This window comes from Mytilus californianus, unplaced genomic scaffold, assembly GCF_021869535.1.
Source record: "Mytilus californianus isolate M0D057914Y unplaced genomic scaffold, xbMytCali1.0.p SCAF_5, whole genome shotgun sequence".
NCBI classification, from domain to species: domain Eukaryota; kingdom Metazoa; phylum Mollusca; class Bivalvia; order Mytilida; family Mytilidae; genus Mytilus; species Mytilus californianus.
The window spans coordinates 105,386,452-105,440,718 of NW_026262701.1; the positions used below are offsets into that span (position 1 = coordinate 105,386,452).

The 54,267-nt window shown below is 31.8% G+C and overlaps 2 protein-coding genes and 1 long non-coding RNA gene across 6 annotated transcripts; 2 read left to right on the top strand and 1 right to left on the bottom strand.

Moving 5' to 3' along the window:
- The first annotated feature begins 24,970 nt into the window (after positions 1-24,970).
- On the top strand, positions 24,971-31,951 carry LOC127700458 (glutathione S-transferase omega-1-like). Its single transcript, XM_052203926.1, has 5 exons — positions 24,971-25,091; positions 25,779-25,884; positions 26,680-26,899; positions 28,712-28,841; positions 30,953-31,951. Exons 1-5 carry the CDS (start codon positions 25,067-25,069, stop codon positions 31,192-31,194), a joined length of 723 nt encoding a protein of 240 aa, XP_052059886.1. The 5' UTR covers positions 24,971-25,066; the 3' UTR covers positions 31,195-31,951.
- On the bottom strand, positions 31,028-34,992 carry LOC127700459 (uncharacterized). 2 transcript variants are annotated; one of them, XR_007981585.1, is made up of 3 exons: positions 34,948-34,992; positions 31,955-32,016; positions 31,028-31,159 (listed from the first exon to the last, which is right to left on the bottom strand). It is a non-coding gene; the product is annotated as an uncharacterized LOC127700459 (long non-coding RNA). The 2 variants fall into 2 exon arrangements; XR_007981584.1 differs by lacking the exon at positions 34,948-34,992 and adding an exon at positions 34,496-34,643.
- Positions 34,993-36,295: 1,303 nt separating this feature from the next.
- LOC127700461 (glutathione S-transferase omega-1-like) lies at positions 36,296-53,393 on the top strand. Of its 3 annotated transcripts, none has more exons than XM_052203930.1 (5): positions 36,296-36,465; positions 49,616-49,721; positions 50,304-50,523; positions 52,395-52,518; positions 52,964-53,393. In XM_052203930.1, the coding sequence occupies exons 1-5, from the start codon at positions 36,441-36,443 to the stop codon at positions 53,197-53,199; spliced, it is 711 nt and encodes a 236-aa protein (XP_052059890.1). In that variant the 5' UTR covers positions 36,296-36,440; the 3' UTR covers positions 53,200-53,393. The 3 variants fall into 3 exon arrangements, with proteins under 3 accessions (XP_052059890.1, XP_052059891.1, XP_052059889.1); XM_052203931.1 differs by lacking the exon at positions 36,296-36,465 and adding an exon at positions 38,313-38,331; XM_052203929.1 differs by lacking the exon at positions 36,296-36,465 and adding an exon at positions 38,388-38,649.
- Positions 53,394-54,267: the final 874 nt, after the last annotated feature.

Here is a 54,267-nt window from a genome sequence, read left to right on the forward strand (position 1 = left end):
GAATTGAAAATGCTTCTGAAGGTATTACTATCCAAATAACTAAAACAGCAGGAGCAAATAAATTAATAAATGTTTATCTGTTTGTTATACAAGATGCACAAATTAATTTTGAAGATGGAAGATTTAAAGAAGTTAATTACTAGCGGTTCCCCTTAAAAAATGGAAACAAACGAGCGGAGCGAGATACACTCCGATTCCCTTTATGAATTACCAAAATATCCCCATTGTGCTATTATATGTGGACAAACAGGATGTGGAAAAACAGAGTTTGTTCTTGATTTATTAGAAGGAAAATATAGTGGAGTTTTCAAATATATAGTCATACTTTGTCCAACCATCCAATGGAACAAAGCATACAAAAATCGTGAATGGATTGGTGATGTTAGAAAACCAAAAACAAAAAATCTAATAATTGTTAATCCTATTGTTGAAGTGAGAGAAGCGAACGGTTCCCTTTATGAAGAAGAGAAGCTACAAGAACTACTAAGAATGTTCTTTAAAAAATATGCTGGTCATCCAACATTATATATCATTGATGACTGCAGTGCAACAAAAGAACTAACAAAGAAAAAAGATATGCTGTCCGAGCTTGCATTTTCAGGAAGACATGCGGAACAATCAGTGTGGGTCATTTCACAGAGATACAACTCTGTTTTAAAAGATTTAAGAGAACAAACAAAATGGTTATGCATGTTCTACACAAAAGATAGAGATAGTTTTGATAATTGCCTAAGAGAAAATGATGTTATTCCTACTTTGGAAGAAAGACAAAGAATAAAGGAAGAACTTAAAAAAAAGAAACATCGTAAATTAATATTAAAGACAGATCAACCTACTGATTATTGGTTACTTAATTGATTTTTTTAGCAATTCTCAAGTAATGCTTAAGTAATGCTTAAGTAATGCTTAAGTAATGCTTAAGTAATTCTTAAGTAATTTAACCAAAATAAGTAATTCTTAAGTAATTTAACCAAAATAAGCAAAATAATGCTTAAGTAATGCTTAAGTAATTCTTAAGTAATTTAACCAAAATAAGTAATTCTTAAGTAATTTAACCAAAATAAGCAATAAAAAAAAGCAATGCTGTTGGAAATACTAACAATTGCAACAAACACTGCAGTCTTATCATTGGTTGGATATGTTGTATTTAATTTTTTTAAAGTTAAAAATAAATTATATCCGTTTTTTGAAACGTATAAAATGAATGCTGAAGAATTATTAAGCGAGCAAATTGTGGAAAACATAAATATTGATGATGAAGCGAGCGAAGTGAACGGTTCCCTTCAAGAAAAAAAACGCGAAAGATTATCATCCGTTGTTGCTGGTGGGAGTAGTAAACAATATCTGGGTAAAGAATTACAACTGTCAGATATTGATAAAATGACAACAGAACAAATAAACAAACTATACTGTAAATATGAAGCAAGATTGGGAGCTAGTATGACCAAGACATTAGGAAACTCTTTTATAAATTTATATGTCATGGGTGTATCAAAGTTTTTCAAAGTTGTTAATCCACCAATTTTAATACAAGACTTAGAGGAAGATCCTTTTATCAATAATGCTTTAACTAATACATGTTGTGAACTGTACTATAGATATGGAATGTATCTTGCTCCTTTTACTGCAATATTAACAACAGCAAGACATATTGAACCACTCGCTTCGCTCGATTTCCGAAAAAAAGATGAAAATAATGACATAAAAAATGATGAATGAAAATCCTGAACAAAAAGAAAACAAAGAAGAAAAAAAAGAAGTATTTAAAAAACCCAAACCAAAAGACCCAAAAAGAGTAGCTGCTGGTAAGAAAGGTGCAGAAGTAAGAATAAGAAATGCAGAATTGAGAAAAAAAGAAGTGGAAAAATTAAAAAAAGAAAATTCAAAAATCAAACAAATAACAAAAGATTCTGATACAGAAACAGATTATGAATCAAACGAACATATCCCTTCTGTCAAAAAACACTCCAGTTCCCTAGTTGATTACAAATTTGTACTTTTTCCTATAATTATTGTTGGATTGGGATTGTTTTTTTACAACCAAAGTAAGAAACCAGAAAGAATGATTAAAGAAATAACAAAACCAGAAAAACAAAAGAAAGAAATTGATCCTTTTGAATTTAATTAAATTTAGTACATTAAAATGACAACTCAAAAAGACGGAAAACAAATAGCAAATATGTTATATCATGCTGGAGTGGAAACATTGTTAACAGTTGGATATGCAGAAATAGGTAAAAAGGTATTAAGGAGGCCAGCACCAAAAGTGGATTTTAATATGAATGATGTTGTAATGTTATCCATTGATATATTACTTGCGATAGCAACAAAAGATATGTTGATTAAGCAAGGTATTATACCTGCTGATATCATGAAGTAATTTTTGTTTTTATAAAATGGCAAGTGCTTTAACAATGATGCTTGGTGGGGCAATAACAAATGCTTTTGCATTTTCAGGGAGTAATTATTTATTTTCACATATGGGTAGTAATGCAAATGAAGAGAAAATAAGACATGATAAAGCTATAGAAAAATTAGAAAAAGAACAATCAGAATGGAATAAAAAAAGAATACAAAGATTAGATTTTATAAATGAACAATTACAAAAGGAACATCATGCGGTTCAGACTTTTGATGATGTTGACCAGGCAATGAAACTATACTATCGTGTCACGAATAAAAAATTAACTTCATTATCACCTAAACCTACATTAAGTGATTTTTATACTCCATCAGAATACCAGAAAAATAGAGAGATTGCATTTGTTGTTGGTGGTATGGTATTAACTGGTTTTATTGTTTGGAAATTAAAATAAAAAATAAATACAATTTACGTTTGTATGAAAAATTGGAAAAATAAGAAAAAATTGATAAAAATTAGAGTCCCTAATTCCTGTACTTTTTTTGTTTTAAGGGGTATAGAGAAATAATAAAATAAAATAAAAAATTAAATTTCAGGACATGGTTTTTCAAAAACATATTCATAAACTTTATCTGGTCTAATAAAAGCATCCCAACCAGGAGGAAACTTAGATAACTTTTTACCTTCATACTTATCCATTACTTCCATTTGTTTTGAAGTTAAAGGACATTCTCCATCATCTCTTAAACAACATATCTGATAATTTGATAATTTTATTTTACCTAATATAACTTTAGCATGTGGATCATCTTTCTCAGTATAAGCTTCAATCATTTTTTAGTCTTCTATTTTTTAAAATAAAAATTTAAATTATATATTTTTTAATATCCATAAGGAAAACTTCTAATTAGATTTTCATTTTCACAATATGCCATTCTTTTATCAAACATATAATCATAAGCTTTAACTTGTTTAACTGTTTTAAGTTGATGATCTTTTCCTATTTTTATATTATTATATTTAACAGTTTCATATTTTTCATTTTCATCAGTAACTATTTTTATTTTTTTATCTAATGTAATCTTTTTTTCTACTTCAGCATTTAATCTAAAACCTTTACAACAGCTAACTAGTTTTTCTGTATCTAGTTTCATAGAATAATCTTTTGGACCAGCAGATATAAATTGTTTTATATGATTAGCGTTATGTTTTGAAACAATTTCATCTGTTAAATCTCCTAATTTATTTCCCATCATACTTTCTATTTTTTTACAAGCTTCAGAACCATCATCATTATAAATACAAGAATCTGTATCCATGTATAAAACTCTTTCTTGAAGAATATCCAATAGTTCGTATAATTTTAATCTAGCATGTGCTGTTGTAAACAAAGCTATATAAACATTTACACTTGGATTAGGTTTAGAGTATTCTTCTTTATTTTTATATTCTGTTAAAACAATATCTTCATCTAATATCATAGTACTTATATCTTTATATTTTTCATTAAATACTATTTTAGTTATATGTTCTAAAGTAAAACAATATTCTTTTTGTGTAAAATTATCTCTCATACCAAAATGTCCCCATAAATTATTTAAACATATTTTAGCTATAAATCTTAATCCTGAATTATACTTAACTTTGTCAATATCTAGATCATAAGCAGTATTATCTATAATGTATTGTATTTTTGTTTTACATTCTTTATCGTTTTTACAATCATTTTTACAATATTTAGGATCACATTTACATCCTGAAGCTTCTTGTTTATATTTCATAAACGTATCTACATAAAGTTTAAATATATCTGTAGATGTTTTTTCAAAATGTTCTAGTTCATATATTTTTTGTAATTCATAACCTTTTTCTATTGCTTTATCTATTTCTATTGTAGACCATGTACCTACTATAACTCTTTCCTCATCAGAATGTATACATTTTTCATTTTTAATATTTTTACATTCTTTACATCTTTTTATTTCATGTATTTTATCATGTTTATTTAAAGTAGGATCATCTATGTGTTTACAATTAAAAGATATTTTATTCATACATGTTCTACATAATCCAAAAAGTAATTTATGTGTATTATCACTAGTTAATTGTTTATAAGGTAAAACAGGGTGATACAATCCTTTAGGTGGTAATATTTTACATTTCATTATTCCGAAATAATTATTTTTTATATAATCATCTACAGATATTTCTGTAGATGTAATAGGATGCCCTATAGGATATTTACAATATTTATTTACTGATGGGTACAGAGAACAAAAATCTACATATCTACCTTTTAAATCAGAAAGATTATTGTATAATTGAATAGTTTCTGTTCTTCCTCCATAAAATGCATCTCTTTTATCAATAGGTTTTAAATGTGGATCAACTTCAGGATATTTTTGTTGATCAAACTCACATTCCCATATTGTATGAATTTTTACATTTGGTTTTAGATAATCTTCAATAGTTTTAAGTCTTTCTTCAGTTTGGTCATATAACTCTTTCATAGTTTTTTTATTTCTATCTTTTTTACATATTTCTTCAGGACTATAACATTTTGTACATCCATGCCAATAACATCCAAAAAATTCATAAACATTACGCATTTTATTTTCTCTATCATAATAATAACCATCGACTTTATAACATTTATTATTAATGAATAATTTCTTTTCACCTCCCCTTTTAGCATGTTGAATCATTATATTATATTCTAAAGAAATATACTCTAACCATTGTATTGATTTTTGTGAATGTACTTCTTTAATTGTCATCTTTTTGTGAATTCCAATTGTTTCATTTGTCAACATTAATGTTTTAAATATTTTTGTACAACATTGAGCAATTGTAATATATTGAAATGGATCGATACAATTATTGGTTATATTTAAAAATAATTTTCTATATAAGGTACAACCTTTGGCAAGAATTAAAACATCCAATAGACAATAATAAAATATTTCTTTATAGAATTTAAATTCTTTTTCTTTAACTTTATTATACCATTCATCAAATAATTCTTTATTTTTAATTGTCATAGTATTATAACCAAAATATTCTTTATCAGGATAAATTCCCTTATATTTTTGGTTTTCTGTTGTATTAAAATAATGTGGAAAATAACCTTTGTTACCCACAAATCCAAATGTTTTTGGGAAAGCAGCTAATCCACATAATGTAAAATTTATAGAATCTATGAATCTTAAATTTATTCCTTTAATAAATATAGCTGTTAATTTTAGTCCAGAAGAAATTATGTTATGTTCAATTTTATTTTTTACAATGTATCCTAAAATCGGTTGCATATCATAACCTTTTCCATAATGTGAAATAAAAGTGTAGTCTTTAAATTTATCTCTTATGAAATATTTACAAAAGTTGTCTATTACAGAATTTGTTTCATATTTAATTTTTTCTACATCACTAAAACAATCATCTATGTCTAATTCTAACAAGTTTAAATTATCAATATTGAAATCACATTTAAATACTTTTACATAGTTATTTTTAAAACAATAAATATTTTCTAAATCGTAAGCTATACAAAAATTCATTATATGTATTCCTGTTTCTTGATTTGCTTCAAAATCAAAATATATATATTTATTATTTTTTACTTGTTTTGGTACTGATGGTTTCATATAACATAAGTGTTCTTCATTACTTTCCGTGTATTTTTCATAACATATTAAACATATTTTTTCACCACATTTGTGATTTTTACCTGTATATGTTTTGTTACATTTATCACAAATATGTTGTTTTCTGATAGTTGTTACTGTATTATCTTTGCATGTATGTTGTTCAGTATAACCAATTAAACATACTTTACAAAACCTACGTTTAGCTAAAAATCCTGTTATATTTGTTATAGTGTCAAAGTGTTCATAATGATAATATAAATATATTTGTTTATTATATTCTTCATTGCCACTATATAAAATATATTCTGCACTATTTGATGTAAAAACAATTATCCTAATATTAAGATAATTTTCAAAAACTTTTAAATCTTCAAAATCATTTCCTTCTTCTTTTATTTCTACTCCTGATTGTTCATGCAAATCTTCAGCTAATCTTTTTTGTAATGGTCTACCCTCTTTAATGTGTTTTAATTGAGAATCTGTAAAATCTTTTAATAACTTATTTGAAGCCAAAAAAGTTACAATTGCCCTTGATAAACATATTGTATCATCATTTTTTATTTTGATAATACTTCTTTTATTTATGACATCTAATATTTTTAAAGCTTTACCTTTTCCTCTTTTATTGGGTATAATAGTAACTTCAAAAATAACTTCTTCTAAATTTAATTCTTCAGCACTATTTAATAATCTTTCCATTTGATCCATGAATAACTTTTTAACTGTATTATATGTTCTTATAGGCCAGCTTTTATGTTTAGTAATTATGATTTCATGAATAGGTACTATTTTAATTCTTCCATTAGGGTAATCTTTTATGGAATAGTCTACCATGTGGTCAAAAGCATTTGTAAATGTTTCTTGTTTTTCATCCTTTAGACTAATTTTATAATTAAATACATAAATACTTGCTTTATGTTTATATTCTTTTGTCAAAACAAGTTTATATGAATCTTCTCGCTTGGATAAAATTTTATCCTTTTTTGCCTCCATTTTTTAAGAAAACATTTTAGTTACTTAAAAATGTCTAAAACAAATCTAACAAATAAATTAGCAGATGAATTACATCATAGAGTTATAAAATCTTTTCCTAAAAGACGTGTTTATGTTAATTCAATAGATCAAACATGGGCAGTTGATTTGATAGATATACAACAATATTCAAAACAAAATAAACACTATAAATATTTATTAGCAGTTATAGATGTTTTTAGTAAATATGGTTGGTTGATTCCATTGAAAAATAAAACAGGAGTAGCAGTGAGTGAAGCATTTAAAACATTATTTAAAGAAAGAAAACCAATATATATTTGGTCAGATAAAGGATCCGAATTTTATAATCGACAAGTAAAAGAATTGTTAAAAGATAATAACATAAAGTTATATTCAACTGAGAATGAAGAAAAATCCAGTGTAGTGGAACGATGGATAGGAACAATGAAACAACATATGTATAAATACTTTACTGCTAATGAAACTTTAAAATATTATGATATATTAGATAAATTAGTTAAAAATTATAATAATACAGTACATTCTTCAATTAAAATGACACCTGTTGAAGCAAGTAAATTAAAAAATGAATTAACAGTGTATAAAAATTTATATCCAGAAAAAGAAGAGAAAATTAAAAAACCTAAATTCGAAGTAGGTACTAGAGTAAGAATAACAAAAAAAAAGGGTAAATTTGAAAAGGGTTATACTACTCGTTGGACTAAAGAAATATTTGTAATTGAAAAAGTTTTAAATACAATTCCTTTTACTTATAAAATAATTGATTTAAAAGGCGAAGAAATAACAGGTGCTTTCTATGAACAAGAATTACAAATGACTAAGTTTTAAATCTTTATTATAACATTCATTTGTAAAAGTATTTGCAAAATTACACATTATCATCCATGTACATATAACAGTCACTCAGGTATGTAGAAATACAGAATCCATTATCAGTTAATAGTCAACACAAAATCCTTAGCAACGGCGCTACTGTAGTGTCACCGTTACCATGTTATGAATTACGGTAGTAAAGTGGGATTGTACATGACAAACAAGAACAAATATTGTACTATACATAATTTAAATGGCGTATCCTCTTACAGCGTCGGCAGTCATGACTTCTTGAGATGATTCCATTTCTCGTGTGGAATATATATAAGGATTTTCTTGCCAAAATGTGTTCATTTCTGGGCTGCTGTTAAACAAAGCTACAAGTTCTTTCTTAAGCTTGAAGATCTCGGTGAAAGAAAGTCCAACTTTATAAAGTTTATAGTATCCTCCCAACGATTTTGCACATTCCCGCAACCTCCGAGCATAGGAAGGATGAATCCCAATGTTTTCAAGAAGCCACTTACCCCATGTAATAGTGATAATCCCTTGAATACGTAGTTCGAAAAATTTCTTGTAAACACCATTGAGCAACATTCCATATTGAATAAAAAAGAAGAGAGTCTGAGCATTTTGACGTTTAAGATGCTTAAACCCGTCTTTTAATTTTTCAAGCGCTTGTTCTTCAGTGGTAATGTCCTCAAGTTTAAACAGAAACACATCTCTGTCTATCGTCTTCTTTGTTTCTATAAAGTTTTCAACTAAATATGCATGAAGTTGTTCATGACTTCGTTTTTGTACTCCTTTTGTTTTCTTTGTCATGATTACTTGCTTTAAATTACTCTTTGGTTTCCTCGGAAACGTCTTGGTTGGTCCTTCTATCACAACATTATTTAAAAAATTAGTCATATTCATATGAAAAGCCTGATGTTCTAAAATAGTTGCTTTTTGTTCATCCGTCCATGTGTAATTTTGTGTAGCAATCATTTTTTGAGTATATGATCAAATTGACGAAATTCCAATAAAATGTTACAACGGAATCTATTCACAACACAAAATAATAGAATGAATAAACACCTACAGATGATTTTCTTGTGAAATACTCCAATCTCTCCACTGTCAATAAACGTCTGCTATATGTTTACATCACCCAGGCAACATGTAAACACACTCTTGACAACCATGTAAATATTTCCAATGATCGATTTAGTCTATAACACTTCACAAATGTAAAAAGCAATTGAAGTTGTAGTCGTATTGATCCGTTTTATTACTAGACTATATTGATAAAATTAATTAAAAATCAAGGTTGGGGCGCACTGGGGAAATTATTTTTTCTCTTAAATCCCACAGAATTCTTTCTTCGCCTGTTCTCCCGGTTTTTTTATTTATTTTTTTTTTGGAATTTTTTTGTTGTTTTTTGGGTGTTTTTAATAACGTTTTTTTCCAAAGTAAAAAAAAAAATTTTTTGGGAGTAAGAAAATTTTGGTGTTTTTGCGTTTTTTTTTGCTTTTTTTTTTATGAAAATTTAGGGCTCTTTTACTTGAAATGAGGGTAATTTTTTGGGGGTCAAATTTTTTTTTTTTTGGAGGGGGATATAGGTGTGTGATATTGTGTTACGTGTGCATGCAAAACAAATTTCTTGGTAGAGGGGTCTAAATACAGCACAAACAACATTTTCCAAAAGACCAAATGAGTGAAAAAGTATATTTTAACAAAACGCATTTGACTAGCAGGTCGAACAACTGATGTTCTTAAACCCTGCTGACTGCCATTGGCGATTGCCAAATAAACGGATCACAAGATGTAACAAAACAGATCTTATAATTAAATTATTACCAAACAGAAAACAATAAACTTGCGGAAAAGATGGTATACCGCAAACATGAGGTGCAAAAATTTGTACACCATATCCGGATTTCGACAATTAATGTCTCTTCAGTGATGTTAGGAATCGAAACGGTATTTGGAAGGCCATATAATTTACCTCAATTTAGGATAGACTCTTGAATTTTGAAAGAGTCAAAATAGGATGAACGGATCATATAAACCCGAAGACAAATATAATACAAGCCCAAACGAAAAAATATAAACAAGTCTAAATTGAAAACAACGTTCAAACCTATGATTGCGTTGGATAAGAATCGCAATTTTTATACGTGTGCATGCAAAACAAATTTCTTGGTAGAGGGGTCTAAATACAGCACAAACAACATTTTCCAAAAGACCAAATGAGTGAAAAAGTATATTTTAACAAAACGCATTTGACTAGCAGGTCGAACAACTGATGTTCTTAAACCCTGCTGACTGCCATTGGCGATTGCCAAATAAACGGATCACAAGATGTAACAAAACAGATCTTATAATTAAATTATTACCAAACAGAAAACAATAAACTTGCGGAAAAGATGGTATACCGCAAACATGAGGTGCAAAAATTTGTACACCATATCCGGATTTCGACAATTAATGTCTCTTCAGTGATGTTAGGAATCGAAACGGTATTTGGAAGGCCATATAATTTACCTCAATTTAGGATAGACTCTTGAATTTTGAAAGAGTCAAAATAGGATGAACGGATCATATAAACCCGAAGGCAAATATAATACAAGCCCAAACGAAAAATATAAACAAGTCTAAATTGAAAACAACGTTCAAACCTATGATTGCGTTGGATAAGAATCGCAATTTTTATACGTGTGCATGCAAAACAAATTTCTTGGTAGAGGGGTCTAAATACAGCACAAACAACATTTTCCAAAAGACCAAATGAGTGAAAAAGTATATTTTAACAAAACGCATTTGACTAGCAGGTCGAACAACTGATGTTCTTAAACCCTGCTGACTGCCATTGGCGATTGCCAAATAAACGGATCACAAGATGTAACAAAACAGATCTTATAATTAAATTATTACCAAACAGAAAACAATAAACTTGCGGAAAAGATGGTATACCGGAAACATGAGGTGCAAAAATTTGTACACCATATCCGGATTTCGACAATTAATGTCTCTTCAGTGATGTTAGGAATCGAAATGGTATTTGGAAGGCCATATAATTTACCTCAATTTAGGATAGACTCTTGAATTTTGAAAGAGTCAAAATAGGATGAACGGATCATATAAACCCGAAGGCAAATATAATACAAGCCCAAACGAAAAAATATAAACAAGTCTAAATTGAAAACAACGTTCAAACCTATGATTGCGTTGGATAAGAATCGCAATTTTTATACGTGTGCATGCAAAACAAATTTCTTGGTAGAGGGGTCTAAATACAGCACAAACAACATTTTCCAAAAGACCAAATGAGTGAAAAAGTATATTTTAACAAAACGCATTTGACTAGCAGGTCGAACAACTGATGTTCTTAAACCCTGCTGACTGCCATTGGCGATTGCCAAATAAACGGATCACAAGATGTAACAAAACAGATCTTATAATTAAATTATTACCAGACAGAAAACAATAAACTTGCGGAAAAGATGGTATACCGCAAACATGAGGTGCAAAAATTTGTACACCATATCCGGATTTCGACAATTAATGTCTCTTCAGTGATGTTAGGAATCGAAATGGTATTTGGAAGGCCATATAATTTACCTCAATTTAGGATAGACTCTTGAATTTTGAAAGAGTCAAAATAGGATGAACGGATCATATAAACCCGAAGGCAAATATAATACAAGCCCAAACGAAAAAATATAAACAAGTCTAAATTGAAAACAACGTTTAAACCTATGATTGCGTTGGATAAGAATCGCAATTTTTATACGTGTGCATGCAAAACAAATTTTTTGGTAGAGGGGTCTAAATACAGCACAAACAACATTTTCCAAAAGACCAAATGAGTGAAAAAGTATATTTTAACAAAACACATTTGACTAGCAGGTCGAACAACTGATGTTCTTAAACCCTGCTGACTGCCATTGGCGATTGCCAAATAAACGGATCACAAGATGTAACAAAACAGATCTTATAATTAAATTATTACCAAACAGAAAACAATAAACTTGCGGAAAAGATGGTATACCGCAAACATGAGGTGCAAACATTTGTACACCATATCCGGATTTCGACAATTAATGTCTCTTCAGTGATGTTAGGAATCGAAACGGTATTTGGAAGGCCATATAATTTAACTCAATTTAGGATAGACTCTTGAATTTTGAAAGAGTCAAAATAGGATGAACGGATCATATAAACCCGAAGGCAAATATAATACAAGCCCAAACGATAAAATATAAACAAGTCTAAATTGAAAACAACGTTCAAACCTATGATTGCGTTGGATAAGAATCGCAATTTTTATACGTGTGCATGCAAAACAAATGTCTTGGTAGAGGGGTCTAAATACCGCACAAACAACATTTTCCAAAAGACCAAATGAGTGAAAAAGTATATTTTAACAAAACGCATTTGACTAGCAGGTCGAACAACTGATGTTCTTAAACCCTGCTGACTGCCATTGGCGATTGCCAAATAAACGGATCACAAGATGTAACAAAACAGATCTTATAATTAAATTATTACCAGACAGAAAACAATAAACTTGCGGAAAAGATGGTATACCGCAAACATGAGGTGCAAAAATTTGTACACCATATCCGGATTTCGACAATTAATGTCTCTTCAGTGATGTTAGGAATCGAAATGGTATTTGGAAGGCCATATAATTTACCTCAATTTAGGATAGACTCTTGAATTTTGAAAGAGTCAAAATAGGATGAACGGATCATATAAACCCGAAGGCAAATATAATACAAGCCCAAACGAAAAAATATAAACAAGTCTAAATTGAAAACAACGTTTAAACCTATGATTGCGTTGGATAAGAATCGCAATTTTTATACGTGTGCATGCAAAACAAATTTCTTGGTAGAGGGGTCTAAATACAGCACAAACAACATTTTCCAAAAGACCAAATGAGTGAAAAAGTATATTTTAACAAATCACATTTGACTAGCAGGTCGAACAACTGATGTTCTTAAACCCTGCTGACTGCCATTGGCGATTGCCAAATAAACGGATCACAAGATGTAACAAAACAGATCTTATAATTAAATTATTACCAAACAGAAAACAATAAACTTGCGGAAAAGATGGTATACCGCAAACATGAGGTGCAAAAATTTGTACACCATATCCGGATTTCGACAATTAATGTCGCTTCAGTGATGTTAGGAATCGAAACGGTATTTGGAAGGCCATATAATTTAACTCAATTTAGGATAGACTCTTGAATTTTGAAAGAGTCAAAATAGGATGAACGGATCATATAAACCCGAAGGCAAATATAATACAAGCCCAAACGAAAAAATATAAACAAGTCTAAATTGAAAACAACGTTCAAACCTATGATTGCGTTGGATAAGAATCGCAATTTTTATACGTGTGCATGCAAAACAAATTTCTTGGTAGAGGGGTCTAAATACCGCACAAACAACATTTTCCAAAAGACCAAATGAGTGAAAAAGTATATTTTAACAAAACGCATTTGACTAGCAGGTCGAACAACTGATGTTCTTAAACCCTGCTGACTGCCATTGGCGATTGCCAAATAAACGGATCACAAGATGTAACAAAACAGATCTTATAATTAAATTATTACCAAACAGAAAACGATAAACTTGCGGAAAAGATGGTATACCGCAAACATGAGGTGCAAAAATTTGTACACCATATCTCGATTTCGACAATTAATGTCTCTTCAGTGATGTTAGGAATCGAAACGGTATTTGGAAGGCCATATAATTTACCTCAATTTAGGATAGACTCTTGAATTTTGAAAGAGTCAAAATAGGATGAACGGATCATATAAACCCGAAGGCAAATATAATACAATCCCAAACGAAAAAATATAAACAAGTCTAAATTGAAAACAACGTTCAAACTTATGATTGCGTTGGATAAGAATCGCAATTTTTATACGTGTGCATGCAAAACAAATTTCTTGGTAGAGGGGTCTTAATACAGCACAAACAACATTTTCCAAAAGACCAAATGAGTGAAAAAGTATATTTTAACAAAACGCATTTGACTAGCAGGTCGAACAACTGATGTTCTTAAACCCTGCTGACTGCCATTTGCGATTGCCAAATAAACGGATCACAAGATGTAACAAAACAGATCTTATAATTAAATTATTACCAAACAGAAAACAATAAACTTGCGGAAAAAATGGTATACCGCAAACATGAGGTGCAAAAATTTGTACACCATATCCGGATTTCGACAATTAATGTCTCTTCAGTGATGTTAGGAATCGAAACGGTATTTGGAAGGCCATATAATTTACCTCAATTTAGGATAGACTCTAGAATTTTGAAAGAGTCAAAATAGGATGAACGGATCATATAAACCCGAAGGCAAATATAATACAAGCCCAAACGAAAAAATATAAACAAGTCTAAATTGAAAACAACGTTCAAACCTATGATTGCGTTGGATAAGAATCGCAATTTTTATACGTGTGCATGCAAAACAAATTTCTTGGTAGAGGGGTCTAAATACAGCACAAACAACATTTTCCAAAAGACCAAATGAGTGAAAAAGTATATTTTAACAAAACGCATTTGACTAGCAGGTCGAACAACTGATGTTCTTAAAGGGAAAATTCGCGATTTTTTACTTATCATCTTATTATGTTCATAATACCATAAAAAAACATATTCACCAAGTTTTATCTGGATATGAAAACTAATACAGAAGAAAATTGGGAATTATTAATTTTATTTATTCGAACTTCCTGACTTCTGTGACGTAGTTTAAGTCTTTTTGCATGCCGGGAGTGGAATTAATCTCATTTAAGTCTTGTTCGTTAATCATCTAATAACGCGATTTAAAGCGCATCGACGACTTTTGGCGTAGCTATTAACCAACTAAATTAATTAAGAAAGTAAAGTGATCAGCCGTGCAACTTTTAAAAATAAAATGTACGATTTATATTTTAAGGATTTCTGATATGATTATAGTCATTATAGTAATAAAAGTAAATCATACAGCAGAATATTTTTATGAATTTTTTTTCCGACGGATATTTTCAACAAACATATTTAACTGATAGTGTATTAAAAATGCATGTTTGTATTCTCACCTTTTACTTCAGTCTAGCAAACATTTTTCGCTAGTACCGTGTAAATACAATGTGTATTGTACTGTAACACTTAGTGACTACCTGTTGAATGCGTGGTTAAATTCAAGGTATTTAAAGGTTTGCATTCTGTAATTCTAATCTTTTGATCTTCACTCAGTGAATTTTAGCCGTCACGGTTCACCGTTCCAGGTGTGAACATCATTTCGTATGAATGATAAACGGGAGTGATAGTTTGAGACAGAAAATAAAAAAAGAAATATAATTATTTTGAGGGAGTAATATGGTGGCACAATAACTGGATAGCCGTGGTATATTTTTATATTTTCCGTAAGCTCAGTTTAAAATGAATTATGACTGCTGAATATTTTTGTAACAATGAAATACTGAATTAATTTAATTGAATAAATAATAATGGCATTCTAAACACGAGTGTATGAACTAAAAATTGTACTATTTTAAATTAGAATCGGTAACCTTGAATATTTGAAATAGATAATTACCAATTGCAATTATATAATTTGGTCCGTCCAAAGCGATCTTTATTCACATATTCAGGAATTAATGTCCTTATCAAAATATTTTAAATCTCACAACGTATAAATACTTCAGCCATTTGAAGAAAGATAATTAAAAAGTTGACAGGAAATTTAAGGTCAACTTTGTCTTATTGGAATGAGATCGAATAATTAAGAACAAAAATTATTTTCCGGTTTGAAAAACATAAAAAAAAATGATAAAAGAGAAATGTGGGTTTGAGACAGAAAAAAATAATTATTTGGGGAGGAATATGGTGGCAAAATACCTGAATCGCCGTCATATATATTTTTTATATTTTGCGTTAGCTCAGTTTTTAAATAGATGGGTGAGTTCTTTGTTGTAACATCGGAATTCTGAATAACTTTCAATGAAATAATTTTATAAATAAAAATGGCCCACGAAAACGAGCGTATAAACCAAAAACTGTGCTATTTTAAATTATCATCGGTAACCTTGAATATTTAAATGTGCAGAGAAAATTATCAGTTAATTAATATAGTTTGGTCCGTCCAAAGCGATCTACATTTACCTAATCGGGAATGTCCTTATTAAAATATTCTACATCTCACAACAAATACTTTAGCTATTTGACCAACGATGTTTAAAATTTTTTTACAGAATCAATCTAACGTCAACTTGCCTTTGTTGAATGGAGACAGACCAGCGGAATCAATGTTCAATGTGCTTTATATCTTGTACCTTTGTAAGACTTATCATTCATTCATAAACCATGTTTATACCGCAGACATATATATACATATAATTATATGTCTGTCTTAACTGACAAGAATACTGCTGGTTTTACACTAGTAATTTGTTGGGGCCCTTTATAGCTTAATTGCTGTTCGGTGTGAGTGAAGGCTCCGTGTTGAAGACCGTACTTTGACCTATAATGGTTTACTTTTATAAATTGTGACTTGGATGGAGAGTTGTCTCATTTGCACTAATACCACATCTTCTTATATCTATAAGCAGTATTATCTTTAAATTTCTGTGATTTAATACCAAGAAAGAAAAAAATCCCGAAATTAATTTGATACTTTGATACTCAATATTTTTCCTGGAAAATATTCACTTCCTCATTCGGTCTGAAAATAAGATAAGAAACTGGTATACAGAACATGCAGAAGTGTGAATGTCATAAAACCTTGTTATATCAGAAACCATTATAAATGTGAACCTATATACGTAAGACCTCATGGAACGATGTGGACCTAACCACATACAGGTAATATACAAGTAGCTCTGTTATACCCGGAAATGTCCAGGTTAATCACTACCGATACAGAATGTACCAATGCAAAGTAAATTCTGATGATTGTGAAGCATGACCATTCATGATTTTAGAGGAGTATTAGGTGGGGGATTGTCGGAACGATTTAAATTCTGACAAGATTTTTTCTCAATTTAAATCACTGAACTAAAAAAAAAAGAAAGGAGAAAACAACGTCCAAGAACAGAATTCTTCTTGTAAATTCATAAATACAACGTTTTTATTTTGTAACTTTCGATAGACTTGACCTCCAACCCTCCCCCCAACAACATTATATCTAACAATGTTTATGTTCCTGCCCAAATAAAAATAAAAAGAAGAAAAAAAAAAAAAAAGAGATGAACCACTAGAGATGAACGGTAAGTCACATCAGATTCAGATATTTATATAGTTGATTGTCGTTAACTAGAGATGTATAGTTACATGTCTCTGCGTTAACTGATAAGAATAACAGGAAAGTATAAACTTGAAATAGATTTATGATGAATAATATGCAACTGCGGCACCCCTTTTTATCAAAGCGTACATGCATGTATTATAATGACTGTCCGTTATTTCGATCATAATGACAATTGTACGTGCAATCCTATAGTTGGTGAGACTTTTTTTTTTTACCAGATATGCGACTTTTCGTATTTATATTTTCTCTTATATTACTCTTATTTAATATTTTATGCATAAGTGCAATAGTGGGAATGGTTTATTCCCCCACAAGCTAACGTAATAAATTAATCAACCCTCAAGCTGATCAGACGTTAATACAACTACTATCAGTCTATCCGGAGTGAAGTTTCTTTATTTCTTCAAATAAACTTTTGGGGATCATTAGTGTACGTCCAGTGGCATATATATTACATGCATGTCGGAACAGGAAATTGGCATAAGGTTCTATTAGAACCATGTTCACATTAATATACATTATACCCAACAATTGTGATGATGACGAATTTCTTCAACTGTTCGAGAACAATCTAATTGAAATATAAATCTGTGATTTTACTATGTCCATAACTTCGATGAACCAAAGCAAGTTAGATATCGACCTGTATTTAAATCAAATTGGTTAACCTAGATGTTCTTTCTTATATTCAATATACAATTTTAAATTGCGACTATCTATAGTTCCGTAAATTTCTATCTAGGCGTATACTGTGGATTCATTATTATTCGTTGGATACCAATTTTCGTGGTTTTCGTGGGTACAGGTGAACCACGAATTAAATGTTCAACGAATAACACATTTTCTATAGGCTTGTATGCAGACTTCGGTAAAACCACGAAATTTAATTTCTACGAACATGTAAGTTTTCCTTAATCCACGAATATTGGTACCCACGAAAATAAATGAATCCACAGTAAACCAATGATCGACAAGTGCGTATTTTTTAAATCAATAGTTTTTCATGTTTCAAAATGTCCATCATTATTGACAACGAGTATATACCTACATTTTCCCCAATTTACCCTTGGAAAAATATGTAAATAGATTTTTATTTTATCAAATCTTTTTTTGGAATTATTTAGATTTTCATAAATATCATTCTTTACACTAGAAATGTTATTTATAAACAAGCGTATGAGTTTAGTAATGACTAGTATATCACTATCGGACACGCAAGACAAAGATGTATATTACACCTGATAGTTTTAAAATGGAAAGTTACAAGTTATCGGCCGTGTACACTAATCAATACCCTCAGAAGTGAAGCGATGCATGAACATGCTTTATGTAATTGTGTAATAAGAGTTTTTAAACCTGACAGGAAATCGCTTGAATACCTGGACGTTTCACCTCACAATACCTCAGGGAATAATTCCTTTAGCCATGCTGGTGATCAGATAAGAGAAGGTCCGAATTTATTTAAATAAGTTTATTACATAAAAGAATTATGAACAAATTAGATTTTCGAAAACGATTTTACACGGAACACGTATTTATGACTTTGAACTTTGACTTTTTAACTAATTCCCATATAAATTTCTTGTTTCAAAAACTTCGTAAAGAAAAAACAGTTTTAAAACGGCAGACCATAGTTATTTAAAAAAATAATTACATTTTCCGTATCAAGTTAGTTAGTCGGATAAATGCGACTACGTTAGGTTACTGCTGGTTTTGGTCCTTTGTGGTTTATAGATATATCGGGGTTTCTAAACCGAGAAGATGTCAAAATGGCCGCACGCAGAGAATTGATACTCTAAATTTAAAATCGATGGTGATCTCTTATCTAGCAGAATAAAACTTTAATATTTATGAATTTGTGCTTTTTTATACAGAATGGACATTATATCAATTTTTTATTTTTTTGCGAAGTTTCCCTTTAAACCCTGCTGACTGCCATTGGCGATTGCCAAATAAACGGATCACAAGATGTAACAAAACAGATCTTATAATTAAATTATTACCAAACAGAAAACAATAAACTTGCGGAAAAGATGGTATACCGCAAACATGGGGTGCAAAATATTTTACACCATATCCGGATTTCGACAATTAATGTCTCTTCAGTGATGTTAGGAATCGAAACGGTATTTGGAAGGCCATATAATTTACCTCAATTTAGGATAGACTCTTGAATTTTGAAAGAGTCAAAATAGGATGAACGGATCATATAAACCCGAAGGCAGATATAATACAAGCCCAAACGAAAAAATATAAACAAGTCTAAATTGAAAACAACGTTCAAACCTATGATTGCGTTGGATAAGAATCGCAATTTTTATACGTGTGCATGCAAAACAAATTTCTTGGTAGAGGGGTCTAAATACAGCACAAACAACATTTTCCAAAAGACCAAATGAGTGAAAAAGTATATTTTAACAAAACGCATTTGACTAGCAGGTCGAACAACTGATGTTCTTAAACCCTGCTGACTGCCATTGGCGATTGCCAAATAAACGGATCACAAGATGTAACAAAACAGATCTTATAATTAAATTATTACCAGACAGAAAACAATAAACTTGCGGAAAAGATGGTATACCGCAAACATGAGGTGCAAAAATTTGTACACCATATCCGGATTTCGACAATTAATGTCTCTTCAGTGATGTTAGGAATCGAAACGGTATTTGGAAGGCCATATAATTTACCTCAATTTAGGATAGACTCTTGAATTTTGAAAGAGTCAAAATAGGATGAACGGATCATATAAACCCGAAGGCAAATATAATACAAGCCCAAACGAAAAAATATAAACAAGTCTAAATTGAAAACAACGTTCAAACCTATGATTGCGTTGGATAAGAATCGCAATTTTTATACGTGTGCATGCAAAACAAATTTCTTGGTAGAGGGGTCTAAATACAGCACAAACAACATTTTCCAAAAGACCAAATGAGTGAAAAAGTATATTTTAACAAACCGCATTTGACTAGCAGGTCGAACAACTGATGTTCTTAAACCCTGCTGACTGCCATTGGCGATTGCCAAATAAACGGATCACAAGATGTAACAAAACAGATCTTATAATTAAATTATTACCAAACAGAAAACAATAAACTTGCGGAAAAGATGGTATACCGCAAACATGAGGTGCAAAAATTTGTACACCATATCCGGATTTCGACAATTAATGTCTCTTCAGTGATGTTAGGAATCGAAACGGTATTTGGAAGGCCATATAATTTACCTCAATTTAGGATAGACTCTTGAATTTTGAAAGAGTCAAAATAGGATGAACGGATCATATAAACCCGAAGGCAAATATAATACAAGCCCAAACGAAAAAATATAAACAAGTCTAAATTGAAAACAACGTTCAGACCTATGATTGCGTTGGATAAGAATCGCAATTTTTATACGTGTGCATGCAAAACAAATTTCTTGGTAGAGGGGTCTAAATACAGCACAAACAACATTTTCCAAAAGACCAAATGAGTGAAAAAGTATATTTTAACAAAACGCATTTGACTAGCAGGTCGAACAACTGATGTTCTTAAACCCTGCTGACTGCCATTGGCGATTGCCAAATAAACGGATCACAAGATGTAACAAAACAGATCTTATAATTAAATTATTACCAAACAGAAAACAATAAACTTGCGGAAAAGATGGTATACCGCAAACATGAGGTGCAAAAATTTGTACACCATATCCGGATTTCGACAATTAATGTCTCTTCAGTGATGTTAGGAATCGAAACGGTATTTGGAAGGCCATATAATTTACCTCAATTTAGGATAGACTCTTGAATTTTGAAAGAGTCAAAATAGGATGAACGGATCATATAAACCCAAAGGCAAATATAATACAAGCACAAACGAAAAAATATAAACAAGTCTAAATTGAAAACAACGTTCAAACCTATGATTGCGTTGGATAAGAATCGCAATTTTTATACGTGTGCATGCAAAACAAATTTCTTGGTAGAGGGGTCTAAATACAGCACAAACAACATTTTCCAAAAGACCAAATGAGTGAAAAAGTATATTTTAACAAAACGCATTTGACTAGCAGGTCGAACAACTGATGTTCTTAAACCCTGCTGACTGCCATTGGCGATTGCCAAATAAACGGATCACAAGATGTAACAAAACAGATCTTATAATTAAACTATTACCAAACAGAAAACAATAAACTTGCGGAAAAGATGGTATACCGCAAACATGAGGTGCAAAAATTTGTACACCATATCCGGATTTCGACAATTAATGTCTCTTCAGTGATGTTAGGAATCGAAACGGTATTTGGAAGGCCATATAATTTACCTCAATTTAGGATAGACTCTTGAATTTTGAAAGAGTCAAAATAGGATGAACGGATCATATAAACCCGAAGGCAAATATAATACAAGCCCAAACGAAAAAATATAAACAAGTCTAAATTGAAAACAACGTTCAGACCTATGATTGCGTTGGATAAGAATCGCAATTTTTATACGTGTGCATGCAAAACAAATTTATTGGTAGAGGGGTCTAAATACAGCACAAACAACATTTTCCAAAAGACCAAATGAGTGAAAAAGTATATTTTAACAAAACGCATTTGACTAGCAGGTCGAACAACTGATGTTCTTAAACCCTGCTGACTGCCATTGGCGATTGCCAAATAAACGGATCACAAGATGTAACAAAACAGATCTTATAATTAAATTATTACCAAACAGAAAACAATAAACTTGCGGAAAAGATGGTATACCGCAAACATGAGGTGCAAAAATTTGTACACCATATCCGGATTTCGACAATTAATGTCTCTTCAGTGATGTTAGGAATCGAAACGGTATTTGGAAGGCCATATAATTTACCTCAATTTAGGATAGACTCTTGAATTTTGAAAGAGTCAAAATAGGATGAACGGATCATATAAACCCAAAGGCAAATATAATACAAGCACAAACGAAAAAATATAAACAAGTCTAAATTGAAAACAACGTTCAAACCTATGATTGCGTTGGATAAGAATCGCAATTTTTATACGTGTGCATGCAAAACAAATTTCTTGGTAGAGGGGTCTAAATACAGCACAAACAACATTTTCCAAAAGACCAAATGAGTGAAAAAGTATATTTTAACAAAACGCATTTGACTAGCAGGTCGAACAACTGATGTTCTTAAACCCTGCTGACTGCCATTGGCGATTGCCAAATAAACGGATCACAAGATGTAACAAAACAGATCTTATAATTAAATTATTACCAAACAGAAAACAATAAACTTGCGGAAAAGATGGTATACCGCAAACATGAGGTGCAAAAATTTGTACACCATATCCGGATTTCGACAATAAATGTCTCTTCAGTGATGTTAGGAATCGAAACGGTATTTGGAAGGCCATATAATTTACCTTAATTTAGGATAGACTCGTGAATTTTGAAAGAGTCAAAATAGGATGAACGGATCATATAAACCCGAAGGCAAATATAATACAAGCCCAAACGAAAAAATATAAACAAGTCTAAATTGAAAACAACGTTCAAACCTATGATTGCGTTGGATAAGAATCGCAATTTTTATACGTGTGCATGCAAAACAAATTTCTTGGTAGAGGGGTCTAAATACAGCACAAACAACATTTTCCAAAAGACCAAATGAGTGAAAAAGTATATTTTAACAAAACGCATTTGACTAGCAGGTCGAACAACTGATGTTCTTAAACCCTGCTGACTGCCATTGGCGATTGCCAAATAAACGGATCACAAGATGTAACAAAACAGATCTTATAATTAAATTATTACCAGACAGAAAACAATAAACTTGCGGAAAAGATGGTATACCGCAAACATGAGGTGCAAAAATTTGTACACCATATCCGGATTTCGACAATTAATGTCTCTTCAGTGATGTTAGGAATCGAAACGGTATTTGGAAGGCCATATAATTTACCTCAATTTAGGATAGACTCTTGAATTTTGAAAGAGTCAAAATAGGATGAACGGATCATATAAACCTGAAGGCAAATATAATACAAACCCAAACGAAAAAATATAAACAAGTCTAAATTGAAAACAACGTTCAAACCTATGATTGCGTTGGATAAGAATCGCAATTTTTATACGTGTGCATGCAAAACAAATTTCTTGGTAGAGGGGTCTAAATACAGCACAAACAACATTTTCCAAAAGACCAAATGAGTGAAAAAGTATATTTTAACAAAACGCACTTGACTAGCAGGTCGAACAACTGATGTTCTTAAACCCTGCTGACTGCCATTGGCGATTGCCAAATAAACGGATCACAAGATGTAACAAAACAGATCTTATAATTAAATTATTACCAAACAGAAAACAATAAACTTGCGGAAAAGATGGTATACCGCAAACATGAGGTGCAAAAATTTGTACACCATATCCGGATTTCGACAATTAATGTCTCTTCAGTGATGTTAGGAATCGAAAAGGTAATTGGAAGGCCATATAATTTACCTCAATTTAGGATAGACTCTTGAATTTTGAAAGAGTCAAAATAGGATGAACGGATCATATAAACCCGAAGGCAAATATAATACAAGCCCAAACGAAAAAATATAAACAAGTCTAAATTGAAAACAACGTTCAAACCTATGATTGCGTTGGATAAGAATCGCAATTTTTATACGTGTGCATGCAAAACAAATTTCTTGGTAGAAGGGTCTAAATACAGCACAAACAACATTTTCCAAAAGACCAAATGAGTGAAAAAGTATATTTTAACAAAACGCATTTGACTAGCAGGTCGAACAACTGATGTTCTTAAACCCTGCTGACTGCCATTGGCGATTGCCAAATAAACGGATCACAAGATTAACAAAACAGATCTTATAATTAAATTATTACCAAACAGAAAACAATAAACTTGCGGAAAAGATGGTATACCGCAAACATGAGGTGCAAAAATTTGTACACCATATCCGGATTTCGACAATTAATGTCTCTTCAGTGATGTTAGGAATCGAAACGGTATTTGGAAGGCCATATAATTTACCTCAATTTAGGATAGACTCTTGAATTTTGAAAGAGTCAAAATAGGATGAACGGATCATATAAACCCGAAGGCAAATATAATACAAGCCCAAACGAAAAAATATAAACAAGTCTAAATTGAAAACAACGTTCAAACCTATGATTGCGTTGGATAAGAATCGCAATTTTTATACGTGTGCATGCAAAACAAATTTCTTGTCTCTCTTTTCAAAATTTTAATATTGGTATCTATGATGAGTTTATTTCCACATCAATCAACATAATACAAAACAGGTGTTACCTGCTCGCTGACATATACTCGTAATGTAAACACAGTCATTTTGGGAAATAGTTCAACCTTAAAATATTATCGAAAATCTGAATCTTTTAGCAGTTTTGAAGACAAAGATACATATATTTAATTTTTTTGTACTTTTTTAAAACGAGGTGGAAGATACCAAAGGGATACTCAATACTCGAAGAGAAGCTGACAACACCATGACTAAAAACCAAAAAATTAAAAAGTACGAATAGACAAACACTTATACAACGCACCACTTAAAAAACTAAACACTTAGAAACACGAACCCCCTCAAAAATCCGGGGAGATGAAAGGTGACGGTATTAGATGAAGAATAATAGATTGTCGATGAAATCTGTCCGATGGATGAAATAAACCAGGATTTTTAATTTTAAAAGTATCGATTAATTTGTTTGTATGTTTACCAATGTAACATTAATCATTGGTTTATCACAAAATAAAGAATTAAAAGAGAATATTAAAAAAATAAAAGTCATATTGAAAATGCAGTGTGAAGTTTTTCAATCTATAAGTTATTCCCTAATGTAACTAATTATAGTTGACCCTCACTCTGAACTTTAAATACGCCGCGATCAATACAAAGTTATAATATAGAACATACAAGTATACATTTTTACAGAAGAAAAATGACGGAGAAAGCCTATAGCAAAGGTACGGTCTGTTTTCTAATGTTTCAGATAGCATACGGCAAAGTAATATATGTTTTATAATGTCCCAGAAAGCCTACAGTAAAGTAAAATTTCCTTTAATTTGAAACTAAAGTCACGAAAAACATTACAAGGAACCATTCTGTTAAAACAGTATTGCATTTTAAGCACTTGGTTGTCGTATTTGATTGAACATATCAGTTTACATATTCTATCTGATCTAAATGCAAATTTAATCATAGACATTATATAGACAAATCCAGATATGATATGCCTTTTGTGGTAAATTTCTAACGGAAGTCAGACTTTGAATGCAGCTATATTTTAGTGCGTTTTAATAGCAATGTTTACTTGTTTGCCATGTGAACCGTGAAATCCCTATTATCTTTGTTTACAACCTATCGAGACAGTAACAATAGACAATTACGTTGTAATAGCTTATCAAACTATAGCCTACGTAACATAAGAATGTTTGTCAAAGGACTTGCAACTTTATACTTCCAAATAAAGTATGAAATAAACTGATTGCCTTTTTAAATTTTAACCGATTTTATGGACTTCTAGGAGAAGTGTGTTCGGTAGATTTTTGGTTTGTTGTAAGCAGTAAGATTAAAGACTTTTCACGTTATGGAAAAGTTAAACAATGGAATGTTTAGACTAACATAAAAAAAATTTCAATACTTTTATGCAGGTACAGAATTCCCGCCTTTGGGAGATGGAAAGTTGCGACTCTATAGCATGCGATTATGCCCGTATGCACAAAGAACAAGAATTCTGCTAGCTCACAAAAAGATTCCGTAAGATTTTAAATATGATTGAGTTAATTTTATCTAAAAGTAGATAAATTTAACTATATGGACATGTTATTGACAGATAACATGTTTCTATATAGGTTAGTTGGCCTTTTTATCAAGTCTGCAAGTCCCAAAACAAACAGAAAAAAAATTGACCATGATTTCAACTCCCAAAACAAACAAAATGGACTTTGATTGCTACAACTTAAAATATTTTACTCTCTTACTTGTTTCCTAGCATGTTTTAAAAAGAAAATATATTAGTTTTGTAAAGGCAGTTTGAGATAAGAGGCGAATCTTTTTATCGTAGATTAACATTAGTATTTCAAAGGGGAAGGTTTATTAGTACGTAAAACTAGTTTAACCCCACCTCATTTTTATGCCTTTACCAAGTCAGGTATTCTGGACCTTGAGTTTTCATTGTATATATGTTTGTTTGTCAGATATTTTTAGTAGTCCTGTTTTAGTTGTTAGTGTTGTCTGTCGTATTGTATGGTATGGTCAGCGATTCCCATTAGTTGTTAGTGTTGTCTGTCGTATTGTATGGTATGGTCAGCGATTCCCATTAGTTGTTAGTGTTGTCTGTCGTATTGTATGGTATGGTCAGCGATTCCCATTAGTTGTTAGTGTTGTCTGTCGTATTGTATGGTATGGTCAGCGATTCCCATTAGTTGTTAGTGTTGTCTGTCGTATTGTATGATATGTCAGCGATTCCCATTATCCCTTTAAACAAATTATTCAGTAAGGACATATGCATGTTTTAAATACAACATACTCAGTTACCTTATACTTCTGTAGCTACGAAACAGTCAACATTAATTTGAAAGAAAAACCGGAATGGTTTCTGGAGAGAAATCCTCTTGGTATGGTTCCGGTTCTAGAGCAAGATGGGAAAGTCATTTACGAATCTGCTATCTGTAATGAATACTTAGAAGATATTAACAAACAGAATAGTGTCACGCCAACAGACCCTTACAGACGGGCAAGAGACAAGATTCTTCTGGAAATGAACAGCAAGGTATTGAAAAATAAATCTCCCACTTCTAATATGTTGAAAGAACTTTATATTTGACATTATTGCACTGAAGTGATTAGTCTTGTTATATATCTATTTATATCTATATTTATGTTTATATGACTGTCGGCAGTCTTCGGAGGTCACCTCGATGGTTAATTAAATGGCGTATAGACTTGAATACACACGAAATACGGATACATATTATCGAGCCCATACATTGTTAATTGTTCATTTTAGACTTTTTGGATATACGTTTAAGTAGGTTATAAATCAAATATGAGAATTTGAGTCAAATCGGTGAACATAAATTTGACAGCCAGTGTCCCTTTACACCTCCTCAGAGGTATTGCCATATCGCCTTTTTCAATAAACTGATTTTTGGGATGGTTTTTATCATATTTCCCGTTTTCCGTCATTTGGCCGAAAATCTCTAAAAGTTCGTCCGTGAAACACGAATAGTCAAGTATCGCAGGGGCGGATCCAGCCATTTTTAAAGGGGGTTCCAACCCAGAATGGGGGGGGGGGGGGGGGGGGGGGGGTTCCAACCATATGTCCCCATTCAAAAGCATTGATCGTAAAAAAGGGGGGTTCCAACCCCCGGAACACCCCCCCTGGATCCGCCACTGAGTGACATTGAGAAAAAGCTGCTAATATTCCAGTTACTAAACAAACAAAAATGCAACATCGTCCTGAACTTGCATGAAACATTTGCCACTTGGCGTTAAGCAACCAACAAACAAACAATCTTAATGCAACAAATAAATTAGATCAGTCTTCTAAGAGTATCTTCTATAAGATTTATAACGATACAACTATTTGAATTTAGTGAAGCGACATATCGTTTACAATCTCTGGTGAGTTTACAAGCAACTTGTCTAAGCTGGAATCAGAGTTTGACATGATTTAGAATTTTGTCTATTGTTGAAGAACGTAATTATGATGACCTTTGGATGTCTTTTAGTTGTATATTATTGTTGGGTTGCTAAATCCATCTAATGTATATCACACGTCGCCTTTAAATCATATTTAGATGCACTTTTGTCATTTATTGTTGTGATATTGCTAACTTTGCATATTTTCCTCGTAAGCAATACCTCTGAGGTGGTGTAAAGGGGCTTTAGCTGTCAAATTCATGTTCACCGATTTGACTCAAATTCTCATATTTGATTTATAACCTACTAAAACGTATATCCAACTTACAAAAAGTCTAAAATGAACAATTAACAGTGTATGGGCTCGATAATATGTATCCACATTTCGTGTGTATTTAAGTGCAGACGCTATCTAATTTACCATCGAGGTGACCTCCGACGACTGCCGACAGTCATATAAACATAAATATAGAAATAAATTGATAGCGAACCCATGCAATTGGATTTTTCCAGGTGTGTTTGATTTCAAATTATAAGTTAAACAAATATGTTAATCATCGTTTTTACCTGTATAAGAATGAGTTTTTGTGGATTGAATCAGTCAACCAAATGGTTTACCCTTGTTTCACTTGCAATGTTGACATTATTTTCCTTTTAATAGCTGAACACGTCTAGTTCATATGTAACCCATCTCTAAGGAGTTAAATAGAAGGTCACATGAATACGGATCCAAAGAGGTCGAATTATTCACTTGCAAGTGAATAATTCATCAGCGATGTTTTTTTTTATCTTATTTTGACAAAATTGAACTAAACTGGCTGCTAAAAGCGAATTATTATTTCACTATTTCACTTTCATTAATGATTGAACAAAAAAAATCATATTTTATTTTTTTTTTTTTTTTATCCCTTTAAATCGGATCAATTATGTTTATTTTCAGTTTACTACGGCCTATTACAAAGCTTTAATGAGCCTGAAAGGAGAAGATGCTAAAAGTACAATTGAGGCTGTTCACACAAGTTTAGTTCCTTTGGAAAAGGCTATTGTAGAGAGAGGAAATTTTTATGGAGGTAAAATATTTATAGTTAATTGAACTTATGAAAGCGCAAATAGTTTTGTACAAAATTCAAAAGCATTTTAGTTGTTTTTTTTTTATTTCTATCTTGTTTAAAAAGAAGCGGTTATGTGATATAAATATTTCACAAACAATTTGTAATGACTCGGTGATCTCATGTTATTGTACCCTCCTTGAGGGAAGGAGGTCATGCGTTCAATCTACGTTTAGATCAAACCAAAGACTTTCAAACAGCATATGCTGCTTCGTGGTGGATTTATGAGTAAGTGCAAAAACTGGTCGGCTCGGAGTAAGAATAATGCTGGTGTCTGATTAAGATGGTATGTCATCCTGCAAACTGTTACCGAATAAACAAGCACGTTAAATTCGACTCAACGTGCCAATTTAGTACAAATAAGATTATTTGCAAATGACATAAATATGTTATGGTTCGAAATATGAACATTATTTTTCTTTTGAACAGCCATCAATCTATTATCAAAACAACTGCAATGTCTTCTTTCTGCGTCTTTGTCCACATACCGTCCCGGTGGTATCGTGGAAGCGTGCTCGCCACGAGTTCGGGAGGTCAATGGTTCGAACCCTGGCAGAATCAAAACAAATGATTGAAGATTTGTATTTGCTGCTTCTCTCCAAAGCACGTGGCATTTAGAAGATAGGACAAAAACAGATCAGCTTGTGAACTAGCACGTTAAAAATTCCGACTCGGCGCGTCGATCTTGTACACAGCAGAAAAAAATTATATCACATTAACATGTTCTCGTCCTGATATGCATGTAAGATTTACAACTGATGCTTAGATATTTCATCATCGTCGTCCGTACAATCTTTTCAATACTTCTCCTCTTATGACACCGCTGACTTATTTAATCAAAACGTTGCCAGAGTGACCCTAAGGGAAAAAGTAAAATCACAAAAATACTGAACTCCGAGGAAAATTCAAACAGGAAAGTCCCTAATCAAATGGCAAAATCAAAAGCTCAAACACATCAAAAGAATGGATAACAACTGTCATATTCCTGACTTGGTACAGGCATTTTCTTATGTAGAAAATGGTGGATTGAACCTGGTTTTATAGCTAGCTAAACCTCTCACTTGTATGAGCCACATTCAAAAGTATATCCGATAACCCATGCGTTATGAGAACTCATGATCCTACATCCTGTCGATACTGTTTACTTATTAATTGGCATTGCACAAGGTCATGCGTTTCTCAGGCTATTGTGACGTCTTTACACTAAATTCGTTGGATGTGTACTGATTAAAAAACATGATTTATCTAGTATAGTTGTAATTGGCTTTGAACTAGCTTTCAGTAAGTGCGAATACTCTTATATCGGTGCTTTGTGTCTATTGGTATCTACTATCCAAAGGTTAGGGTGAGGGTTGAGCGCTCACAAACACGGCCATATTCTGTATTTGCCTGTCCCAAGTCAGGAGCCTGTAGTTCAGTGGTAGTCGTTGGTTCATGTCTGTCATATTTTTTTTTCTTAAATTGTTTTGTTAGGAATAAGGCCATTAGTTTTCTCGTTTGAATTGTTTCACATTTTTATGTCGGGCCTTTTATAGTCGACTATACGGTATGGTGATTTTCTCATTGTTGAAGGCCGTTCGGTCGCTTATAATTGCTTATATCCACTTTATTTGAGCTTTGGTTGAGAGTTTTCTCATTGGCAATTATACCACATCTCCTTATTTTTTTTTACCGATAACCCCTTCAGCCAAAAAAAAAAACAACATTGTGATCGTTACTATAAACAGGCAACAGAAGTAAAACTGGCAAAATGAGAATCACTCATTCCCATCCCTCCAAATAAATTCTTTCATCTGATATATTTTTTAACTTTACAAGATCTTTATGGTCTGTTTTCTAATATGTTGTCCTGTACTTACAGGTATAATAAAATGCTATTCGGTTTCGATTTATAATAATGTAATGAATGGATAAAGATTGTATGTGATTGATTTCTTTGGATTATTACTTTTTTTAAACAGCTATTGGACATGATAAATTGCATACATATGTCTGACGTCATGCAGTCATTAGATACAGGTATTCATATCACTATTTATTATAGACTTTTACATTATACTGTATAATTTCAGGTGAGAAACCATCTATGTTAGACTTTTTGTTATATCCACACTACGAGAGAATAGAAGCAATAAGAACGGGTTTCCATGCTGATCTTATGCCAATGGACAAATTTCCCAAGCTAAATGCTTGGGTTTCACGGATGCAGACTGTGCCAGCAGTCAAGGAGACAATGTTTGATACACAAACCCACATTGGTTTTTATAAATCATACGGATCTGGAAAAACAGATTATGACATTGGATTAAAATAAACTTTTGTATTTCTGAGACAATTTTATATATATCTATATATTCAATATCATTTTATATTTTATGAAAGAAGATCTGCAAGTTGTTATTGACCAGAACATTTTACATTAGTAATATATGTTACTTAATGACGAAATAAGTTACTTTATGACGAAATAATTTAATTTTGGATGTAACGCGTCTTCTGATTGGCTGACGTTGTTTTGTTTATCAGCTCATAGACATAATTTGTATGCATTTTATACAAGTGAGATAACCCTAACGGTTGACTGGGGTATTACAATATAGTCGTGTCCGGACTCCATCCGTTCCGACAGAAAATAAACTTAAGTGTGGCGTCTGTTTGACTGTGCGGGATGTATGAATATGCAGCCACGTCGGAATGGGGAAACTGAACCCGATGCCTAGTGTAGGGAGTGTACCTCGTTCTTTACGTTAAGGAACCTCGCAATACTCTTTCAGGGGTCCGTATGTGAAATGTTGAAAGGTACAATTTCAGTCCCTATCCATCATACCCATACACATTTTCCAGCGGCAGTCTTAAATTTACATCTCTTCATCCCGGTCGACCTGCCTTGCAGCATCTATGTATTGTGCTTATGTTAATTTGTTCTCGTTCTGAATATGTAATAAGTAATTAACAGTGGTCGTTAAACAGGCAATAATCAACCAATACAGGTCAGGAATCGTGTTGTCATGTGTGTTCAATAACAGAACATATCATTTGTTTTGATACAATAAATGAATGTGTTACGTACATACCTAGTGTTGTAGCTGTCTTAATATATGTGTTCCATCTGTCTCTGTTTTAGAATAATCTGGTTCTGAAATTTACGTAAAGTGCTGTTATCGACTTTCAAATCCATGCAGTTTTGTCAGAACATTTCAAAATTCTAGTGTATATATAAGAGTAGTGTTTAAAGCTTATAATTTTAAAAGGTCTAAGAACTGGATGCTTTGAACATACCTTGTATATATATGCATTACCTTACGAAGTTTCCGCCTGTCAAATGTCCATTGTCCTTGACTTCATTTTTACAGTTCAGCGACTGCTTAAAAAACTAGATAGCTGTTTTTGTCATGTGAACCTCTCACTTATTATGAGTACAATGAAGTAAGATTGCAATATTTGGTATATAGGATCCTTGCGATGTCTACATGTCCGTCAGACAGGGTTCAACTGACCTCGACCTCACTTCATGGATTAGAGATTAAGGTTACAGTAACGTAATTATGTTCGTTTCTAAAATACCATAAGCAAAAGATCAACTATATTTGGTGTATTGGATTATGTTAATGTATACATGTTCGTCTTGTAGGTTCATCTGACCTTGATCTCATGTTCATGTCCATTAGTCAATGTTCACCATGAAAATGAGGTCCGTTTCTCGTAAACTATAAGCAATATCTCAACTGTATTTTAGTGTATGGGATGATTGCTCATGTAAGAACCAATTCGTTAATAAGGTCATATTCGTGGAAAAGAGGACAGGATTGTGCTTACGACAATTGGAACATACCCGTCGTCATATGTGAAACAGATATTCCATTACGGACAACCAAATCCGACGTGAGGCGTCCATTAAATGTTTGAAGGGATGTAATGTGTACATGTCTGTCCGGTAAGAGACATCTGACATTGACCTCATAGATCATTGATAATGTTATGTTTATTTCATGCTTTTAGTTCAGCCTTTATCTTAAAGACTTCAACATAAAATCAATCATGATCAGAAAAGAAGGCGAGACAATTCCGCATATGCACTCTTGTTATAGATATAAAGGCGCAAGTCCAATGCCTCAACTGTACATGTACCGCTGTATATCATATTTTAAGAATAGTTTAAGTTCATAAAATTACTGTTGGCTGACGATAAAAAATTGGAATACGTCCTTATATAAAAACCACTATTTGACTCATAAAATGATCATAATGATATATCATATTGTTATATATATACTTGAGATTTTAATTTCAATCAATCGTTAGCCGAGAGGTGTCGGCGATTCACACATGACAGCCTCCAAGGAGGGAGTTCGATTCCCAGTGCGAGCAGGTAAAAGTTACAAAAGTAAAAGAAAATTTTTTAAATGAATTCCATTTGTGAACAAAAATTTACTGAAATTAAGAACACAAAAGAAACATTTCAATATATACAGATTTCCAATAGAAAAGCAACCCCTGCATGTTTTTTCTCTCTCCATCAAATGAAAAATCAAAACTGACGGATATTTTTTTTATAATTTACCAATCGTTTGAAGAAGTTCTAGGATATACATACAGGACATTTCCAGATTCTAACAGAAAAATTGAAATGTACAAGTTTGATGGCCCATACCCACCGTAATGAACCCCTTTAGCTAAGGTTATCAAAAAGTAATCCAGATTAACAATTATCCTATATCTTTGGTTCAGTATGACCACATTTGAATGGAAATTTGCGAGTTTTGATTTCGACCCCTATGGATTTAAACGCAAATTTCTGAACGGAAAAAATCGATTCCCGACAACAACGTAAGGCCAAATGTTTGAGGAATGCATCGAAAGAAAATTTTAGTAGTTTTATTTTAAATGGAATCAAAATGGGCTTCGATATGATGTACTGCGTTTCTATAGGCACTCAAAAATCATTTGGTGAGTCCACTTCTTCGATAAAAAAAGCGTCGATTCTAGATAAAAGAAATCATGGTAAATGAATAAGCTTACGTAACAGCAATGGGTCAATAGAAAGTCAAGCATAACTTGTTCTCAGTGTTGCAAGTTTCTGCATCAGTTCTATTCTTCACAATTTAGCTATGTACAAAATCAAGGCAAGCGATCGGGGTTTCTTGGGGCCTTAAGTTCACATTTATATATGGAATACTCTAGTAAAGATATATCCTGTATCTGCATATACTAAATGCAACAACTTTATTCGATGCATACATTTAAATTGTATGTTATACTGCCTGTTATCGTCATTCCTCTATGTATTTATGAATGAGTAATAACGATTTCGTTTATCTTAGTTTAAAATTATATGATATTTCAAATTAAAAAAAAAGTTGAATATGTTTTGTACACTTGAATTGATAAGTTTTACTATATCACAAGACTAGTGTACAAGGACTTTATTGTAAAAGAAAATTCTTTAACTTATCGACACAAACGTGCATTGAAAGGTAGATAGCGTTAATTGATTCTGAAATTTAAAAAAAAATCATACACTAAATCATTTAACAACTGTCATGACAAAATTTCATTAATAAATAAAAACGCAGAGAAAATAAATTTAAAACAATAGCATTGCTCTATCAACTCACTTATTTTTCACGCGATCCATGGTTCTGTGTTGATTGTTTATCAAGTTCACGATCGACAAGCTTCTGCAACAATACCCGAATAATAATTTTTTCGATTAACAATCACTGAATGCATTTTTTGTCGGTTATATAGGATTAGTAATAAATGTGTGTGGGGGGTGAATAGAGGATTTATATGTGTATATACATGTATGCATGCATTGGTTCAATAATTTCCTTATTATTATAATAACAAGAAATTTGTGTCATATGACTATAAAAAGTGTTTACCAATAAGTTCATATTTTGTCGACTAACGATTTACAAAGACCTCGAGTAACTATATATTATATAGAACTTTAATTATTACAACTAACATTTTGCAGTGTCTTTTTATAGAACATATCTTGTACATGTTGTAAATTTACGCCTATTTTTTTTTAATATGAGTTAGATAAAAACAAATGTCCTACCAAATATACTGATATTTACTGCCCCATTGTGAATGTTTATTTTTGTTTCACAGGTAAGTATACTCGCATATGTAATCAAGTCCAGTACGATTCTTAAACAGCGACAATAAAAACGATATGGCCGTATAGTGGTATGGGGCTGACTGGACACTGCAAAGTTCTTATAACACCCGGTTCTAGAATTCATCGGGTACGCTCAAGACCAAAACTTTGGAAAAGCCAAATCTATGTCATTATACCAAAGATAAACTCAACTTGACATGATGGATATTTTCGAGTTTTAAACATACAGCTGTACTCCGTCAATTAAATAAAACAACCATTTGCGGAAAACTTCAAATAATTATATAATACTTAAATATCCATAATTATAATTATATTAGTTAGTTTTATTAATTGTTTGTTTATATTACTTTTATTATTTAGAATAGAAGAAGAATGTGTCTGAGGACACGAATGCCCCCGCTCAAGCTTTGCAATCATGTTTAAAAAGTTAAAAGAGGGCATAGCTCTAGAACGGTAAGTGACTCACTGCCCAAATTCGAACTCTGTTTGCTATTTTTGGTTCTTTTAGCATTGTGTATGAGTTTCATAAAATTTGGATGAGGAAAACTTATGTTACACGGAGGGACGGACGGTAGGACGCATCCCCGTTGCCTACGGCGGGGGCATACAAATAGTTATCAAATGCATGTTGCTCAATCATTAGTTTTCTGTGTGTGTTTTGTGAACTGTTTTTTTTCATTTGACCATCGTGTTGTTTATTTTTCTTCGACTAATGGCTTGTTATTGCCCTTGGTATTTTCACCTTTGTTGAACTTTATAAACAGCCAAAAAGTCGTATGACTTAAATTTAAAATTCCTTAGGGGGTCAGTCAAAATATGACTGTATATAAACTGTATAAGCTTGTCAACGTATATTTGTTCCACCTAACAGATGTTGAAGTTCAGAGGCGGATTTAGGTAGGGGGTAGGGGTCCCGTCCCTCCCCCTTTTGTGGGAAAAATTTGGTTGATTATATAGGGAATCACTGACGCATGACTGGAGCGGGCCCCCTCTTAGGCAGTCAGTGGGCCCCCTCTTATGAAAATTTCTGGATCCGCCACTGACTGTTCCACTAGAAACTTTGTTATAAACAATGCCATATCTGTTCCTGTTTACCATATTAAATAATTCATGATATTTCATGATATCGGCAATCTATTCAGACTAGGGATGCTTTAATAACTCAACAGTGATTATCAATAACATATGACCCGAGTAAAATAATTTGCTTGGTCATATATATATACAACATTCTACATTTTAACCTTATCGTTCCACAAAATGACCCAATACAAGGGTTTGTGCTTTAGTATTTAAAAGACTCGTCCAACGAAATATTGAATATTTGGTTTATATCTTGTGCACAAGATAACAGGTTATTTAAGCAAACAGATATAGTGTGTGTTGTATTTTCATTTCGGACTTTAAATAATTTTAAGATAGAAAGGATGTCGCTAAAAACTCACACAAAGGGTTTGTAATTTATTACTTTATACATTATTGGCACCGTCTGACATTGTGCTCAATATCCGTGAAAATATATTATTGTTTGTTCTTCTGAAATACCTTCGTAATTTCTCACCTTCAATCAAATTAAATATCAATCTACAAAGTGGACCCGATGATTGAAGCTCCATATAGACAGAATTTGATAACTTTTTGTTTATGTTTCATATTTTCATCTCCTAGCTAGTATCACCACGTGTGTATCCATATGTATCCACATGTGTATGATGGAGCATCAACTTGCTACTCTGGGGTATAATGAAGAATGTTCCTATGTAAAAAAAAACGGAGATGTGGTATGAGGGGCCTGATGGGTTATTTTCGTTCTTCGTGATCGGCGCATTTTCGCTATCGTGATCCGTTTTTCTACAGACTTATTTTTTTTTTATATTTTCGTGATCCGTGATCATGGAAATTTATTTTCTATGAATCGTGATTGACAAAAAAATCAACTCGTGAATCGTGATGAGACCCCCCCCCCCCCCCCCCCCCCATCAGGCCCCTCTGGTATGATTGCCAATGAGACAACTATCCCGGCACTATAGACCAAATGACGTAGATGTTCGCAAGTATAATGTCCATGACGGAAATTAAGATTACGAAGAAATTTGATGAGTCGGCCATTTCCTAGATTCTAGAAAAATTAACCACGGTAAATGAATAGATTGAAGACACAGCAATAGTTTTAAAATAGAAAATAGAGCATACTTTTAGCTTGTTCTCAGCAGGGACTCTCTATACTAACTAAGTTAGTATAGACTGTCCCTGTTCTCAGTGTTACAAGTTTTGACATCAGTTTTATATTCCACAAATTTAGTTATGAACAGTGTAATTTATATAACATTGTATAAGGAATACTCTTAATAGATATATATCCTGTATTTTCATAAATAAATGCAATAACTGTATGCATTGCTAAATCAGAGACATATATACGTCTCTGGCTAAATTTAAATTGTATGTTATATTCGTGTTATTGTCATTAGAGTCTGTGGTATGTCTCAGTCTTCACTCCAACATCCTCTACATTTATGACTGGTCTGGATCATACCGATTTCGTGTATCTCGTTTATCTTGGGTTTTAATCAAGTCATTATCAATAAGTACATATTTTGTCGACTTAACGATTTACACAGACCTCGTGTAACTATATAGAACTTTAGCTATTACAACTGGCATTTTTCAATGTATATTTGTAGAACATATCCAGCCTACTTTTGATCACTTTTTCAATATGAGATAAAACCAAAATTGAAATGTCCTATCAAATATACTGTCCCATTTCAAATGTTTATTTTTGTTTTACAGAATTGTTTATTTACCTGTGTAATCCACAGATAATCCAGGGCAATTCTTAACGATAACGAAAAGTGTATGGTCATATTGCGGTATGAGTCTCTCTTGACCTTTCGAGTACGTTTGAAAGCCAAATTTGTGAAATTATGCCAAAGATGAACTCAAACATGATGGTTAATTTTTAATTCTGGGATGTTTATAAAAATGAAACAAAAGTTTGCGGAAAGCGAAAAATGTATAATACTTGAATATACATAACGATATAAGTTTTTGTATTATACTTTTATTATTTATAAACAACGATAAATTATTATTATCGATTACTTGTTTCTCTATCTAGAGTTGTCTGTGTATTTTGTGAATTGTTGTTTTTTTACTGTCGATTTTCATTTGACCATCCAGTTGATACGATATTCCAGATCTTGGATTTCCTTTGAAATTCATGATTTCCTTGATATCACTTCGTAGTGGTACGAGCTAACATGGTACGAGTTGACATTTAGTGGTACGAGTTGATGTAGTACGAGTTTGCATATGGTACGAGGTGACTTGCTTCCGTTGTTTGTTTTTTGGATCGTTTGTCGTTTTTCACCATGGCATTGTCAGTTTGTCACCGACTTACGAGTTCGAATATCCCTTTGGTATCTTCCGCCTCTCTCTTAAACACAAAACAACATACGACCATAGTAAAATAATTTGCTTGTTCGTAAATTTTCACAGGACAACCCCTGAGTATCAAATAGACTCGTCCAACTAAATATAGAACAGGAACCGTATTAATTTGAATTAGTAATATTTTCATTTCGGACTTTAATTTGAAGATAGAAAGGATGTCGCTTAAATCTTACTCCAAGGGTTTGTTAATATTACTGTATATGTTATTGGTTACTCATTGTGTTCAATTCAATCTTCACAATATCAATCTTCAAAATAACCGTACGTCGTCCTGACTTGCATGAAATATTTGCCACTGGACGTCAAACAACCAACAATCAATCACAACATCCGTGAAAATATATTATTTATTGGTTCCTTTAAAATACTTTCTTTATTTTTTTCCCTTTTCCACTCTGCAGAAGAGGGGGCATATTAAACTTTTAAATGTCCATATTAAAATTACAACACAACTTGAATTCATCGAAACTAGACGTCTAGACATGATCAAACTAAATGGTGTTATTAGGTGGTTGTATGGTGTTTGAATATGTTTGCTAGACAATAGACATTCTACTTTGTGACCTCGATCAGTAGTGTTTGAGCTAATATACTTCAATAAGACATTATTTACCATGTTAACTTGGTACATTGTATTTATATGTATATATATGATTGAGGTTTATACATTTATTTCCCGTGCCGGAGGGAGATATGAAGATTTGTTCACCCAAGAATATTCATATTTCACGAGGGCTCTGCCCGAGGGAAATATGATTTTTCGAGGGTGAGCAAATCTTCATATCTCCCGAGGCAAAGGGAAATGAATAATTTATTCCACTGCCTATGCTTTGTTTACTATCAATACATTAAATATTATTTTGCATACATTTTTTTTCTTATCCGCTTGTTTTTGTAAGTCAAACTAAACAAGACATACCCATTGATAAACAGTAAGGATCAAAATTTAATTATAAGTCTTTTTGTTTTATCGTCTGAAATAAATTTGAACATGATAATGTTTTTTGCTATCGCTATTTTAAGAAGAATAAGAAGTTCAAAACGTTATGTACATTAACCGCGCGTAACGTCGCACGAAGTAATCCCGACATTTCAGAGGGGAATATGATCCTCAGAATGGAATATGAAGATTTGTTCATTATGACACGTGGGATAGTCTCAACCAATCAAATATTGATTAAACTACACTACAGTTCGGGTGGATTTTGCTTTGTCCACCGACCCACCATGGGATTGGCACCGGGTGGGCAAAATTTGTACCTTGTCCACTCTGCCCACCTGTAGGAGTGGGCATTCAATTTCTTTTGTTTCATCTAAAGACTTGCAAGTACAATCACTTGAAAAAAGCAGATAATCATTTGTAATCAATATTTTTACAAAAAAGGGATTATAGCTAGAGTGGGCACGGGTGGACTGCCCACGGTGGGCCGGTGGAAAAAGCAAAATCCACACGGGCTGTTGTGTATCAATATGTTTAAACAGTGGAATAATATAAAATGTTAAATGAACATTAAACAATACCGAGAAATGTATAAAATGACACTTCTTTCTACAAATAAAAAACAAATCTTACGCATTATTGCACATGCACAAATATTTTATACATAGTAAAAAATATGTAAAATATGTGTAAGTTTTTTTGCAAAGTGTTTTTTCTTGTAAACAGTCAGAGCTCTGACATAAACAAGTCAGAATAAAATGACTTCTTCAAGTCAGAAAGTGTTTTGAAATTCTGACCTGTACGCGTCAATTTTTGTTTTGCGTAGTTTTCACTCGAGTCCGTCAAACCAGAAGTTATTTTGAATTTGCCGCCGATCTACGACACATACGATCACGTGGTTTTTTGCAAGAGATCACGTGCTTGAGAGTCGTTGTTTTGGAAGTGTCTCGAACGAGAAGTCATTGAATATTATATTGATTATTTACGATTTTTAGTGAAAATCTAGGTCATTGTGGGCATTTTTAGAAAGGTAATTCATATTACCTCCGTATTTTCATGGGCATTTTTATATTTTTTGCCTATAAAGAAGTTCCTTGCAAGTGATTTTTTTGCTGTTTCATGAAGGCGCGCGACCTGTAAATACGGACGCGTGGTCTTTTAGATGACCTGGTGTTTGACAATTCTGACTTGTTCAGGTCAGAAAATGTTGTTATGATAATGAATTGTTATTTTCGGGAGATAACTCGTGTTGTCTTAAACAATATTAACATTATTAACCAGTCAGTGCAATTTAAAAAGTAAAATTATTGCTTCGAGCTGAACATCGTCACGTGATTTTTCTATTTTTAAACTCAATCACGAACTGATTTTTTAACCTTTCTGATTCGTTTCTCCCTATGAGAAAAACGATCATTGTGAATATTGATATGATGATAATGAAACGAAAATGGGAAAAATTTTAATAAAAGAAAAAGGAAGGGAGGGGTTTAACTAAAGAACCCAAGGGTTTTTTTTTTTATTTTTAAAGTTATAACTTGAGAACAATAAGTGATGCACAAACCTGGTCTTCATTTATGATCATGGGACATGATAAAACAAATCAAATGAAATGTAGGGCAATCTCCAGGGATCACCCCTATCCCTGTCATTTCTCTATTCCTCTTTATAATGTCAAATTGATTTGAATGAAATATACCGGGCTAGTCTCCAGGCTTACCCCCACCCCCTGCCATTTGCAAATGTTCTTATATTTTGTAAACAGTAGAGATCCCCACCCTAAACCATATATATTCTTGTATGGGACAATTTAACAAATCAAATGATATGTTGGGGAGGTCCCTGGGGGTCACCCCTACCCCTCCTGTTTGAAAACTTGTAAACGGTCGAGATCCCCACCCCTAAACCATATATTTTCTTGAATAGGACAATAAAACAAATCAAATGAGTATAGGGGAAGTCCCTTGGGGTCACCCCCACCCCCTCCTGTGTGAAAACTTGTAAACGGTCGGGATCCCCACCCCTTAACCATATATATTCTTGTAAGGGTCAATAAGACAAATCAAATGAAATAAAGGTGGAGTCCCTGAGGGTCACCCCACCCCCTCATGTTTGAAAACATGTAAACGGTCGAGATCCCCACCCCTACACCATATACATTCTTGCACAGGACAATAAAACAAATCAAATGAAATATAGGGGAAGTCCATTGGGGTCATCCCCATCCCCCTTTTTGAAATGTTCTGGATCACCACCCCTAAAGGTAAACCATATGATATTCCTGTTCGTCATTTCAAGAAGATTTGAATGACATGCAGGGTCAAACCCTAGGCGTCACTTATGCATATCACTTTACTAGACAAAACCAATTTGTACTGGAACTTGCCCAATGTCAGGCAACCATGGGAATGACGAATTATGGGAGCTTAAATTTGTTTGGGAGACTTCGTAACAGCATCCTGTTACAATTATTTCTTGTTTATTTTAATCTGCTGAGAGACCACCTTTACATATTATATTTATCAGTGTTTGTGCAAACAGAATTGTCTATTCAGTATCATTTTCCTCTCACATGCATCACATCTTATTAATTACATGGATATAGGAAGATGTGGTATGAGTGCCAATGAGACAACTCTCCATCCAAGTTACAATTTATAAAAGTAAACCATTATAGGTCAAGGTACGGCCTTCAACACGGAGCATTGGCTCACACCGAACAGCAAGCTATAAAGGGCCTCAAAAAATTACTAGTGTAAAACCATTCAAACGGAAAAACCAAAGGTCTAATCTATATGAAAAAAAAAAAAATTTTTGGCATATTTGTTTTCCTCTGAAATTACACATCTATAATTCTTACCCCAGATGCTTAGCCACATGAAGCATTTACCTCTTATTTGAGACATAGATAGTCTTTGTTTCTACAGAAGTGAGAAGAACATTGGAAGTCAGAATGTTCTGACTTATAAAAGTCTGAATGTTCTGACTTATAAAAGTCTGAATGTTCTGACTTATAAAAGTCTGAATGTTCTGACTTATAAAAGTCTGAATGTTCTGACTTATAAAAGTCTGAATGTTCTGGGATTAATAAGGTCAGAAAGACTCAGAATGATCTGAAAATACTGACTTTTTTTAATGTTTAGAGTATTTTAGAATATGAATGCACTTGTCATGCTAGTACCATAAGAAACCCTGACAAGATTTTGTTCCCAAACAAAAATTTTTAAAGATATTAAGAATAACAAGTGTACAATGGAACATAAATTACAAAGTTATAAGTGTTGTGAAAAAAGCTATTTAAAAAAAAATCAATAGATAGTTATCTTTCAACTTTTACATGTATTTAAAAAACAGTGAAAATATTATGGATTATATGTACGGCTTCTTGAAGGACAACAAAGTCACCATATTTGGTCTGAATTTGTATGTTTTTTCTCCTCAAATTTTTTTTAACATTATTAATGTCGGCTTTTTTCTTAACTGATTTTAAACATTCTTAATTATAATTAAATTTCCCCAACATTTTGCTTACAAACTCTTTAATTTCTAAAGTCAAATTGAAAGTTGTCTTCACAGATTCAATGTGTCTGAAAATGTTATATTGAAAAAACAATACTTTTATATCCTCAAATAAAATGGGTATACCATGAGTTTAATGGTCATGCAGATATGCAATCCAGGATGTTAACAATCAGAGTTTAGATTACAGTCATATAGTAATAGGCAGAGTTTTTCTTATATAATCAATAACCAGAGTAAAGATAATTGATTAATAGAGGTTTAGTTTAATATAAGTAATAAACAAAGCTAATTAATACACTTGCAATAACATACATGTAGTTAAATTAGTAAATACAGAATATTCATAAAAAATTCAGACAGAAATACTGTAATAGGTCAAGTCATTAGGGACGACATCAAAAGTTCAATATAGGATAAAAAACTTAATTCACATCACATAGTTTTTTCACTGACCCACCCACCCCCCCTCTTAACTTAATTTGGGAAAGATTGATTGACCAATATGGATTTATGTAAAATCGATTTTGGATAAACAAAACTTGCAGCAACTTTAACCCCACCCCCACCCCCAAACTATTTGATTTAAGTTTTTTTATCCTACATTGGTCTTTTGATGGCGTCCCTTAGAATGTGCTGACTTTGTACATGTTGTAGTGATAGTTATGGCACCCATACAACATATAGGAATCAGTCAAAAGGAGAGAAAAATTCCCGAAATTTGTCACATAGTGACATTTGTGAGTCGGAATAACAAAATATAGACTCATTAATCTCTCCATCTTTTCAAAAATTATGAACCAGATTTTATGCATATCCATTTAGTTTTTGACGGACGGTTTAAGTCAGAACATGATTTGACCTGTATGAGTCAATTTGCAGAACAAAATTTCCAATCAAAGCTATGTGTTCTTCCTCTTAGCCCCTTCTGAATCTGCCACTGTTGAGTTTATTAATTGATTTTTCCATACATTATCATTAATATCAAATGGCAATGCCTGACTTAATAATTTCAATAAATTTAGTTTTTGACTGATTTTTTAAAGTCAGAACATGACTTGACCTGTTTAAGTCAATTTGCAGAACAAAATTTCCAATCAAAGCTAGGTGTACTTCCTTTAAGCCCTGCAATGCCCGGCTTAAATATTTCAATAAATTTATTTTAGTTTTGGACTGACTCTTTTAAGTCAGAACATGATTTGACCTGTTTAAAACAAAATACATTTAATATTGAATATACCAAATAAACTTTTTTATTGTCCTCATTATTGTGACTTATGGGGACTTGTATCTGGCATACCCATACATTTTTAAATCAATATGACAATACTATACTTAAAAGTTGTAATAAGATTAGTTTTGTTTGACTCTTTGAAGTCAGAACATGATTTGACCTGTTAAAGTCAGTTTACAGAACAAAATTTCCAATCAAAGCTAGGTGTACTTCCTTTAAGCCCTGCTTCTGAATCTGCCATTTTCGAGTTTATTATTTGATAAGTTTTTAGAAACAATTAAGTCAAATGGTTATTTATTTTAGGGGATCTTACATATATTTCCTATGTCTTTTATCTGACGTTCTCATACATTCATTAATATCATATGGAAGTGTCCAACTTTAAAATTTCAATAAACTTAGTTTTGGACTGACTGTTTTAAGTCAGAACATGATTTGACCTGTTTAAACAAAATACATTTAATATTGAATATACCAAGTAAACTTTTTTATAGTCCTCATTATTGTGACTTATGGCTACCTTATTTCCTCTGTCTTTTATCTGGCTCACCTATATATTTTTAAATCAATATGACAATACTAGACTTAAAAGTTGTAATAAGTTAAGTTTTGTTTGACTCTTTGAAGTCAGAACATGATTTGACCTGTTAAAGTCAGTTTACAGAACAAAATTTCCAATCAAAACTGGTCTTTTCCTCTAAGCCCCCCCCCCAATCTGAATCTGCTACTGTTGAGTTAATTAATTGATAAGTTTGTTTAGAAACAATTCAGTCAAATGGTTTTAAAATAATATTTTTTACAACCAAAAATTCCATGTGTTAACTTAACAGAAAAAAAAGTCATAAAAATGCAGAAATAGAATAAAATTTTAAGATAATTTGATGAAATTTGTAAACAAAACACATTTGAATATTAAATATACCAAATAAACTTTTTTATAGTCCTCATTATTGTGACTTTATTATTGGGTGTCTTTTATCTGATTTTCCCATACATTCTTAAATGCATATGACAATTCCAGACTTAAAAGTTGCAATAATTAGTAAAAGTATAGTTTTTGACTGACTCTTTGAAGTCAGAACATAATGTGACTTGTTCAAGTCAGTTTGCACAACCTGATTTACCTCAATGAAATATTAAGATATCAAATATATACCAAATTAACTTTTATATAGTTCTAAAAATTGTGACTTAATATTTGTGATCTTTTTTCCTACTTGTATCCATACATTCTAACAATCACATCACAATCATGACAATGCCCGACTGTTACAGTTGCAATCCATTTAGTGTTTGACAGACTCTTATAAGTCAGAACATGATTTGACCTGCTTGAGTCAGTTTACAGAACACAATTTCCAATCAAAGCTATGTGTTCTTCCTCTTAGTCCCCTTCTGAATCTGCCACTGTTGAGTTTATTAATTGATAAGTTTTAAGAAACAATTAAGTCAAATGGTTATTTATCTTAGAGGATCTTGCATGTATTTCGTGTGTATTTTATCTGACTTTTCCATACATATCATTAATATCATATGGCAATGCCTGACTTAAAAATTTCAATAAATTTAGTTTTTGACTGATATTTTTAAGTCAGAACATGATTTGACCTGTTTAAGTCAATTTGTCAGAACATAATTTGACCTGTTCAAGTCAGTTTGCAGAACAAAATTTCCAATCAAAGCTAGGTGTACTTCCTTTAAGCCCTGCTTCTGAATCTGCCATTTTCGAGTTTATTATTTGATAATTTTTTAGAAACAATTAAGTCAAATGGTTATTTATTTTAGGGGATCTTACATATATTTCCTATGTCTTTTATCTGACGTTCTCATACATTCATTAATATCATATGGAAGTGTCCAACTTTAAAATTTCAATAAACTTAGTTTTGGACTGACTGTTTTAAGTCAGAACATGATTTGACCTGTTTAAAACAAAATACATTTAATATTGAATATACCAAATAAACTTTTTAATAGTCCTCATTATTGTGACTTTAGGGGACCTTATTTCCTCTGTCTTTTATCTGGCTTTCCCATACATTTTTAAATCAATATGACAATACTAGACTTAAAAGTTGTATTAATAAGTTTAGTTTTGACTGACTCTTTGAAAGCAGAACATGATTTGACCTGTTAAAGTCAGTTTACAGAACAAAATTTCCAATCAAAGCTAGGTGTTCTTCCTCTAAGGCCCCCCCCCCCTAAATATGAATCTGCTACTGTTGAGTTAATTAATTGATAAGTTTTTTTAGAAACAATTCAGCCAAATGGTTATTAAAATTTTATTTTTTTTGGCAACCACAAGTTCTATGTGTAAACTTAACAGAAAAGAAAAGTCATGAAAATACAGAAATAAAATAAAATTTTAAGATAATTTGATGAAAATCTTTAAAAACAAAATGCATTTGATATTGAATATACCAAATAAACTTTTTTATAGTCCTCATTAGTGTGACGTAAGGGGACCTTATTTCATCTGGCTTTTATCTGGCTTTCCCATACATTTTAAAATCAATATGAAAATCCTAGACTTAAAAGTTGAAATAAGTTTAGTTTTGTTTGACTCTTTGAAGTCAGAACATGATTTGACCTGTTAAAGTCAGTTTACAGAACAAAATTTCCAATCAAAACTAGGTCTTCTTCCTCTAAGCCCCCCCCCCCCCCCCCCCCCCTTTTCCCTTTATCTGAATCTGCTACTGTTGAGTTAATTAATCATGTTAATTGATAAGTTTTTTTAGAAACAATTCAGTCAAATGGTCTTTAAAATAATATTTTTTACAACCAAAAATTCCATGTGTTAACTTAACAGAAAAGAAAAAGTCATGAAAATACAGAAATAGAATAAAATTTTAATATATTTGATGAAACTTGTAAACAAAATACATTTGAATATTACATATACCAAACAAACTTTTTTATAGTCCTCATTATTGTGACTTTATTATTGGGTGTCTTTTATCTGTTTTCCCCATACATTCTTAAATGCATATGACAATGCCAGACTTAGAAGTTGCAATAATTAGTTAAAGTATAGTTTTTGACTGACTCTTTGAAGTCAGAACATAATTTGACCTGTTTAAAACAAAATACATTTAAATATTGAATATACCAAATAAACTTTTTTATATAATCCTCATTATTGTGACTTTAGGGGACCTTATTTCCTCTGTTTTTTATCTGGCTCTCCCATACATTTTTAAATCAATATGACAATACTAGACATAAAAGTTGTAATAAGTTTAGTTTTGACTGACTCTTTGAGGTCAGAACATGATTTGACCTGTTAAAGTCAGTTTACAGAACAAAATTTCCAATCAAAGCTAGGTGTACTTCCTTTAATCCAAGAAAGTCCTTGCTTTCAGACTGCTTCTGAATCTGCCATTTTCGAGTTTATTATTTGATAAATTTTTAGAAACAATTAAGTCAAATGGTTATTTATATTAGGGGATCTTCAAATATATTTCCTGTGTCTTTTATCTGACGTTCCCATACATTCATTTAATATCATATGGCAATGCCCTGCTTAAATATTTCAATAAATTTATTTTAGTTTTGGACTGACTCTTTTAAGTCAGAACATGATTTGACCTGTTTAAAACAAAATACATTTAATATTGAATATACCAAATAAACTTTTTTATAGTCCTCATTATTGTGACTTATGGGGACCTAATTTCCTCGGTCTTTTATCTGGCTTACCTATACATTTTTAAATCAATATGACAATACTAGACTTAAAAGTTGTAATACGTTTAGTAAGTCAGAACATAATGTGACTTGTTTGAGTAAGTTTGCACAACAGTATTTACCTCAATGAAATATTAAAATTATAAATGTTTTGCTCTTAATACATTTAGCTTAAAGTGGATGAGAATATATCTTTTATTTATTTAGTCTTATCATGAATAAGTGTCTTGTTTTTCCTTGGAAGATTTGAAGTATTGTCATGTAATGTATCCAATATTGTATTTTGTAAATCTTTTGATATTCAGAAAATTGTATGATCCATTTTTTCTCACCTGGTTTTTCTTTGTATTTTGAAATAATTGAAAGTGATGAGATAAATATATTATGTTTAGATTCTGGAAAGGAGAAGGTATGATGTCAGATGAGCCCCACTTTTTAAAACTCTTTAATTCGAAACTAGTAATCACCATATTTTTATGGAGATTGATAACAAAGTGGTAGTAATGACTGCTTCAAATCAGAACAAAAATGACCTCTCGAAGTCAAAATGCATTAAAAAGGGGTATAAATCTTATTGGAATATGAAGATAGTAAGTCACAATATTTTGTGCAAAATCTGACCTGTGGAAGTCATTTTATGATAAATTAAGTCTGACATAAACTGACCTGTACAAGTCATATTCTGTTGAGTGCAAGAAGGGAGACAACACTTACATCAAATTATATCTGACCTATGGAAGTCATTTTATTCTGACTTGTTTATGTCAGAGCTCTGACTGGTAAAGGAAAGCATTTGTTACAACTTACAAACATATTATTGATTTAATAATTTTCCATTAGTGAGTTATGTATATGATGTAAGTTGTTTTGAAAAATGATTGGTAAAGTAATTCTGCAACATTACCGTGGCAGTTACATTTCCTTTCTATTCATATACCGGTATATCCATATTATATCACATGATATATAGAGTTTTTCTTTCCCATTTTCTGGAAGATCACTATAACATGATAATGTCAGGTCAAAACATTACCAGTTTGTTGATGTCAGACTTGGGCTGCACTAAGTGACTTGATTATTTGATATATGTTGTCGGGTCAAATCTGTCAAAAAATACCAAGTGATCTGGTATTAAATATATCTGTATATCGAATCTATTCGAGCGGGTTTTTTCTTAATCCACTTTTCCTCCTCAGTTTGTGTTTATGTGTCTGCCTAGTGTAAGGAGTCATGTCAATTATTGTGGACATTGCATGTTCTTGATGGAGAACTTGGTGTTGATGTCGTCTAATTTGCTGTCTTTAATGTAGTCATTCGCATATTGTTTTGACTAGAAGTTTGGCATACAGTGTAGGCTCTTATAATTCTTTATTTCCGATCGTTTTGGTACCTCTATATTTTACTTCAGATACAGCACTGTTGATTTGTTGCTGTCTATTGCCAAAATCTACCCTTTTAATGGATATTCTTTATTCATGAAAGGAATCATTCCGATATTATCAAAATACAGTTGCAAACTCAAAATAATAGCCACGAACACACGTGAATGCATGTCTGATGCAGAGTAAAAAAACTCATATCTAACTTAAAGAAAAACATAGTTTTGACAAAGCTTAGCGACCTCCTGACAGAAACTGGAATGTGGGTTAAAAATGTATATGTTATATGTCTTTGTAAACCTTGTTAAGTCCTTATTCATTTGATTGTTTAATACCTTACATGAACCTACAAATTTATCACTTTGCACATAATGTTTTTTTTTCCTATAGGTTCAGAATTACCACCTTTAGAGAATGGAAAGCTTAGACTATACAGTATGAGATTCTGTCCCTTTGCACAAAGGACACGATTAGTGCTAGCTCATAAAAACATACAGTAAGTTTATAAGTATTACAACTGGCTAAAACAGGTAACCATGGACACAAATCTAGCACGCCAATTAACAACAAAAAATATATATTTATGTATCATGTAAATTAAAAAATGATTGCCTTTGGTAAATTTTAACATAAGAGTTCTAATTCTTATGAAATAGAAAAATACCCTAAACACATCTGTAAAAAGTAGCAGAGTATACAAACAATAAAGGTCTATGGACAGCAACCTAAGAACCAGCTATGACCAGAAATATCAACACTGTGAAGTAACCTCTACATTGTTAAACGTACCAATAAGTTGCGGGTGACTGGGAAGCTCAAAATCTTCATAAATTACAACAAATGGACAATAAACAGAAAATGATAACAACCAATAAACCAATTAGGACTTGAGGCTCATAAACAACGAATTTTGGTGTATAATTGACAAACATTATTCTATACATTTAGATTGAGTGTATCTTGTCATTTTTGGGGAATACATACCATGGTTTCAACAGTGTTGTTTGATTCCAACAGGCAGTTGACGGACAACTGGTCATTGAGGTAGCCTCATTTTGTTTATAAATTTTTATTTCAGATTTGAAACTATAAATGTTGATTTGAAGGACAAACCCGATTGGTTCCTTGAAAGGAACCCTCTTGGTCTTGTTCCAGTGCTGGAGCAGGATGATAAGGTTGTGTATGAGTCTGTTGTATGTAATGAATATCTAGATGACATCTATACACAAGAAAAACTTACTCCAGCTGATCCTTACAGAAGAGCAAGAGACAAAATGTTATTGGAGTATAACGGCAAGGTATTTCTCTTACTTATATCTAGTTATTGGAGTATAATGGCAAGGTATTTCTCTTACTTATATCTAGTTTATTATTCGCCATATAATTCGGTTGAAATAGTAAATGCAAATTCATCTTTTTTTCTTAAATAGTTTGCCTTTATTCAGAATATGGAAAAACATATATGGGGTTTACGACAATAAGACAGTAGTAACCCAAGAATACAAAAAAAAACAAGAGAAAACTTTAATTTGCAAGTATAGTTTATTTCTATAAAATTCAAAACTTCATTTTATTGGATGTAGATTAACCAACCAAAATATCTTTATTTTCAATTAACTGAGGCTACAGCTGTCTCCAGCAAAGTTAAGCTTAGACCCTATGTTTTTGGTTTTATAAATTCCCATGTACATTTATCCCTTTTTTGGAAACCCAAACGTTTATGGTATGAACGTTGTTGATTAAGGTTAACGTTACTCCAGATATATACGATTCAATAACACAAAGAGATGTGTGTGTTTCCTTGTTTGTCTGTTGCTTTTGATTAATTCGTTCATGTACTTTAATTTAATTAGATTTCCCTTATAAGGCAAAGCGGTTAAATATTGCCAAGTTATTACTTTAATTTTATGATTTTCATTATCTTATATTTATCGAAGTTATTTATTTAAAATACTTAAATTTCTTGGATACTCTGTACTAGTAAAGTATTTATTATACTATTAAAAGTATTATAGAAGTAGACCTCGAAAAGCATACCATACAGGAGAGTCTGGATGGGGTGCAAAAGAATAAAGAATAATTGTGGGAATTGAAAGAATTTGTTAATAAAATACTGATTACAGAAATGAATGATTTACAGAAGAAAGAAATCACATAATTTCAGACAAAATTAATAGTAATATCATTTTCATGAGAATTTTACAGTATAAGCGTTATATTTAAAGATAAGGAAAAATGCTCTAAAAATTTAAAGAATACAGAAATTAAGGACCCCCATCCAGACCCTCATACAGTTGAAGCAAGTACATTTATTACTTGCACATACTACGCAAAGTATTACCTATGATTTACCTATCTTGATAGTGTCGTGATAGGATAGCAACTCTGAGGGTATAGATGGGGTTTACAGAATAGAGCCGAAAAGTGGGCCAATACTACAGAAAAAAGAGCATAAAAGCCCCAAAAATAGACCAGAAAAATAAATATTAGAGAATAATGGGCAAAAAATATAGAGAATAAAGAAAAATGACCCAATAAAGTAAAGAAAACAGAAATGAAGGACCCTAACCCCCATCCAGACCCTCATAGCAACTATCATTTTTTAAAGATACGTAACATGAACTTTGCAATAATCTTCAGTGAGATAATGATCAATCAATACAAGAAAATTTAAAATAGAAATCTAGACTTCACAATACGGTTATCAGTGATGGGCAAATGTCCAAATATCATGACTATGAAAATAACACTTTAAATTTCGGGTGTCCGAATTACTTTTCTGGATTTATCTTCACCAGGAACGATCAAACCCAAACATTTGAAAGCCAGTGATATATAAATACTCAAAACGTTAGGAGCTATATGACAAAAAGAATAGCCAAATTCATCTAGGATCAACTTTGCCTGAGGGAGTTGGACCTTAGTTTCTTACTAATTTCTATATTTATCAACGGGGTGCTTTTAAAAATTACAAGCTTTAAATCGTATAGCTTAGACAAATTCTGATTGAATTCAGCCGAGAGATCTCTAAAATCTAAATGAAAATAAAACACCAAAAACACCCAAATATAAAACCAACAAAAAACAACCAACAACAAGCACTGACGAGGTATAATTTTAAAATGCATCAGTTTTGATAATCAATATTTTTATCTTTAATTTTTTCCAGCTTGTGACTAATTTCTACAAATTTGTCAGGTCACAGGGACAAGACCAGGAAGCCCAAACAGAATTAAACAAAAATCTGGAAATTTTTGAAAAAGCTATTGAAAAAAGAGGGGCATATTTTGGAGGTAATTTAATTTTTCTTACAAGAAAAAAACCTTTGTTCAGAATTAAACAACAACTACCGTATTTGTTTTTCTTGACATGATTTTTTTTCATGCAGTGCTCATCGGAAAAGGGATGGCTGACATTTACACGTTTCAATAATGTGAACAAAACTGTGTTCTTCAATACAAAGGAAAATTCAAACAAAACAAATAGTATCAATGCTCTGGAAATAGCTAGTTTATGACATTTATTAAAAAAATGAAAATTAAGAAAGGATTAAAATGTTTGCTTACTTAGGGTTGATGGGCTGTATACTGTGACTTTAATGTGGATATATATGTAGTCACTGTTCTATAGAAGTCCATGGGTAATGGCTGTGAATGGTAACGAATATATATGAAAGTAAGTGAAATAAAGAAAGTATCAATTTTTTCATTTATTTTGTTATTTTTTGTTTTGTTATAGGAGACAAAGTAGCCATGTTGGATTTCTTTGTATGGCCATGGTTTGAGAGAATGAGTCCTTTAAAGACAATGAATATTGAAATGCTTCCAGAAGAAAAATTCCCAAATTTAAATCAGTGGGTTGCCAGGATGAGGAATTTACCAGCAGTAAAAGCAACACTATTCGATGACCAGTCACATCTGATTTTTATGAAATCCTATTCTAGTGGACAACCAAATTATGATATTGGTCTTTAATGAGTTATGAAGAAAGATGACTGGCGAAGAATCGTTAACCAATTCAAAATATTTATTTATGTGCTTTTGACAAGTCTCTAAGGTGCCATGTTTAAGACACAGGTTTAATTTACCATTCATTATCAGAAAACTTCGTATGTATATTGAAAATTATTGTTATGAAGATTTAGAAATATAATAAAAGCAAATTGTTATTTCTTGTCATTTTTGGCTGAATAATTTCATAATGAAATACACCCAAGAGTTAACTCCTGCCAGAGAGAATTGAATTGGTGTGACCTTAAAAAGTAAAGAATAAGCGGATTTTAAAAGACGGTAATATCAGGCATATAGCTTTATGCAACCATGGTTGTATCAAATGTAATGTACATTGAATTTACTGAAATGAAAAAGGGTTTGTCAATAAATTTTCAAAAGGAAGATTGTATCCCGATTAGTGGAGTGACAAATCAAGAAAAAGGTGCTTATTTTACGACTTTAATGGACTGGCATAACTGCAGGCTGAAAATGATTTTTTTGCAAAGCTAATACATTAATCTTACTTTTTTACCTGGTCGTAGCCATTTCCTACGGTGCAGTTTTTGATAAAATGGAAAGAAAAAGACATGTTGATTTTTTCATTCAAAATGCAACTCGACAAACTATTTTACTTTTGTTTCTTTTTATAGTCATCAAACTCTTGATTTGACATTTTATGATGAGTTTTAAGTACTAATTTATATTGTAAAACTATAATTTCTTCTATTTTGCCTTATTTTTGTTCGTTTTCACTCAGTTTTAAGAATATGCACTCTGTTCTATTTCCACGGAGTGGTTACAACATTTACATTGCATCGATATCTTCCAAATTTTTCGCGCTAAAAAGTAATAAAACTTCATTTTGCACAGTTATGAGACCTCTCCGGCTCAGTTTTTCTAATAAATTCACGTTTTTCGACATATTTTGATATATATTATAATTCTATGATTTTCCAGAATTTATTTCTACTACCAATATGATGTAGATTTACTTTTTATTGACGAATCGCTTCAGAAATTCATCATACTATTGTTTGTGTTTTTGCCAAT

Excerpts from the sequence above, each read along its gene's own strand:
- LOC127700458 (XM_052203926.1), top strand. The coding sequence starts at position 25,067 with ATGACGGAGAAAGCCTATAGCAAAG. Across the intron at positions 25,092-25,778 it reads GGAGAAAGCCTATAGCAAAG|GTACAGAATTCCCGCCTTTG; the intron begins GTACGGTCTGTT and ends ACTTTTATGCAG. Across the intron at positions 25,885-26,679 it reads CTAGCTCACAAAAAGATTCC|CTACGAAACAGTCAACATTA; the intron begins GTAAGATTTTAA and ends ATACTTCTGTAG.
- LOC127700461 (XM_052203930.1), top strand. The coding sequence starts at position 36,441 with ATGTCGCTAAAAACTCACACAAAGG. Across the intron at positions 50,524-52,394 it reads TATTGGAGTATAACGGCAAG|CTTGTGACTAATTTCTACAA; the intron begins GTATTTCTCTTA and ends AATTTTTTCCAG. Across the intron at positions 52,519-52,963 it reads AAGAGGGGCATATTTTGGAG|GAGACAAAGTAGCCATGTTG; the intron begins GTAATTTAATTT and ends GTTTTGTTATAG.